At 32.9% G+C, this 72089-nt stretch overlaps 5 protein-coding genes, 1 long non-coding RNA gene and 2 pseudogenes across 9 annotated transcripts; 3 read left to right on the top strand and 5 right to left on the bottom strand.

Moving 5' to 3' along the window:
- Positions 1-2593: 2593 nt before the first annotated feature.
- Positions 2594-4434, top strand: LOC122586592. 2 transcript variants are annotated; one of them, XR_006322043.1, is made up of 4 exons: positions 2594-2799; positions 3180-3311; positions 3428-3589; positions 3835-4434. It is a non-coding gene; the product is annotated as an uncharacterized LOC122586592 (long non-coding RNA). The 2 variants fall into 2 exon arrangements; XR_006322042.1 differs by lacking the exon at positions 2594-2799 and adding an exon at positions 3068-3090.
- Positions 4435-5769: 1335 nt separating this feature from the next.
- On the top strand, positions 5770-11854 carry LOC122587892 (annotated as a pseudogene).
- On the bottom strand, positions 11772-15003 carry LOC122586590 (GPN-loop GTPase QQT1). The gene is made up of 11 exons (XM_043758574.1): positions 14742-15003; positions 14471-14515; positions 14002-14081; positions 13826-13900; positions 13524-13627; positions 13244-13400; positions 13004-13091; positions 12822-12894; positions 12607-12737; positions 12120-12200; positions 11772-12029 (listed from the first exon to the last, which is right to left on the bottom strand). Exons 1-10 carry the CDS (start codon positions 14831-14833, stop codon positions 12140-12142), a joined length of 906 nt encoding a protein of 301 aa, XP_043614509.1. The 5' UTR covers positions 14834-15003; the 3' UTR covers positions 11772-12029; positions 12120-12139.
- Positions 15004-20245: 5242 nt separating this feature from the next.
- LOC122586436 (NADH dehydrogenase [ubiquinone] iron-sulfur protein 4, mitochondrial-like) lies at positions 20246-29478 on the top strand. 2 transcript variants are annotated; one of them, XM_043758425.1, is made up of 5 exons: positions 20246-20504; positions 26360-26448; positions 28245-28339; positions 28532-28561; positions 29217-29478. In XM_043758425.1, the coding sequence occupies exons 1-5, from the start codon at positions 20485-20487 to the stop codon at positions 29274-29276; spliced, it is 294 nt and encodes a 97-aa protein (XP_043614360.1). In that variant the 5' UTR covers positions 20246-20484; the 3' UTR covers positions 29277-29478. The 2 variants fall into 2 exon arrangements, with proteins under 2 accessions (XP_043614360.1, XP_043614359.1); XM_043758424.1 differs by lacking the exon at positions 20246-20504 and adding an exon at positions 25248-26147 and having other exon boundaries at positions 28210-28339.
- Positions 29479-29603: 125 nt separating this feature from the next.
- Positions 29604-35837, bottom strand: LOC122587891 (annotated as a pseudogene).
- Positions 35838-42159: 6322 nt separating this feature from the next.
- Positions 42160-56984, bottom strand: LOC122588725 (chaperone protein dnaJ 1, mitochondrial). 2 transcript variants are annotated; one of them, XM_043760897.1, is made up of 19 exons: positions 56817-56978; positions 56633-56717; positions 55408-55494; positions 55210-55301; positions 52318-52401; positions 52159-52197; positions 51921-52040; positions 51787-51825; positions 51622-51709; positions 51083-51147; positions 50251-50313; positions 50093-50165; positions 49085-49173; positions 48939-49010; positions 47853-47909; positions 47236-47284; positions 47087-47156; positions 46298-46387; positions 42160-42715 (listed from the first exon to the last, which is right to left on the bottom strand). In XM_043760897.1, the coding sequence occupies exons 1-19, from the start codon at positions 56871-56873 to the stop codon at positions 42634-42636; spliced, it is 1401 nt and encodes a 466-aa protein (XP_043616832.1). In that variant the 5' UTR covers positions 56874-56978; the 3' UTR covers positions 42160-42633. The 2 variants fall into 2 exon arrangements, with proteins under 2 accessions (XP_043616832.1, XP_043616834.1); XM_043760899.1 differs by having other exon boundaries at positions 42631-42751; positions 56817-56984.
- Positions 56985-65725: 8741 nt separating this feature from the next.
- On the bottom strand, positions 65726-67505 carry LOC122587890 (glutathione transferase GST 23-like). Its single transcript, XM_043760047.1, has 2 exons — positions 67254-67505; positions 65726-66088 (listed from the first exon to the last, which is right to left on the bottom strand). The coding sequence occupies exons 1-2, from the start codon at positions 67503-67505 to the stop codon at positions 65726-65728; spliced, it is 615 nt and encodes a 204-aa protein (XP_043615982.1).
- A 1464-nt stretch (positions 67506-68969) lies between these two features.
- On the bottom strand, positions 68970-70804 carry LOC122590284 (cytochrome P450 CYP82D47-like). The gene is made up of 2 exons (XM_043762611.1): positions 69848-70804; positions 68970-69599 (listed from the first exon to the last, which is right to left on the bottom strand). Exons 1-2 carry the CDS (start codon positions 70802-70804, stop codon positions 68970-68972), a joined length of 1587 nt encoding a protein of 528 aa, XP_043618546.1.
- Between the last annotated feature and the right edge of the window lie 1285 nt (positions 70805-72089).

Raw genomic sequence — 72089 nt, 5'->3', positions numbered from 1 at the left:
TTTTAAGGCTCGGTTGGTAGCAAAAGGATACACTCAGACTCAAGGAATTGATTATGAGGAAACATTTTCACCAGTCGCGAGCATTAAATCGATTAGGATACTTATTGCCATAGCTGCTTTTCATGATTATGAAATATGGCAAATGGATGTCAAAACCGCTTTTCTGAATGGCTACCTAAGTGAGGATGTATATATGGTTCAGCCAGAAGGTTTTGTTAATCCAAAGCATCCTAATAAAGTACGCAAGCTTCATAAATCCATTTATGGATTAAAGCAAGCATCCAGGACTTGGAATCTTAAGTTTGATGAGAAAATCAAAGAGTTTGGTTTTTCTCAAAACCAAGATGAGCCATGTGTTTACATTAGAGCTAGTGGAAGCAAAGTAGTCTTCTTGATCTTGTATGTTGATGATGTGCTACTTATTGGAAACGATATTCTAACTTTGCAAGATGTTCAGTCTTGGCTTGGAAAATGTTTTGCAATGAAAGATCTTGGAGAAGCTACTTACATTCTTGGAATCAGGATCTATAGAAATAGATCCAAACGGCTTATTGGTTTGAGTCAAAGTACATACATTGACAAAATTTTGCGAAGATTTAACATGCAAAACTCCAAGCGTGGAGGATTGCTGTGCAAAAGGGCATAACCTTGAGCAAGTCTCAAAGTCCTATCACACCTGATGAGATAAGACGAATGAAAGGTATCCCATATGCTTTAGCTATAGGATCCATCATGTATGCCATGTTATGTACTAGACCTGATGTCTCGTTAGCCTTGAGTTTGACGAGCCGCTATCAACAGAATCCCAGTGAAGAGTATTGGATTGCTGTTAAGAGCATTCTTAAGTATCTACGGAGAACTAAAGATATGTTCTTGGTTTACGGTGGTTTGGAAGAAGAATTGAGTATTAAATGTTATATAGATGCTAGTTTCCAAACTGATCGAGATGATTCTCGATCCCAATCTGGTTATGTATTTGTCATGAATGGCGGAGCAGTTGATTGGAAAAGCTCAAAGTAGAGCACAGTTGTACAATCTACAACAGAAGCAGAATACATTGCTGCCTCAGAAGCTACTCAGGAAGCTGTCTGGATTAGGAAATTTGTTGCTGAACTTGGGGTAGTACCCAGCATTGAATCTCCTATGGAAATGTACTGTGATAATTCAAGTACTATTATACTTGCGAAAGAATCACGTGTACGTAAAGGTAGTCGACACATTCTTCGAAAGTTTGACTACATTCGTGAAGTGATTGAGAGGAATGAGATTAATATTCTTAAGGTTCACACAGATGATAATGTAGCTGACCCGTTCACGAAGCCAATGACGCACAACAAGCACGATGATCATGCTAGTAGTATTGGACTTCGCTATGCTACTGATCTTTTTCATTTGTGATTTAATATTTGGATATTTTAAAACATTAAGCAGTTTTATTTCAATGAATTGATATACTTGGTATGGTCGTTTTCATTTATATTACTGTGTTTTATATTAGTATGTTTAATCCATGAATAATTGTTGATTATTCAAAATCTCCATAGTCGGTCATGTTATGGGAGTAACATGAATTAAGACTAATGTGAAGTTTTGGTTTTATTCACTGACGGTAAATAGTTAACTTGATGAGGCCAAAATTCACATGTATTCATTGTTGATGAATATTGGAATGACCCAATCAGGAGATGTCACTACATGGATCGACGTAAATAGTAAATCTCGAAATGATTATGTCTTTGTATCCTTAGACCTGAGATTTGTATGTTGGTTGCTGATTGTATGACATGTTATGCTTTGATATGGTTAAACGCTATCCTGAATAAGGTAGTTATAAAGGCCATCATTGGGTACGATGTGAAGTTCATGATGTACGCATAAAATCAAGATGGAATTTATTCCTCTATGTGAGAGTATGATACCACTAGGCCCCTCGATGAAAATGAATGGATATTTACACGGCCGTGTCCAAGCTATATTGATTGTTGATCAAATCTAACTTGGTGATCGCATTCAACTTTTCTATATCGAGAAAATATTTTGTTGACTAATGAGAATGACTAGATCCATGTCTCATATCAACAGGGTATCCGAAATAAAGGGACAATAGACACTTAATCATTAAATCATTATTTTAATAATGATCGTTCGTTTAGTTGAAACAAACACTCGTGTGTTTTCGGGGGCAATGATGTGTTGCTAGACACCAATCATTGTCTGTGTAATTTTCTAGATGTTATGTCATACCCAAGTGGGAGTTTGTTGGATTAGTGTGCACGTCATAACACAAAATTATACTACCGCTTACACACGAGCCTACGGGGTCACACACAATGAACATTTAGATACCCGAATATATGTATATTGTATACATATATACAATCACTTTATTATTTAATCAATATAAAAGATTTGGATATCTTGTGATGCAATGTATCAAATCTTTGTATGGGCCATGCAGTATCACTTTGATATCTACATGTGGATTTCATATCTTGGATATTGATTTCTTTTTGCAAGTGGCTCATTGAACTCGGCTATAAAAGGGTTTGTATTTTGAGTCTAGCAGATATAGTTTCTTTTCTCTAGTATTCCAGGTATGCTAAGGATGAGAAATTACTCCCCTTTCTATTTGTTGTTCACGGCCATAACAAATAAAGTGTCAAACTAGGAGTTTGGCTCTTGGTGATTAAGGTCTAGCAGCCTTCGGGTATTGTTTGAGGTGTTCGTGTGGATCAACTGTAGAGATATTCATATTATTGAATATTGTTTTTGTCACACAAGATTTTATCTACTTGGAAGGTATTAAATCTAGTCTATCTATTATGACAACTATTATGGTGTAATTGAATCCCGAAGGAAATATTAATCGTGTGCAAGTTTTATAAATAATACATGTTTGTATTTTTAGTCTTCCGCTACGTATATAAAATAAACTATTTAAAAAGTACACACGAGGGCTAATCTTTCCAACAACATATACATTTCTGGCATATTGTCTGATTTGGTTTTTTGAGAAATCATCTTTTGACCTGGTGTAAACTGTCATTATAATTGCAGACTGGTGGTTATAGTGAGGACACGATCCCTACAGTGGGTTTTCTACCAATTTTACACTATTGGTCCTTAGGAATTCGTTGTCTTGAGAATTTATTACATATTAAATCATTCTTGACTTTCAGGTAGGATTTAATATGCGTAAGGTAACTAAAGGGAATGTAACAATAAAGTTGTGGGATCTTGGAGGTCAACCCCGGTTTCGCAGTATGTGGGAGAGATAATGTCGTGCTGTCTCGTGCAGTTTCCGCCATTGTGTATGCTACTCTCACTTCAAAACATAAGTAGACTTATGATGTGTAAAGAAATGGACTTTTGCATTTATATTTCTGTTTTCATTTTGGTGTTTTAAGCTTAACGTTTGTGGTTGCAGTTATGTTGTGGATGCTGCAGACCATGATAATCTGAGCATCTCAAAGGGTGAACTCCATGATCTGCTTAGCAAACCAGCATTGAATGGTATTCCTGTGCTGGTTTTGGGCAACAAAATTGACAAGGCTGGTGCCCTCTCGAAGGACGCTTTGACGGATCAGATGTAAGACCATTTTATTTATTTTTATACACATTGTCTGATTATAATTATGTATATTTTGGTTAAACATAAGTATGTATATGCATTACCAATTTCACATCGTAACTTGTTAAAGATTATGTATAATTTGGTTATCTATACACCATTGGTTCATATTTTATGGTGCTGTACATCATAAGTTGGTAGTGTAAGTGAAAATTTGTTTCTTTAATCTAACATTCAACGCTTTTTGTGGTGATTGTGTGCAGGCATTTGAAGTCTATCACTGATAGAGAAGTTTGTTGCTATATGATCTCCTGCAAGAATTCAACAAACATAGATTCAGTCATCGATTGGTTGGTGAAACATTCAAAATCAAAAAGTTTAAGAACTTTTGGATTTCACTCGGGAGAAAGAGGATTGCAATTTTTTTATGCTGATTTGGGCTTAGTTTGCCAAGCTGAATGTAGAAGAGAGGGATGTTTGAGTGAGTTTGAATAAATCATCCTAATTTTGAGAGGAAAAATGCTGGAACAATTTACACTATAACTTCCCCTCCTTCTCCTCCCCTCTCCTTCCCTTTCCACCTTTTAAAAAATCTTAAGTATGCAATTGATAAATTTTTCCTTCCCAATCTTTTCCTTTCTTCATTAAAAAATTCTTAACAATACAATGTTAAAGTTTGTCTTAAGGCATAGTCTCTTTCTGGTGGTTGTATTGTATATTTTTTTTCAGCTATATTTATTGATATTATAAATGTTTTGTTTTATCAATGTGTTAGATTCTTTTAAATATTACTGAGAAACCGATATTTAAGACATCTTGCTGGTGCTGGGCTTGTTAACACGAGTCACGATCTAATGACTCAAGTGAGGGCTTTAAAGTGGGATGAGATTGGTTGAGTCAATGGTAACAATATCTGTGTTTTTTCTAGTTTTTTTTCTTAGGCATCTAATGCGATAAATTTCCAAATAATAAGTGATCAAGGGCCAAGGTTTCAGAGAAGTACAGTATATGTGCCTGTTGCATATCATGTAAAATTGTTAATTCATTTTGATCACAAGTATTTTGCATTGACAAAATTCATTGTTGGCGTAATAGGTGAAGCACGGGATAGAATGAAGTTATAGAACCACTTCGTCTTAGTTGCGCATTTCCCTAGTGTAAATGATGGATAAAGCCTCTTAACCCTGCACCATGTTTCTAGCCTCGCTTGGTGGTTTCGCAGTGGAGATTACCACACTCTGAAAATTGTGTTACGGGGTTGTTTTATGGCTTTGTTTTGTAAGATAAATAAATAAGCATAAGTAATTGTGTAGCAGTCAGTAATAAACAACTACTAAACTAACTTTCAAATATCAACTAGTTAGTGGAAATAAAGCAAATGTCTCAACTATTGGTCTCTCCTCACACTCAAGGAGCCAACCGTGTGTGCTTAAAATTTTCAGTGGTCTTAAACGGGATCAAATTTGGGGGTCTAATCTATTATAAAAAACAAACAAAAGATGTTTGCTACAGTGAAAGACCACATCTATTTTTATTGTTGATCGGCCGCCTTTGGCTACTATGTAAATTACAACAACTGACTCCACATGTGAAATGTTACCTGATAATCTTGTACTATATGAAGAATCACTCCACTTGTAATAAAAAACAAAAAGACAAGTATTAGATCAAATTGTGTAATCACATATAGATGTGAGTCTGCTGCTATGAAAGAGTGAAACATCACAAGTGCGAGTCTGCTGCTATGAAAGAGTGAAACATCACAAGGCTACTGCTATTATAACTTGTGAGTAATAAAAAAAAAGACTAAAATAAAAATCTTGTGAGTAATATATGATGTACTACACCTGCATATTTTTAGCCGAAGTTAAGTTTTTTTAACCGCTAAAACGTTTTATGTATACAAAAACCAGATGATATAAAAATTATGAATCTTCTAGTTTTGTAGGCCTAAAATACATGCTTAACCCCATATAACACTTCGCCTCGAGGACTAGTATTTGAAATTAAGGTATGAGGGTAACCTATATGCTGATAACAACATATAAGATTTTTCCTTGCTAAAATAGATATAAAAGTTGAATTTTTATTTACGGTTTTGATGTTAAACCCTTGCAATACATTCAAAATGAAAAGGACAAAATTGTCATTTTATGCAATTGGTAACCCCCAAGCCCCTAAAATCTTTGCGCACTTGACAACAACAATGGAATCCACGTCCCCCTTTACCACCTTCTTCTTCTTCTTCTTCTCGACCCGAATCTCAACCCAAACCCGAATCCATCAAACTCAAAAACGGCGTCGTTGCAACCCCAAAACTCATCCACACTCTCCGCAAAAAACAAATTCAAAAATACAACCGCCGCAATCCTCAAACCAACCAAACCCCAGATGAAAACCAACAAGAAGCTGACTTTGAAACCTTAAAAGCCGAATTCAATACTTTCAATAAAGCAATCTTGAAAGCAACTAAAAGTAATCAAGATTTCGACTTAAACGGTGTCGTTTCGTCGTCTTTAGTAGGGAAGCCATGGGAAAGATTGGAGAGAAGTGAGTTGATGGGATACGCGAATGCGAATAAAGAGTTTGTGGGGGGTGAAGGGAATTTGAAATATGAACATTTGGAAGAATTGAGTGAGTTTATTGAAAAAGAAAGGGATAAGTTCAAGTGGATTTTGGATGATGATATTGAATTTGATGATGGGATGTTGGAAAATAAGAAAAATGAGAGTTGGGTGCCCCCGAAACGAAAAGTTAGCGATGCCCAATCCATTCGGTTTCTCGTTGATAGGTAAATTAATACTTTTGTGCATGTATATTTGTTTCCCGATGATATTTGTATGCAAGTTTGTATCTTGTTTTATGTGTAAAGTTATAAGCTTTGTGATGATGATACTGAAATTTGAGACCGGGTTTCTTGAAAACAATAAAAATGATAATTGGGTACCTCCCAAAAGGAAAGGTAGTGACTTGGTGGGAACACCACCCAGGTTCGAATCCCTGCAAAAGCATATTCAACCAACCAAGGTTTTTGGGTTCTCACCGCTAGGCAGCGTTGCAGGGTCGCTAGCTTGAGATGAAAAATTCTTCTACGGGATTAAGGGGTTCCTGGGCATTAACCCTTTTTTGATGATATGTGTATGCAAGTTTGTATCTTTTATGTATCAAGTTCTAATGTTCAAAAAAATGATATTGAATTTGATGATGGGATGTTTGAAAATTAAGAAAAGTGATAATTAGGTGCCTTTTAAATTAAAAGTTAGTGATCCCCAATCCATTCTGTTTTGTGTGAATAGGTATTATAGTATACATATGTATGTTTCTTGATGATATTGGCATGCAAGCTTGTATCTTTAATGTATCAAGTTGTTTTGTTCAAAAGAATGTATAGGCTATAAGCTTTGTGATGATGATATTGAATTAGAAAATGGGTTTCTTGAAAACGAGAAAAGTGAGATTTGGGTGCCCCCAAAACGAAAAGTAGTGATGCCCAATCCATTCTTGTCGATAGGTAAAGGGTAAAGGAGGGCACCCTTTCCGTGGAACCACATTGGATCCCCATCATCATCCCACCCCGTAAGGGTTATGATGCCGGTAAAATATATGTGTGTGTGTGTGGTTCTTGAATATATATTATGCAAGATTGTAACTTTTTATAGATAAAAAGTTATAAGCTTTGTGATGATAAGGTTATGTTATGAATTATATTATGAACATTTGGAAGAATTGAGTGAATTTATTGAAAAAGAAAGGTAGAAATACAAGTGGAGTTTGGATGGTGATATAGAATTGAAATTGTGTTTCTTGAAAATAAGAAATATGATAATTTGGTACCCCCCAAAAGTGATGCCCAATCCATTTGGTTTCTTGTTAATAGGATGCTTTTGTATACGTTTGTTTTTTTGATGATATTGTATAATTGTAGGCAATTTAGGGATAAGCTTTTGGAAATGTATTTTAAGTTTAGTCCAAAGTATGTTGTATGTATTCTACTTAAAATGCTTCTATCGAATGTATCCAACCGTCAAATATTGCTAATGTATGTATTAGTGGTACTTCTCCTTTTGTGGCGTTTATAGAAGTTGCCACGTATCATCCATATACAAAAGTTCAAAGTTGATACATATTATAGATTTCGGGCTATAATTGGATACATATAATAGCAATCTCTGAAAGTCGATACTTATTATAGATTCTGGGCTATAGCTGGATAGATTTCTAAGCACTTAACTTGATATCGTATGCAAGCTTTTATCTTCTTTAGGTATAAGCAATAAGGTTTGTGATGTAGTTGTATTCTTATTCTATAGGCTTAGTGGAACAGAGATGAGTATAAAGAACTGGAAGTTTGCTAAGATAATGAAACAGTCAGGATTGCAGTTTACGGAAGATCAGTTGTTGAAGATTGTTGGTGGACTTGGTGGTAAAGGTCAATGGAAGCATGTGTTGTCTGTTGTGAACTGGGTTTATAATTCTAAAGAGCATAGGCATTTTAAAAGCAGGTGCGATTTTCTTGTTTCATTTAGTGAAGTTTTGATTTGGTTTCCCAATCGAGGAGTTTTCATTGTAAAATTTTTGAATCATTGTATAGTTCATTGATGAAGCATTTAAATGTCATAGAAACATGTTTGATTTTGGGTGTTTGGATAAGAATAGTTACTGGGACTTGAATAATGATATATAGGCAAGTTATCAGTTTCCTTGTAACAATGCTTCAACCTTTAATATTCCTAAATTATTAGAAGGTTCATAATTGCTTTTAAGGAACTTAGAACCGATGTATGCAACTTTAGTATAAAACACATTCAAGCACCCCCTTTGTTTTCCGTGGTACATGTCATATACATAGTTGAAGTTTGTTCATTATCATTTTCATTTACATGGTTGACAACTCTTTTTTGCATGTCTTTTACCAAAAAATATCTGTAGCATATAGAAAATGTAAATGATGGAAAAAATAGGTACAGTGCGCAGTTTGTACGTAATTCATCTCTGTTGCTCGGTAACCTATACCGTATTTATTTGTGAGTGTTTTTTTTTTTTTTTTGTAATTACAGGTTTGTGTACACAAAACTCTTGTCAGTTTTGGGAAAAGCATGAAGACCCCATGAAGCCCTTCAAATCTTTAATTTCATGCGAGTAATTATAAACACACTTCTCGTTAATTACAGAGTATATGGCAAAGTTTAATTTGATCTCATGGGATAATATCTCATTTTAAACTAATGTAGGCCGATTACCACATATATCCCGATATGGCTGCATATCACTGCATTGCCATTGCACTTGGTCAATCTGGTCTTTTAAAAGAACTGGTGAATGTAATTGAGTATATGAAGCAACAGCCTTCAAAGATAGCCAAGAAAACTCGACGAAAAAACTGGGACTCGGTTCTCCATCCAGACTTAGTTGTATATAATGCTGTAAGATAGATTTTGCAAATATTATAGTATGAAATGTGGGGTTGTTATATATTACAGAGATAATGGTAGTTATGTGAATTCCTTGGCCGGTGCTTAATGCTTGTGCATTGTCTGGTGATTGGAAAGGGGTGTCATGGGTATTTGAGGAGTTGAGAAGCAATGGTTTGCAGCCCAGTGGAGCAACTTATGGACTTGCAATGGAGGTACTAATTGGATTCTCGTTTAATGTTTCACAGATAAAGTTATATTTGATGACAAGTGTTATGTTTTAGCTCCTTATTTGTTGCCTCAAGTTAGAGAGAAAGAACAGAATGCTAACTTGTTACAGTTATGTCTTTTCTATTGTAAATTAGGTTATTTTTAGGTCAACGGTAGTTTTCATATATAAAATCTGATAATAAATTGTTGAAAGGTCATGATGGCATCCGGGAAGTATGAGCTTGTACATGAGTACTTTGAGAAGATGAAGAAAAGTGGAAATCCTCCCAAAGCCCTAACTTATAAAGGTACTTTTACTCCTCTTCAAATGTATTATATGACTTCGTGCATGATGATGAAGGCTAACTGAGCACATTTTCTGCGTAATTGATTAGTACTGGTCAAGGCATTTTCAAAAGAAGGTAAAGTTGATGAGGCGGTAGAAGCGGTGAGGGATATGGAACGGAAGGGTGTTGTTGGAGCCGCCTCTGTTTATTGTGAACTAGCGTTTTATCTTTGCTACAATGGAATGTGGTAAGAAGCTATTCTGGAGGTACGGATCTTTTTTAGGTATCTTTAGAATTTAAGTAATTTATCTGAGACTCTTGGCTCTGGAGGGTTTAAATAAACAGGTTCTTCTCCCGATTATCTGATAATTTATGGTAGTCGTTTCTGATAACTAGCTGATACCAGCTGTAATTGAACTGTTTGTTTTGAGCTAAAAAAAAGTTACCTATTCACTCCTTTGAACACTTATATTCAAATTCACATGTAAATTCTATTGGCATTTATAACGAAACTCCAAATGCAGATTAAAAAGATGAAAAGACTTCCTCTAACCAGACCTTTGATGGTTACCTTCACTGGCATGATATTGTCTTCCATGGATGGAGGGCATATTGGGAATTGTATACGAATCTTTGATATCAGTAAAGAGTATTTTGCTCCTGACATCGGAATTATAAATGCTATGCTGAAAGTTTACGGGCGGAACGATATGTTTTTTGAAGCCAAAGAGTTATTTGAGGATACGAAAAGATCTAATGGACATAACATTAGCCTGGGTCGTGATGGTCCGTTTGTTAGCCCCAATGCATACACTTACGGGGAAATGCTAAGAGTATCTGCTAGTGCCCATCAGTGGGAATATTTTGATTATGTTTACAAGGAAATGGTTTTTTCTGGATATCAGCTTGATCAAAACAAACATGCATTTCTACTTGTTGAAGCATCTAGGGCTGGAAAGGTTTGTGTGCCTTTTTGTGAGCTTTTTATTTATGTCATGAGGTTATTGAATTTCCAAAGAGCAATAGACATCAACTTTTTCCGCTTTATAATCATTATATGTTTCAGCGTTGATAAAGGAGTCAGATGGGTTGAGTAACTCTTGTCATGTTTAATACAATTTGAAACTGAACAATGGCAGGATGTGTGGGTCGACCTGTGAACACTTTTTTGTTCAATTATTTGAAGGGTATTTTCTTTTGTTAATTGTAACGATATTATTCAAGTGTTCAATATGGCCGACCTTCAACCAATTTGACCTGTTCCCATTAAAGATGAACTTTATGATCTTAACTTTTGAACTGAATCACATCCTAAATCCCAGTTCATAAGTGAATCTGTTGTGAATTCCTAATCTAAGTCCTGGTGTGAATTCTCTAAGTGTTTCTGCTGAACCTTCTTCTTCTATAGCATGTAATAAATAATAATTTATGATTTATCTAGGTGCTTCCATTTTGAGCTGTTTTGGGAATTCATCTTTATGTTTGTTGCAGACCCATCTATTGGAGCATGCATTTGATGTGATGCTGGAAGCGGGTGCAATACCACCATCGTCATTCTTTGTTGAAATCATATGCCGGGCTATGATCCAAGATGATTTTGATCGAGCTTTGACCATTCTTAATAGCATGGCCCATGCCCTGTTCCAGGTTCGAGAAAAGCAATGGAGGGGATTGTTTGAGGAGTACAAAGGTAAAATCACACGGTCTCATTTGAGAAAACTGTATGACAAAATAGGTACTCATGATGTAGCAATGGAAGCTTCGGCCTATAAGTTAACAAGACTATCACTTTATGGGTCAAAGTCGAACAATTCTTATCGGGGGAGTTCAATTTCAAGCAGTAACACCACACAAGAGTCTGATGTGGAGTCAACTTCAGATGTTAAAGGACAGAAACTACACAGTATAATGGAGCATTTTGCTGATGAGTTGACACTCGAATCTGTTAAAAATTTCCCTGATGAAAGGTCAACGTTGACTAGTAATTGGAGATCAGATGACGATTATGATTCAGAGGATGATTTCTTGGTTGATGAATTTGGGGAACTGGATGAATCAAAGAGAAACAAAGTGCCATCTGCAGATGGTATACTGGAAAATTGGAAGGAAAGCATGAGGAAAGATGGTACTTTTGCCATTTCAAGTTGGAAGGAAGTGATTCCAGATATAATTTTGCATACAAGTGTGCAAATGAGTGTTATGTCGTAATTTTGTAAAAGCTTGTATGTATGAACCCTATACTACTTGGTCTACTTAGCATATACAGTAGTTGTTTCATAATGCATAGTTAGATAGTTGGAGAAATTTCTTAGTATATAAAGTAGCTAAGATCAGCAGAATAAAAATCATTTACATTTTGTTCGATATTCTTAAATTGTTGAGCTGTCATAGTTTAATAGTTACAATTTTTAGGTTTACAACCTTGGATTCAATAATTTTTATCCAACAAAAGCTAAGATATTAGTACATGGATGATCTTGATCTTGAACTTGACCCGCACGACTTCAACTTAACCATTATAATGCATCATATAGGGTATGTCTGCAAAACCTGTTGAGTTCATGGATGAAATGGTAAAAGAGTATTAGTAGTTGCATTTATAAGGGCATACTATAGGAATTTGGTAAGCAAAAAACCAACCCTTAACCGTTCATCTTTGATTAATCATCAGAATCAAACTTTTCATCATCCTTCATGTACTTTTCTTGCACTGCTGCTGTTGTGAATTTAATGTCAAGGAAACCATCTCGAAATATTCCCAATTTATCAATAATATATCACAAAGTGAAACAAATACAACACACTTACATGAAAATAGATTAATTTTAAGGAAATATTCTATTAATAACAGGTCAAACAAACAACTATTTAGAAATGAAAAGGGTTGAGCGCATACAAATTGCCCAAAAAAACTTATTTCTGTATCTGAAGTTTTTTTTTTAGTCATATATATTATATAACACATATATTTCTAGATACAAAAAACCAGTAAAATATGTGTTAGGAAGGTAAGCCCAACCAGTTTTGACCGGTTCTAAAATATACATGTGTTAGTTTCACAGGATGCAAATTATGCGGAGCAAAATAGATTTAGCAGAGAATCAGAATGTAAAAACATAAAGGATATTTGTAGTACTCCCAATCTGTTGGTGCAATAGCAATCTTGCTGAACCCAACTGCAGTAGCATCAATGCCTTGAAATATATAGCCATTCGTTTTGTCTATTAATTTCACGAGATTTGAAACACTCTCTTTATCCTACAATATGTCAAAATAGATGAAAATCAATAATGTGTACATAACCAACTTACTGAATATGACGAGTGGTAAAAATTAGCATGCCTGAATAGCCAGTGTACTGAAGTTCACCAAACCAAAATCTTCAATTACTTCACACAGTTCCTTGGTGAGTTTCCTGCCACCATATATACAGGTCGGTAACTCAATAAGTTCAACAAAAGCATACATTTCTAAACGAAATGCAAACAACCACAAACATTTCGGGATATTAATCAACAACCTACCTATACTTGGAAGATCGGGGATCTTGATCGAGATGGTGCTGTAGATACGATAAATCTTCCACATCGGTGTAAAAATCAAGATTAAAGGCTGCAGTATACAGCAAGCAATAGTTATTCGTACAAATCGGTTTCTTTAGATATATCAAATTAATTTATGTTGATCCTCAGCTCTATTGACCACAAAAGTCAGAATATGTTTCAGACAGGAACCGATGTAGCAAAACAAAAGGCTTTCAATACCTAGTTTTCCATAGCTCTCAATAAGATCAATCTTGGACAAGACATTGACATGTGGCAATTCCATATGCAACATTGTTGACAACGAGAGGAGCAATGCACTAACATATTTCCCGGGATCACTACATAGGTGTGAATTTATCAAGTGAATCGCAGTCAACTGTAAACGAAGACATATAATACTGTTACGGTTCTTGCAGAAAAGCTATCCTTACGAAACCATTGTGTTCGTATGTATTTTCTTTTACAAAAGATGTGCAGGAACCAAAAATACACCACTTACCCGCAGATCCAGTTTCTTAATAAGTTTCATGATGACCTTTTTTGCGCTGGAGTGAAGGAAGAACAGTTCTACTTGCCCAGGGAAGTCAAAAAGAAAATAATGATCTGCAAATCAATTGTCTTTCACTTAGGATCTTACAATAATAACAATCTCAAGATTCATCCAAATTTGAATAAAGCAACTAAAATGTATTGTATCCCTCCATTATATGCAGTATATTAATTATCTAGTTGGAGCTTAAACATCTCATTTCCTTCATATATATATATATAATATATACTAAGCTTTCAATGGATAATAACCTTTCAAAAGAGGCTTTAATTTTGATTCCAACCAGTCGATGTTTTTCTCCAAGTAATCCATACAATACATAAGACCTATATAAGAACAACAAAAAACATCAAAAATATATGAATAGAACATCAAAAAGCAAGTCCCATTGTCGTCAAAATATAACAAGTGTCAGAAGATGTCGAACCTCCATTAGGACCAAGAGAGTGTTCATTCATGACATCGCTTAGTTTTATAAGATCCTCAATGTTGATAGCACAATCATATCTTTAGCATTATTAACATTAGAGAAAACTTGCATTCCATAACCAACACCTCAAATATATACTGAATATAGTTTAAAATACGGTAAATGGTATAAAAAAGTACTCTACTTAAACACATGCCATTTTCTTTAACTGTACTCTACTTAAGATCGGTCACCAAATTAAGGTTTTTTTATTAGATTCAGTACCAAAGTTAAGGTTATTTTTCTAGGTATAACCGTAATATGGAAACCGGACTTAAATAGAGTATATATAACAATTAAAAAGAATGGTACTGTAAAATGAATATATGTACAAGTAGAGCACACACACACACTTTTATACCATTTACCCTTAAGAAATAAAAACTAAAACATAATACTAACAATTCTTAGTTATAAAAGAGGATACGGCAAGGAATCGTTAGCCGGGTCTAAATTAATAACAGCAACTTTCCTGCAACAATTAACATAATTTCAAAATTGTAGTAAGTAAACAACAACAATAAGGATACATATTCTGAATTTTGCTAAGCATAGCACCTAGGGTTATGGTTAATACTTAAAAAAAAAAAAAAAAAAAGGTCGTACATGGCGATTGATACTTATTTTTAAGGGTCCTTTTTTTATGTTCTAACCAAGTCACCAATATATATATATAAATAAAAATGAGAGTAGGTTACCGGCCAATGAGCTGGAGAAACTGTTGCATGCCATTGCAGTAAGTGGTTTTACCGGAACCGGGTGGACCTATTACTACCTGACCAAATACCATCTTTTTTTTTTGCAAAAACCCTAACTAGGTTTATATTTTTAACGAAAATAGAGGGAGGGTGGCTTGCTTGTTAGCTGAATAGATAGTAGAGAATGAAGAGCGGCCAAAGATCTTCCTCTCAAGTCTCAACAGTGCTCCTCGTTGTTCTTTCTTAATTACACTGTTGGTCTTTACGGCCTTGGGTCAACGACCGAAGGTTTGATCCCATTATATATACTAGAGTTAATTGCAAGATTGGTCCCTGTGGATTGTACGTTTTTGCAATGGGTCCCTTTTTGACTATCGTTGCAATGGGGTCCCTATTTTGAAAATTTTTTGCAAAATTGATCCAATTTCGACGGATCCGATAAAGATGACCGTCAAGTGTGCACATGTGTCGCACGTGTGGGGGTATTTTTGTACTTTTTACCCCACAGGGACCCCCATTGCTAAAATGAAAAAACCATAGGGACCAATCTTGCGGCTTTTTTAAAAAGCCATTTCTAAATAATACCTTTTAACTTTTTCATAAAAAAAATAAATTTTATTAAATAATTGACTTAAATATAATTTTTAACACTTTTTAACTTTTCACGATTATTTGTTGTTAAAAAACTAAAATATATTACTACTAAAAATTAAAAGATATTATTTAGTGATGGATTTTTAAAAATTGTAAGTTTATAAAACTTTATAAAAAGTTAAAAGGTATTATTTAGTGATAGATTTTTAAAAATTGTAAGTTTATAAAACTTTTTTAAAAAGTTAAAAGGTATTATTTAGTGGTGGATTTTTAAAAGTTGTAACTTTATAAAACTTTTTAAAAAGTTAAAAGGTATTATTTAGTAATGGATTTTTAAAAATAGTTGCAAGATTGGTCCCTGTGGTTTTTTCATTTTAGCAATGGGGTCTCTGTTGGGTGGAAAGTACATAAATATCCCCACACATGACGGCCACATTTAACGGGTCCGTCAAAATAGCATCAATGTTGCAAAAAATTATCAAAATAGGGACCCCCATTGCAATGATTCTCAAAAAGGGACTATCATTGCTAAAATGTACAAACCACAGGGACCAATCTTGCAATTAACTCTATTTACTATTATATATAATATTAATAGAAAACGAATGATATTCGTCCACGTAACAACCTGTAAAATTTTGCCAAATCGTATCTCATCCGATCTTTTTATTACGGGTTATTTATTGGTTTTTGCATACTCTTTTTCCTCTTGAGTTCTCAAACAATATATTGCAACTTTTGTATGCCTATATCCCGTACCATTACCAATATTTGGATTTTGTCACATCGCATCCTGTTTGGCCTTTCTATTAAGGGTTACTTATTAGTTTTTTTTCACAATTTTTTCCTTTTGAGTTTTCCAAACAGTATATCACAACTTTTGAACGGTCGTATCCTGTAATATTATGTACCTTATTTGGTTTCTGCACACTTTCTTATATGTGGTTTTGACTAATATATTGAAAACTTTCATTCGACCTTTTTATTTGTGCATACTAAATATATGTATTTAATACTATAAACTTTTAGATGCGCTTGTGGTATTACTTTAAACTAGCTTATTACCCGCGTTATACACGGGATTTGTACATTATTTTTACATTAAAAAACTTTTAATGTATGAAAATGATTAACATCTAAATAAATATAATTTCATATGCAAAATGTTTGAAGCTAATATATATATATATATATCGACATTTCATAAGTAACAAATTGTAATCACAATAATTGTAATTTCGCAATGTTCAGACGGAAGCTAATGTGGTTTTGACATTAAGTAAATGAATATTTGAAATAAGTTTATCCGTGAGAATGATTTTTAATTAAGCGGTTGGAGGTTTAACGTAAGTCCATAAAACAACACAACCATTTCGAAGCGAAAATTGAGTCCCGCATTGCGGGACTCAAAATTTACTAGTGTGTTATATGGGTCAGTGTTATTTATTTGTATGTGGTAGGAATAGAACTCAAAATCCTCTAAGAAAACAACATTGTGGAAAACCTTATAGGCTAACACCCCAATGGCAAAACAAAAAGGTGTGATAATTGATATTCCTATCACATAATTTGATAATTCGTATCACATAACTTGATAAGTTTACCACACTATACACACATTATAACATAATGGAAAAGTATTTAATATAGTATAATCGCATGTTTATCAAATGATATAGTATGAATATAACTTCTCATTTGTATATGCTAATTTTTTTTGTTTTGGTATATACGCTTAGTTTTTTTAAAAACGGATAATATCCAGTTACTTTGTTCGTAATGTTATAACGGTCAATGATATGTATTACTCGGCCACTATTTCAAACTCATGGAACCCCTGATCCACTTAACTCCATGATTCGTGTAAAACTATCAACACGTCTGTTTTAAGCACGACGACAAATCAATGGTAAAACCTAATGTTTGCTAAGTCTTGAACCTGAGTATTCGCAAGTCAAATCATCATTACAAAACTCTCATGTCAATCCTTCTATGAAAGAATTGGCATAGTTGTACTACACTTGTATACGGTTTTTTCATATGCCCTAAATAATGTATATTGTGTATAAATTGTAAATTACTAGTATTATATATTGAAAGGTATATTTAAGAAAAATAAAAATAAAAATAAAAGCCTTATATTTGTGTAACTTATTTTTAAAACTCCTATGTCTCTTTTTTTCAAAACTTAATTTTAATAGCAAATGTTATTCAAATTTGTTGGCTAGGTTTTTTACGACTTGATGCGGGCGTAATTTTCTTGTTCAATTTTCACTTTGTTATTTCTAATTCACAAAGCTGTAAGCAAACGATAACAGTAATAAATTTGTACCGAACTTCACCAAAAACCATTCATTTCACTATTAAGTCGGGTTTCAATGGTTTCATGCTAGTTAGAAATTTTTTTTTCCTTTTAGTAAATGATATTGGAATTATCTTTAAATATTTGTGTGTCACAATGAGATTAGAAAACAAATCTAATGAAATCCACACGATCAGTTTTTTTTTTATTTAAAAAGATTTGTAGATTAACTTTTAAAATGAAATTATCGAATTATTTATACATACTAAAAAGTATAGTTGGAATGTGAGGGGGTGTTACTGTAGCTAAAAGTACACCCCCTTTAGCATAAGGTACAATCATCTAAAGCATCCAACATAATTAACGGATTTAACGTCTGATGAGTATTGTTTGGCTAACTAACGGGAGTTACAAAAAGGTATTTAACGGAGTTTGTTTTCAAGCATAGGTACAACCCACTATAGCATCCAAAATAATTAAACGATTTAATGACCGTTAAGTGTTGCTTAGCTAACTAACAATAGTTACAAAATGGTATTTAACGGAGTTTGTTTTGAAGTTTATATTTTTTAACTTTTGATACCAAAGTTTTGCTGTAGTTTCTTTTTGTCACATAATGCTTTCCATCAAAATTTTATTTCCTTATTAGTTTTTACAACATAATTTTTACTTTTTAAACTTTCACCACAAAACTTTTTTTTATTTTTTTACATTTTCCATTTTACTTTTTTGCCATATAACTTTTGATTTTTTATCATTCGCCAGACAAACTTTGTTTTCAGGTATAAGTTTCTTAATTTTTGTATTTTTTTTCCAATTAATTTTTTTCTCCCGAGTCAATCGTCCGGGTAAAAATACTTGTTTTTGACTAATTTTTATTAGCATCTAGATATAATCGCCCCTTTCTCTTCACTCACTGCGAGTCTGCTACCCTCAAAATAAAACCCCTAAGACTATCTCCAATGAGAGTGTTTTTGGGTGCCCTTAGTTGTCCTTAGATGTCCTTTTCCATTGAAGCTTGTCCAAAACTAAGGATTTTTGATGTATGTCCTTACCTAGGGGTATGCCCTTAGGCTATGTTCAATACTATTTTTTTTGTTTGTATATAGATGTAAGGATATGTAACAATAAAGATAAAATTTTTGGATTCTGCGAAGCATAGCCCTTAGGGTTATGGTTAATACTTTTTTTTTATAAAGAAAACGTTGTACATGGCGATTGATACTTAGTTTTAGGGGTCCTTTTCTTTTAAATGTAAATGTGTGTTAAATCCAAATGTTTTTTATAAAAGAAGAAAAAGAGAGAGTATAAGTAGGAGTAGGTTACCGGCCAATGAGTTGGGGAAACTGTTGCATGTTGTTGCAGTAGGTGGTCTTACCGGAACCGGGTGGACCTATTACTACCTGACCAAATACCATCCTTTTTCGTGAAACCCTAACTACAACCTACCTTCTCTTTTCTAGTTGGTGTCCGTTTTTTTTTTAGGGGACTTGAGGAAAAACCTTAACGTCGTTAGTCGTAGAGATAACGGTGGTTTGCCCAGACTAGGTTTTTCACTTTTGGATAAATGATACTCCATAATAATCTTACAAGATATTTCATGAGAAAATGTATTGACAGACTTCAATTTTCACATGTGTTAAAAGAGTCTTCTCTAAATTTTAGGTTTGTAAAAAGAATATCATATAATTATATGATTAATTAGTTATCTTCATGTTTTAAAAAAAATTATCAATATAGCTCAATAGTTGAGCACTAGTTTTTTTTATGTTGAAGGTCTCAAGTTCGAGATATGATAAGGGCATTTGAAGGAATTTCACAATAAAGTCCTTCAGTGAATCAGGTTTGAGTCCTGCAGAAGGGGGGGGGGGACTTTGATCTCAATTAATTGTCGTGTCTTTGGGTAGTTTAGTTGAGAGTTTATCCTCCTACTAGGTATTGAGGGTGAGGGGCTCTCTAGCGCGGACCCGGTTAAGACAACGTCAGCTAGATCCCCTATTGCGAGCAAATGATTCACACCTTTCAAAAAAATAAAATAATTTAACACATAAACAAAGTTTATGGACTTCATTTCCTTCATTAATATGATAATGTAGGAGTAAGTAAGTAAGCACTTAATATCGTTCTTTATCGGTTTTAGATCCTAATATCTTGACGGTATATGACGAAGTTTAAAATATACACAACTATATCATTACCATGACGGTGTAGAAGTCTCTTTTCACGTTCTATCTAAAGATAAAATATGACTTAAAAAAAGGAAATAAAGTTATAAAAGCAAAGAGAGTAAACACATTGTGTCGGACTTCATTGCGAACCAGTTTACTTTTCTACTAACTTAGCCTTTGAATAAGTCCATTTATTGCTCTAGCATTTCATGTTATCGGGTATTTAAAATAGGCAGTTCTACACTGAGGGAGCTCTATAACATGGACCTGCTTAAGATAATGTATGCTAGATCTCTCACTTTCGAATCACGATACGTACTTTGCAGCATTCACCTTTTAAAAAAAAAATTATAATGAATTAATCGGATTTTTGACTAACTTTTATAAACATCCGGGTATAATCAAAATTTCGAAATGACATAATCACCCCCTGTCTTCACTCACTCGTCACTCCCACCCTCAAAATAAAACCCCAGAAAAAACCCCCAAATCACAAACCCTCAACCAAAAAAGATGTGATTTTGTAGTGGCAGAAGTTAAGATGTGGTTATGGTTTTTCACTAGGGAATGATGTTTTTTCTCTATGATTTAGTGGCATAAGTTAAGATGTGCTTTATTGGTTTATCATGATGGTTTTGGTTTGCAACTTTGTTAAACCAAAACGTGGATCCTCTGGGGAATGGTCTTACCTTTTATGCAGTAAGTAATTAAAAATTATTTTACCAGCTGCTTACTCATGTGGATTATCTGATTATGATAGTAGTAATAACAATGAAAAAGTCGACTTTCCAGCTATTAAGATTAATTTTCACTGTACTGAACATGCCTGCAATTATGTGGCAATTTGGATTTTCATTGCATCTTTTCTTCTTGAAACATGCCTGCCCCTGTTCTATGAATTAGTGCTCTTTAGCCAAATGTTGGTTTAGTTGTACATATGTGGTCATCAGTATCTTGAAAAGAAAAAAGAAATTGGTCTACTTGTAGGTTAATGTTTATTGGTTTCTTTCGTCATTCCGTTACTATGTGAATTGCTTCTGGTAATGAATCTTGATTATTTTAAAGTTGACTGCTGAGGTTATGTATTTAAAAAGTCCATATAGGATATTTTAATTTCATGCAAAGTGCAAATTAGTCACTGTGTAGCATACTTGAGTGATAACTGAAAAATGAATATTATTGATCGAGGATAACACCTTTGCTAAAGATTTCCTTTCTGGAATGACAGTCTCATTTTTGGCCAAGCTTTCTTGTACCATAGCTAGCGTTATGTGCACCCACCTCATCAAGTTAAGAATTGAGACCAACATAACTGGTCATGTTGTCTCGAAAGGAAAAAAGTCAGACCTACATAGGACCCTGCTTTGCTTTTAAATGAGGGCCCGTTCTTTCTTTCTTTTTTTTCAAGTTAATACTCATAAGATTCTAGAATTTCTTATCCTTAACATATACCATAAGCAACTTTCTACATTTCCAGTCTCAGTATATTGTACATTTGGCGGCTTGGTCATTGGCATCGCTTGTTGCTTTCTTTTATTAGTTGATTTTAATTGTTGCTTCAGTTTTTGTATTACTTGATCTTCTAAGTCATTCTTATTTGTAGGTTAAGAAGCACGATCACCCCTATAAAAGTTTGATACTCAACACCAACTGTAATGGCTACTTTTATACATAATCGTATATGATGGAAAAGTTGCAGATTTTGGTTTTATCTCTTAGATGGCATTTTTTTGGCGTGTCATGATATTTGTTTGATTAGCACTACTGGTGGTAATTTCATCCCACTTGTATGAAAAATGGTCAATTCGTTTTGTGTAATACCTGACAATGACAATGGGTCACACAGGTAAATTGGAAAAGTAGGGAAAAATTGGTGAACCTGGTCAAACATGTTCAAACTTGCCTCTAGTGTATTCAAGTGCTCTTAACCTCTTAAATTATCTTGTTTCCATTATTAATTTTCAACGTATTTTTTGAGTTTATTAATGATACATTTATTATCATACAAAATAGGGAAATGCAATAGAGGGTCCGCCGATATATATTAAAGAGAAACAATGTTGCAGTTCTTGAATAGGTTCTTGTTTTTGATTTAGTATCACTTTATCAATTGAAAACTGAACTGGTCTAGGGCCTTTAGGCTTATAAAAGGCATTGGACACTGGTCTATGGCACATTATATGCTTGTGATCTTTGCTTGCTCACTTGTATGTCAATCTTTTCTTTTCTTTCTCGGGTATGTTTGATCGTTTTGGTTATGTGTTTTGTTTAGACTGATTTGCTGCTGCATAGTCCATACCATAAAACTACTAGTTTAAACATTATTCAAATACACTGATGAGATTTTAATGAGTGGATAATTTGGTCTGCTGCTATTTCTGTTTATCTGCTACTATTCTCTTCTGATTCATGTATGTAATATATTCGAATCTGTTAATAGTTATCATTACTGATGTTTCTGTCATGATTATCTGTTGTCTTTTACTGACAAATTACTGATGTTTCTGTCTTGTTTATCTGTTGTTGTTAACTGACAAATCTAGTCTGCAGTCTTTTTATAGCATACAACTTCACCAATAGTGAACCTTAACTAATAACTAGTCATCACCAAGTTATAGGAAATCTTGTAAACCTCTTTCTGTGGCCACTATGGCATTATGAGCGAAGTATCTTCCTGATCCCCCTTGCGCCATCAACAAGCCAGCCTCTTCCACCCTTGTGTGCTGTTGTTAAGCTCTGTACCCCATGTAAATTGCCTGCAACAATGGCTTTGCGTTGACTTTTCTTATAAAAGTCAACTTCTATTCTCTAAAAATTGATTTAAGTTAATTTTCTGTAGTTGGGAGAACCTTTGTGTGTACTCATAACTCATGTCACCTGATCATATATTATTCTAATCTTCTGTAAACGGTCAAATACCAATAATGTGATTAAATTACAAGTGATAGGAAGCTTAAACCTATGATAACAAAGTATGTGACAAGGTAGAAGCCATGTCTCAAGCTTAACAAGAGAAAGGAAAAATAACTTAACACCATGATTAGCTCGAAATAAAATTATTTTGTTTTTGACTTGATTCGACCTGGTTTTTGTTTAGATTCTTGATTGTTTTTATTACAAAGTGGCGTTAAACGTAGTCTGGTGATTAAAAAAAAAAAATTTGGCAGAAAGAAATAATAGGCTATATATCCACCAATTGAGCTAAAACCCATTTAAGAAGGGGGTGTTTTGGGGTAGCTTTGATAATTTATTATTTTATTGAATTTTATTGAATTCATATAATTTATGTTTGTTAGCATTTTAAAACCTTAAAAGACCATAAATTTGAGAAGCAAATGAAAGCTCGCTTATTAGTTACTCGTATTAGCTTTTCGATACTAAAATTGTTAGAATACAAGTAGCTAACCAAAGTACCAAATACAACTATTTCCCCACAGGACTATAAGTACAGTCTAAAGCAATAAGCTGTTACTAAGCAATAAGCTAACCAAACACAATGGGGTTGGCGGCCAATCAGTAAGGTCGGATCCATTTGGGTTCGAGTCTCACTTTCCACATTTGTGAGGGTGGATTAATAGGAATTTTTCGAGAGTCTTAATTTTTTTTCTCGGATATACATGTAATTTAAGAGCAAGAGTAGAGTAGAATGCCGTTTTTTTTAAAAAAAAAAAAAAGGCCAAACCAAACACAATGTTTTTGGTAACACGGGGTCAAAAAGCAAATTGGCTAAAAGATCAATAAGCCAGGGAGCCAGCCTGAAACCCCCAAAACATCTCTCTGGTCGGGAAAAAGAAAAAAAGAAATGGCGAGCTGCTCTCTCCGTCGTATGGGCAGCCAATCACATAGATTTATTGTAACATCCCAACTAGGCGGAAACATGGGGCATTAATAGAAAAGCTCAGCACGACATGGAAATTAAGTAGAGACGACTAAATGCATTCAAGGATTAGAGCAATCCATACATAATTCAAATACGATTACAAGTTTCGGATCAAATAATGCACGAGGAGCACAACACCATCAATAGTTTACAGAAAATAGTTCAATGATGGCTAACGATCCTAGGCATAACCCATGAACGGGTGCAATGAATCACGGATCCATAAAAGTCCAAGCTCAATCCTATCACATGCAATGCAATCATCTATCACGTCTTTGATTCACTTGATTACATGAAAAGTGTACTAAAATGCGTCAACATAAAGTTGGTGAGTTCGTAGGTTTTGACTATAAGAACCAAGTGTCGGGATAACAACCGTTTAACCTTGATACGAACATAATTAGATCATTAAATGATCATAAAACCTTGAAACCTTGATTTGGATCAATAAACGATCACACACCTTGAAACCTTGATTGGGTCATTAAATGATCTCATAATTGGGATCGTTAAACGATCACCAAGCCTTGAAACCTTGATTGGATCATTTAATGAACCTCATAACCTTGATACGAACATATACAATCACACAACCTTGATTCACAATCCAAACGAGCACATAACCTTGATAAACTAGCCAAACAATCATACGACCTTGATTCACAAAGCAAACAAACACATAACCTTGATAACTAGCCAAACATTCATACAACCTCGATTCACAAAACAAACAAACACATAGCCTTGATAAAATAGCCAATCATTCATGCAACCTTGATTCACAATTAAACGAACACATAACGATCAACAAAACGAGTAAACACGTTGTACACTTTCCACCCCAAAATCATATAGAGAAAAGGGGCTACGAACTCACCTTAGCTTTAGAAGTTGTTAGAATGAGCTTAAGCGGGTGAGCGGGGAGCACAACGATCACAAACCTATTACATCAACATCTTATTGTCACATTATATCCTACACTATGCCACAACCCCAAGAATGGTTTATAAGATGGATTTAGAATATTTGGTTAAAGATATAAATGTTTTGGTTAAACACGAGTTGAGGTTTGACACTAAATCTTGACGGAGAAAAATCAAAGTGTTACACGCGCCTTGTTAAGGATCATTAAGATATAAGAATGAGTTTGGGTTAAGCAACTAAGGATGAGACACTTTAGAACACAAAATATACAGAATTAGCAAATATGTGGCAAGCAGGAAATGCATGTGGCACATATTTGGCTTTTTCAGATGTTTGGGCAAATATGTGGCACATGCATACATGCATGTAGCGCATATTTGACTCTGTTGAGACTTTACACAAAAACTGTGGCACATGCATTACTGCATGTGGCACATATTTAGCTATTTTGGATTTTTGTCAATTATGTGGCACATGCACACATGCATGTGACACATATTTGACCCTGTTCGGAATTTACACAAAAACTGTGGCACATGCATATTCAATGTGGCACACCTGGGCATGTTCTTGCTCAAAACGGGTTTTGACACTAAAATTGACCAAGTTAAACCTCAAATCAAAGTTCCAAACTTTACCACAACTCATTTCAAGTATAATCACACATGAGAAACAAGTTTTTACACAAACCCACTTCCAAAATCATTAGATATGACTCACAACACATTTTTGAGCTAAAACACACATATTACGCCCCAAATCGACCACCACAAGTTTAGATTTATAACGGGGAAGTATTCTACAATGTACAAGGAACATTTCAAGCTATAAAACACTTACCATTTCTTCCTACAACCTCAAATTCGGATTTAGGGCTCAAACTTAGATGAACACCTTAAAACTTGGAAATTCTTGGATATTGGATGATCATTATTACTAGGGTTGTATGACTAGGTTATTTTAACATCAACAACACAAAATTTTGGGATTAAATGGTGAATTTATGATGATCTTGGATGGTAGATGGGAAATTTGGGAGAGAAATAAATGAGAGAGTGAGAGAGAGATGTAAGAAATGAGTGGATGGTTAGGAGGGTGAGAGGTGTAAGACTTTGGTTGGGTCATGGGTATGGGTCTAGGATATGGGTTGACCCATGGATAGTTCATTTACCTACTCAATCTAGTTACACCACAAGTTAGCAATCGACCATTACATTAACGACCATTCGATCTCATAAAACACCTCGAATATCATGCAAACACAACTTGACTAAAAACGATCATTATATATATATATATAGGGTATACAAATGCATATTCACCTTCAACACAATTAAATCATAGCCAAACTCGATCATATATAGAGTAAATGATCATCATTAATCAAATGTAGACAAAACTAACGGGTCAACAGAAGTCAAATTTCTCGAATGTTACATTTATAATCAATAGCCCCAGAATCTTCTTTATCAGTTGAATACAAATCCGGTGAGATCGGCACTGTTTCCGGTATGCCCAATGAAAATCTTAAATGCAGGGTATCTTACTTACTTTCATCTTCTATATCTATATATATATGTATATATCATTTAAATTTTCTTTCTTTTGATTCAGTACTTGATTACAAATCTAGGGTTTTCTTAGTCATCATTTCTATTGTTGTCGTATATGCCTTTTGACCAAAAATGTTGCTTTTATTTTTTGTTTTTACATTTGTTGTAGATTTTTAGTTAAATTTGATGAATGGCAGGTTCTTATATATTCGCCTGCTCGAACAGCGTCACAGCAAGGAGCTGGTAAAGTTGGAAAGTGGAAGATCAATTTCTTATCCACACAAAAGTATATGTTTCTTACTACATTTTATTTATTTATTGTTTTACCCTCCTATTCGGTTATTATGATGCGTAATCTATCTTTATGAGCTTGATACGTAAACGATAATACTTTAATTATAAAAGTGAATTTGTATTAATAACCAAAAAGAATATTTACAAGCAAATACAAGGCCAAAGGGGTATCCCTGAGTACTATACAACTCTCCTATTCTAAACAATAGACAATCAACCTCTATAACAACTACTTAAAAGAGTAATACACATAACAACTAGATACAATGTATACAAACCAAACAGAAATCACACATCTAGATTAGTGCTAGAATGGGACCAAGAAGTGTCATCTTCTACCACTCTCTATTCCCATTTACATATACACTAAACAAGACAATGCACATACCTACTATGACCAATTCCCCATGCTAGGATCATCAGGGTCTCATTCATCCAACACATCATCTGAAATATATATAACCAGCCACCAACCTAAAGACATCGCATTGCAGTCAAAGAACCATTCATCCAATAAAGCTTCCATTTGGAGGCCATCGTTATTACATTCACCGACTGCTTAACTTGTAAGAGTCATCATCTTATTTCTAATAATATCTCTTATGACTTTGCAAAGTGTTTCCTCATTTCTTTCTTCTTTCCTAAGAATCCTGAAGTTCCTTTCCTGCCAAATGTAATATACAACAGCAGCAAGTACAAGCTTATTGACTACCACCCCAATGCTATTCATAGGTTTCTGATTAGCAGCCACACTCACCAAATCCTTCAGATGCGTTTGAGTATCCATAATGCAAGTTAGTTTCTGCATTTCATTCCGAACATTCTTTGCATATGGACAATTAAAAAAAAGATGCTCGTGACTATCAGCAGTAAGCTTACATAAACTGCATTGCAAAATGCCATTAGTGTGCAGTGTGCCATTTCTTCATTCAGTCTTGAGTCATCAACTTACCCTGAATTGCCAACCAAAAGATAAAAGCATGTTTTGGGATAAGTTGATTATACCAAATAACTTGACTCCACTGCACAGTAGACCAGGTGTCTCTAATGTCACCCCAAGCTTGGTTAGTTGAGAAATTCATCTTTTGATCTGTGGTTGTAGCCCAAAGTATTTTATCACTGTTATTACTCTGAATGTTTGGGACTGCAATATTACTCTAAACGATTATACTTCCGCCGTTCGTATTATGTGTATAGTGGAGTCAAAAGAAACCCGATAAGCTTGCTTTGAAGTTCTTTTCTGAAAAATGTCTTCATTTGTTTCTAGATGGTGCGTCGTATTGCTAGAGCTACCCAAAAGGCTGCTTAGTGGAACTGACCTAATTGGGTTATCTTTTAGTAATTTTTGAAACTTGAAATACCCAGGTTGGGTTAACCTGTGGGCACGTTTTTAACTTCATAAACTTTATGGTGTTAAATGTGATTAGAAAAACTTACAAGTGAATTTCTTTATTTAAATTAAACTTAGTGAGGTTGTTTTTATGCATATAGATACAGTTTGGGTGACTTTTGATATATCTAACCCATTTGCACTGTTTTTATTAATGCTAAAACTTTTAATGTTATTCTAGTTGACCCATGATAGATTAAGTATGACCCAGATCAATTTGTTTACTTATAAATGGATTGAGACTGCTATGTGTATCTCATGCATGATTTGCTTCAATATAAGCGGGTGCATGTCTGAAACTAAAATCTTAAACTTGTTAGTGGGACAGTAATGACGAAAGACATTTTGGTACATATGATGTAGATGGGAAAATCCTTTGATGGGATGGACATCCACTGGGGATCCGTATGCGAACGTTGGCGACGCTGCACTCAGCTTCACTAGTGAAGAAGATGCAAAAGCATTTGCAGAAAGACATGGTTGGGACTATACGGTGAGAACTGTATATGCATATTATTGCTTTTTCCTTTTGAATACCCTAATTTCACTAGGTTTGTAAAGGGTTAGGATCCTCTCAAGTTAAGTTAAACATGACTAGCCATGTTATGGTTCTAGTTGGTACCATCTGTAATTATTACCTCAGTTTGCTTATTTCTTAAATCTTTTAATTCGTTCTTATTCGCAGGTTAAGAAGCACCACTCACCCCTTCTAAAGGTTTGACTTTCAACACCAACTCTAGTAGCTTCATTTATAATCTTATTTGGAATGATGGATAAGTCGCATAGTTTGTTTATCTCCAATTATATGACATCCTTTTTGACATTTGCCTGGTACAATGGTACATGTTAAGTTGGTCTACAATGCTACAGGTAGGAATTTCATCCGGCTTATATTAAAACAAATTAATCAGTTTTGTGTGTCACACAGGTAAAAACGGAAAATCTAAAGGAAATGGGTCAAACTGGTCAATCTTGTTAAACAAGTTGAACTTTGTGTGAAGTGTATTTAAATTCTTATAACCCCCCGAGTCATTTTATTTTGATCATACTATATTATTATTCAATTGTTTCATGTATAAATGATATAAATCTTATAATCATATTAAATGAACACTGCCAAAAAGCTATTAGAGGGTTTACCTATATTGGCTCCTTGTGATCAACACTTGAAAATCGCCTGCTACCCCAAACCGAGTGATTTTTCTTTTTTGCCGCCTTTATACTGGCCTGGAGCATAAAGATGGTTAATTAAAAATTGTCTTTGATTGGTAGAATATTGTTGGTAGAGTTGCACTCCTGTTTCGGCTTCATATCTATTATCCCTAATGGGCACCCCCTTTTGTATAATTTGACATATATTTCTAATGCAGGCAAAGGCATATGCTGACAACTTCAAATGGAAGGGACTACCAAAAACACAAGAGAATTGATGAACAAATCAAGTCTGAGCTTGTGTTTTGGTGCTGGAATAGCCTTCTTTGATTTTAATAAATCAGACTGTTTGGTGTATTTTTCCTAATTTCTTTGCACTTTGTACGGCAAATCATGGTACAAAACATATATACTTTTAAACACATTTTTCGTTCGTGTAACATCATTGGCATAAATCAAGTCACATTAGCACCTGAATCAGTTTCCATCCATGATTGTATGGTTTTATGCTTGATAATCTATGTTGATTGTGTTGGTAAAAGTAAACACCCAAAGAATGCCAAGATTCATTTGAAAAAAGAAAATAAAAAAAAGTGATATTTGAGAAGATGAACTGTACGTTAGTAAAAAACATTACATAAAAGCTATCGACACTTATTCTGCAAATCGCTATCAACGCACATTCCGCTATTATCTGGTAGCAGATGTTTCATATAGTACTTAGATCTGCGGGATATATTTATCGTTTTTCTTCTTTCATCTGGTATAAATTCAATTGAGCACTCCGAAAAGCCACGCCTTACGAACCTGCCCAGACAAATATTCTTCAGAACAAAGCCTATTCATGATTGTCAACAAAGCCTTAAGCTTCATATTCAACATTGTCAACTTAATTGTTAAATGCAAAAATATATAAACTCAATTAGCCTAGTGAAATATAGTAGCAGCAACATAGTCATGTACTGTCAAGTACCTTTAAGTGCAGCCAATAATCCACGATAAGAGAAATTTTAACATATTGCTGTACAACGTCAACAAGAAATTATAGTACAATGGTTGTGTACTTGTGTTTGGAGTGTTTTTTTTTTCCCTTTTTCTTATTAATTTTTTATTTATTTTATTTTTTTGCATTTGAGGTATAGAAGTTCTAAACAGACGCTTTACCAATCTGCAGTGCGAGTTGTAAGCAAGAAAAGCCTTTGTAGTCCAATAGAAGATGCTTTCTTCTCCAAGTATTCTGCAAGTTTGCAACAAGGCCCTACCGTCAACACTTAGTAAAACATAAGCCACAACCAATAACAAGTAGTTAACATATTAGCTGCAGAGTATATGCAATTATGCATAATCTACATATAGTAATGCTAACAAAATGCATATGAACTTGATTACAGTTTTCTAATTTTTGTGAGGATTAATATTAACCATTAGTTAATATATCAGACAAGACTAGCTAATCTGATCAATGTCTAACCCGATGGCAGGCTTGGGTTGGAAGTGTGTATTTTGCGTTTCTTTTTAATAATTTTCATCCATGTGGCAGGAAGCGTGTTCTCTAGTTCTAAATTAAAAGAAATGAAATGAATGGAAGAGATGAGAATGGGAGAGAAGATATCCTTCCAAATCATCCCATATTTGGGAAAAAAAAATTGGGAACAAAATCAACTAAAAAATCCATCTATTTCATTTCATTTCTTTTCCTTTCCTTCTATTAAAAAAACTCAAGAAGACAAATTATTATGAAATCATTTGTATTCCTTTCTTTTCTTCCCTCAAAAAAACTCGAACTCGGGTTATGTTTTGGATCTAAAACGAATGAAGATCATATGAGAACACCTAATAGCCCACACAAAGACTTTTATATGTTTAGAAAAACCAGGTTTAATGGTTATACCGAGTAATTTATCACCCTGTCCTTGTCCACAACAGTCGGGAGAAACAACAATAGCAGCAACCTCTCCACACTGGTCCTTGTAGAATGGAAACAGAGCAGCACATGCAATAATATGGCCCTCTCTTTCAACAACAACGAACAAGTCCAATGCATTAAGCAGCTACAAAATTAGTATCAAGTCATTGAACAATAAATTGATGTAGGTAGTGGTACAAATCACATAAAGAATCACTAGTCCAAAGTCCAAACCTCCTCTTCTGTCCTCCCAATCAAAGTGCCTGAATCTTCTAAAGGTTTTAGAATTTCTCTTATTGCTGATAGATCGGTCACCTTAGCCGTTCTTGTACCTTTGTAGAGGTCACTAAAAAGTAACATAAATATGATTTCCAATTTAATGTCATTCTGCACTTTGTTGCAACTAGACAATCTCTATGCACATTCTTTCAAGATGTTATTATAACTTAAAAAAAGACGTTCCCTATATAAATTCGCATACCTGGCCACCATTGTTCCAACTCCATCTCTTTGATATAATTCCTTCAATAGCACTCAAGCTATATCCCCATCTAGTAGATGAACCCTCTGGACACCTCCCTGCAGTGTCATGCAAGATCCTTCATGATAAAATTAAATTGATGATAGCGCCTACTTTCAAGGATATTCAGGAGTAGATTACATGGGATTCTTTTGTGTTTTAAAGACTTACTCTGCACACAAAAGTTGCAGCAGCCAATTCTGAGAGGTTGCCATTTGATCTACTTAGCCTCTCTTGGCCACCAATGGCAAAACCATTCCCATGGTTAAATCCAACTCCGTTCTGAAATGTTGCAGCACACCCATTTCCTGAGCTTCGTCCATATCCATTAGATGTACTATAAGTAGGATGAATACTAACACTGTCTTCTTTACCGACGATTTTTATATAACTTGCAGCTATCTCACTTTGCTTGGCTCATTTGCGGATTAGCCTATCTGCATCTTCAAGAGTCAAAAACCTAATGAGACGACCCATTTCATCCAATATTGGATCGTCTATAACACAGATAAGCTTCTCTGCATTAAGAGCCAATGCACAAGCTGTAGCAACTTCATATGTGCTGCATCATTGCAGGTAAGTAGCATTAATATGCAAAACGATTGTATAGATACTTACCTTATAGATATGTTCATACACATGGTCAGTTATGTTTCAATGATGCTGACCATAGATGGTCATAAACATTGTGTCCTATAATCCTCTTTTATTGTCACCTGGTTATGTCCCATTAGTAACATGAGTACCTATTAGTATAGTCATAGAGCATACTTGCAATTTAACACATCTCCAGTGGAATATCCAAGGTTACTTAAGATCACAATAGAGTCACTATTCAGCCTCTCACGGATATGAGAAACGTCTATTTTCTTTACTTCTCCTGTGGCTCCATAATCAATACCTTCAACGATTCCTCTTTTCTGCACCATTTCAGTAAACAAAAGTTGCTATCTTATTGCAAAAAAGCATCACCCATGTCACAAAAAAGCTAAAGATATTTAATATTTTTACCCTGGCTGCAAGAAAGTTACCACTAGAAACACTAACACTTTCATGCCAACGACTACTGTCCCCATGTCTACGGATGCTGCATAAAGAGGGCCTTGGGAACAGCTTTGCTTGAATCATCATATAAATTTTCCCGGCTGAATCCAATGCTGCCTTGAGAGCATGAGAGTCGGTCACTCTGTATCTTTCAACATACTTGGTGTCACATCCTGCAGTATGCATTTAACATAGCATTTATCAACTGTTTTAGCAACTTTTAATGGCCTTGATGACGAGTACTTCATTTTTCAGGATTATTCTTACTGATCACAATGAAAAGAGTTCAGGTTCAACTAACCCTTTTCTGCTAACAGTTTGTCGATCTGCATGTGTGTCCCTAGAACAAGCACAAATTTTATTCTGAGACCATGAAGAAGGGATATATCCTGCATTTGCATGCACTACATTGAGTTCGTCTTATGTATATATCTTATCAACTAATACAAATACCGTTAGGCTAGATTTAAAATTTTTATCTAGAAACTAAAACTATGTTTTTCTAATGAGTTGCGAAACCAATTCTTAGAATTTTAATAAATAAAAAGTTCTAGGTCCTATGCTATTCCAGTGAGTTGCGAAACCATTTCTAACTACAATCTTGAATATAAAAATAAAAAAGAAAAGAAGTGATTGGATTGGAATTAATATGAAAGGAAAGAAAAGGAAAAGAAAAGAAATTATGTAAATAGATAACAGTGTTGAGTAAAAAAAAAGAGAAAAAAAAAGTTAATTACATTCTCGAGTTAGAAGGAAAAGAAAAAAAATATATAGTTTTACAACTATGTCCTTTCTATATATAATATATGGAACCGTTGGTTGTTGGTTAAAGAGGTAGCTAGGTAATTATACATAAAAGTAAAGATTTTTCCTTTCAAATCAAATTGATATTTGCATGAAAATATTTGGATTAAATACCATTAGCTTCTCTTTCCTATCCTTTACTTTTTTTTCCTTTTAAAAGAAATCTCAAAAATAAAAAAATAAAATAAAATAATCCTTCGCTTTTTCTATCCTTAAAAAAAATCAAAAAGACAATATTAAAGAAACAAAAATATGAAGGAAAGAAAAGGGGGTTGTTCGTTGTTGGGTCAGACCTCCTTCCAAAAGAATGTAGGATGTGGCCTGTGGGTATGGAACCACCGTATAATAGTATTGAATATTAAGAAAGAAAAGTCATTACATCCTTCTTAAATCTTCCATCGATCTACACATATTCTTTTTATATGTTCTAAAAAAATGGTTTCTATTTACATAATTTTTTTTTTTTTTGTGATCTAGATACAAAATCTTGTATGCTTTTAAAACCAAATACAAAATCTTAGGGTGTATTTATTTATGAAAAATGTTTTTAGTTTTTCAATTTTTAATTTTTTAGAAAATGAAAACGATTTTCAATTTTTGAAAAACAGATGAAAAACATAAAAACACGTATTTACAATATGCTATTTACATTTTATAAAATATGTCAGAGATGTGTGGGATGGGGAGGAGGGAAGATGGAAAATAGAATTGAAAAATCGAAAACAATAAAAAGTTGTTTAACCCAGACTTGGAATTCACAAATTAACAAATTGGGAAAAGACACTTTTCACCTCCACCAACCACCATAATATAACGTCATTCAAGGTTACTCCAATGATGAATTTGTTTTCAGTTTGCATACCGAGATATAGTTTGTTTCATGTTTGATCAGTTTGCTATTCAATTTACACACAGTTTTCACAATGTGCAATGGGCCTAGATTCTTGTAACCTTTTTTGATTTTTCACTCTTTAACCGTTTAAAAGCGTATAAAATATGAATGATGATGTGACATGGACAAACTGAGTTTCGGTATGTTGGGTTGAAAGTAAAATGAGTTGAGTATGTTGGTTCAATTTGCTAGAACAGTTTATTGATTTGTTGATGAGGTGGTTGATATGCTTGAGCAAATTGATGTCGCTACAACTAAGAGGGGTTGAATTTTCATCATCTAAACAACATTAATCTAGAAACACCTCTAAAAAGGTTGAAATTTTTTTATTAAAATAAAATGAAAATGACCTTAAATTGATGGGTTTTGAAAAAATAAAAAAAAATAACTTATTGGATTGTGCACGATAATCAAACAAGATGTTGACCTATAGAGTCAAAGATACAAATTTTTAAAGCACAAAATGGGAATAGACAAAAATAATAAATTTGATGGGGCTTTTTTCTTTTATGAAATTTGTATTATTGAGTTAATTTGGTTTATAAAAATTGGGGTGGAATTGAATGGATTTTTTTTATCACTATCTGAAAAAAGTCAAAGTAAAACTTATAAAAAGTATAGTATTTTGTAAAGAGTTGACCATATTACATTAGTATTTTTAAACTAAATAGGAGAACAACTCAAAAGAAAATATATGCACTTGTATTCCAAAAAAATTTACTTGAAAACATTCTTTGTATTTAAAAAATGATATAATTGTAAGCTATTTTTTCTTAATTTCCTTTCTTTTCTTCTAACTCACATATTTAGTTATCTCTTTATTTTAGGTTTTCTAAATTTTTCTTTCAACTCATAAATGTATTTTATGTATATAATCTCTTTCTCTTTTTTCTCTTATCCAATATTATTTTTTTTCCCTTCTAAGAGTTTTATTAATTAGAAAATTCTACGCCTAATATTGTCACATATATTAAGTTATGTATTCAAAATCTTAAATATTTCAACTACAAAATAAATTGTTTACAAAATGAAATATGATACAATGTGAAAACTTAAGTCAAAAGTTTTAAAAAACTTATAACCAAAACTATTTGAATTATTCATATATAATCTAATAAATTGCAAGAAATTGGTAATATAAAAATATAAATACCTTTTATATGACTCGTGACAAAACGATTTTGAAAAGTCTGATTGATATGATCATATGATTTATTAAAAAAAATTTTTAGTTAATTATTTATACATAATTATTTAATCAAATAATGAGTAATATAGTTAGTTACCTCCAGAATAGCCCTCAAGTTGTTACTCTCAACAACTTCAGCACACAAGACTACAACAAATGTTCGTCCTCTATATGCCTTAAAATAAGGCCAAGCTTCCCTCATCATCTCAACAAACTTATCATCGTTCTTCCGTCCACTCTCATCATCATCATCATCATCATCATCATCATCATCATCATCATCATCATCATCATCATCATAAGTTCTACATTCGTCTAGCGTAACTTCACAATTCATTACTAACTTATACTTAGCCCCGATCATCTTTCGAACACCAAACCTTGTAACAACGTTACCACTATATGTAGTTTCCCTTGTATTCCACCACGAATTTCGTTGTTGTTGCAAAGGTAAATTATAAGGTTTCTGGTTGAGTATAGCCATGATAATGAATCAAAAGGCGGTGAATGAATTGAAAATGTATAATGAAATTTTGTCATATATACAAAATGTAAAATAGTGATCTTGTTGACGTGTTGATAGATGGATATATATACGTGACAAAAAATCAAAGAAAGATGCAGCAAAACGTTTTGTTAATGCAAGTGATGAGTGATAGAGGTGTTACTTTTGGACGTGTACAAGAGTGAGTTAAAAGTTGTAAATTGTTGCAGTAAAAATGATTTCAATATAATAGATATATTATTATTGCCTTTATTGGAGTAGAGATTAAAATTTAATTCTTATGAATAAAATTGTGTAATATTATTTGATGTAATTTAATAGTATAAAAAGTAGTAAAAGCAATTAAATAAATCAATAACTTTTTTTTGAACCATAAATCTTTATATTAAAAGCATCTTCAATGGTTAGGCTTTTTATTAAATATTATATATAATAACAAGATAGGTACCCGCACAATGCGGCAGCGGTGGCGGCAACAGGTGGTGTTAGTGGAGTGATCGTAACGATATGGTTATTAATCTAAAAATAATTGATGTAAATGGTAGTGTAGTTATATTATGGTTAAGAGATGTATCTTTTGTAAATAACTTTATTAAGAATATTATAGAGATCTTAGATGAAAATATTAAAATTAATTAATGAAGAAGATAAATAGTTTGGATTAATATGGGTGTAAAATATTTAGATATATATTGGGTAGATTTAGTGTGTGAGTTAGAAATGTGTTGAAAATTAAGGGTATTTTGAGTATTTTAAAGGTAAAGAGTTGAAATAAGAGAGAGTAGTTTGTTTATTAATATAATATATAGATAAGCTTTGGAGCTATAAACTAAGGGCATCTCCAATGGTTAAGTTTTATCCAAAAGTTTTTTATAAAAAAAAAAATTGATCAAGTTATTGTTCCAATAATAAAAGCTATAAAAAAATTCTTTTAAATATTCTTTAATTAATAATAAAATTAAGAAGAGAGGTTGTTATATATATATATATATATATGTATTTATAACTTAAAGATTGTCAACCTATTCTTCACTCTAAAAAAAAAAAAACCTTATAAAAAAACTTATTTAAATAATAAAAAGCTTTATTGTAGATGTTTTAAGTAAAAAGGCAATGCCTAATGACCTTAAAATAAGTAGTGTATAAAATAGTAAGGAAGACCAAATAAACTTTTACGCTATATTCTTTAGTTTTTTTAGAGAGAAAGGAAATGGTTAGTGAGGGAAAAATATTAAAAAAACATTGTTAAGTTTTTTTTAAATGATGGAAAGGAAATGAAAAGAGAGGGGAAGAGTGGAAAGTTGTACGGTTTTTTGTTTCCTTTTTTTCCGTCAAAAAATGAGGTGATTGAGAAAGACTCCAACTCCTAACAACTAAATCAAAAATCAAAATTCCCCATCAAAATCAAGATTCCAAACAACTAAATCAAAAGTCCTCGGCAGAAATTTTACACAAAAGAACCGATCATCATATCTGTATATGTTCCCCATCAAAATCAGATCTATCTTTCTATATATGAGAGTGATACATATATATCTTTCATTTTTATAACCCCATCATCATAGCTATATACCTACCCCTCTCATTGATACATATCATCATAGTGATACATAAACTTACTGAAAAAACTAAATTCTCATCAGCTACTCTCTCACGCCACCCCCTTCTTCCGGTTAGGAAGCTTTCCTATTTTAAAGTTTCCTAAATCTTGAAAAAAACCATGTAAGTTATTAATCTTGTTAAAAAGGGTAATCAAAGTTATTTGAGTTGAATTGATTTAGATAAACCGGTGGTGGTGGTGTGGGAATGATGGTTGCGGGTTTGATTATGGTGTTGTCGGAATGATGGCATAGACGGGATAAAGGCGGTGGGATAGAGAAGATGGTGGCAGAAAAGAAATACATTTGGGATGATGACGTTCATGACGGCGGGATAAGGACGATGGTTGGAAATTGAGCTCCGATGACAAATGTATTTTGGCTAGAGGTATCCCCAGACCTTGACATCTATTTGTTTCTCAAACATAGTCTATATATATAGATCTGGGTTTTGTTTAAAGGTTTTATTTTAAGAACTTTAGTGGATTTTGTTTGAATTTCAGATTTTTTTTTTTTTTTTTGTATTTTAAGTGATATTATCATACTAATTTGTAATGTAATTAAGTTTGTATGTATGTATGATTGTATATGTATGAAATGGAATAGTGTTAGTTGGCTTTGATTTGGAATTTTATGAAAGTAATACAGTAGAACTTTTATAATTTAATACTAAATAAATTAATAATTTTGATAAAATTAATAATTTGTCTGGTTCCAATTTGGGACTAGTATAAAATTGGACCCTAATCAATAAAATAATAAGATAATAATTTTTTTAAAACCCCAATGTAAATATATTAGTCCCAATAAAACTATAAATTAATAATTCCTTAAATTTTTTAATATTCTAATATTGTCTAGTAAAAAATAATCTATAATAACTTGTTTTTTTGGAACTTGGAATATAAATTGAGTTCATCTTTAAATTTTCTCTATCGCATTTATGAGTTGAGTCATTGTCTTCTCGTATTGCAACAAAAAAGTTGTAAAGTGTTGTTGCCACTTGTAATGCTTCTTTTTGAGTGATCGGTTCCAAAGCTATTGAATCATCCTCAACTTCGTCATCAACCGGGTTTAGAACGAATCCACCACAATTTCTTCAATTCTTTGAACCTCGTAACATTCATTATATTCACCAGGATAATCCAACAACTTATTCACATCCATTGTGTGGTGATAATGCATACCTATAATCAAGTTATCAAGCTCACCAATATCTTCTACAGAATTTACATCGTTTTTAAATCACTTGATTCGGTTATATTTGTCGAACGAATTTTACAGTGTCGAGAACAATTTGCGATGGACTCTTGTTTCACATTTCTCCAAACTGAGACATCCAAATTGATAGCATCTAAAACATTAATCTTTTCTGGAGAAAAATGTCCATCTCATAACCTTTCAAAATCTTACGACAAAACCTTTTACAGTAGTACATCTTAAAGGTCACATATGAATATTTTTAAATTAATAATTGATTAATTTATCGATATAATAATATCTCGAAAATTTATAAAAAACCTCGGTTCCGACATTATTAATTTATAGAGGTTTTACTGTAGTTAGTATTGTTTTTGGATTTGATTTGGATTATATGTATAGATCGATAGAACTGTGGAATTGGATCTGGAAAATGAAAGGGGAAAAGGGTTTTGGGGAAGAAGATAGTAAAAAGACGAAAATACCCTCATGTGCAATGCACATGAGAAGGTTAACGGAAACACATTAACAGACGTTAGAATGAGGGGTTTTTAATGATACAAAAAGTCACCACAGGGTGATCTAATAATAATAAAAAAAGTACGAGGGTGAAACTTGATAAAACGACATACCCCAGGATGATGTAATGAAATTTTCTCTTATATTATATATCCATGACTCCACGTCCTGGCATAACAATATTGCCAATAGTATTCTTATCAGGTATTATTCTCATCTTCTCCACTACTATGTCTAATTTACATATAATTTATATAATTTATTTATACTTTCTAGCCCTCCCCTATATTTTGTGAGATTGTCTTTATCATTTGTTGCTCCGTATATAACCAGATATTTTACATGTAAATTTTTATTTCGAGTTTCGTATATTAGTTGTTTTGGGTACAAACGATCATGATTAGTTTGCTGACATGTTTCTTGTGCAAAGTTAGTTTATCTATATTTATCTTAAAACAAATCATATATGTATCAATATCTTCTATGATCTATTTGTTACATATACCATGATAGAATCTAGTAACTAGTATACGAAGATAATGATTACACTCGATATAGAATCCATAAATGCAATACTATGACACTAAAAGGGATAGTTCATCTTGATATGTGTCGAGTTTTTAGTTATGTTTGGGTTGGCCTTAGAGCATCTACAATGGTAAAAAACTTTTAAAAGTTTTTTTTTATTTTGCCATCTAATTATCCACCATCTTCAACCTATTAAAAAGTCATTTTTGCAATGGAAAAACTTTTTCTAAAGCTTTTTTTACCACTAAACAAGAAAAAAAGTTTTTGATCAAAAGGTTGAGGATTGTCAACCTATTCATCAAAGAAGCCTTTGTACCCAATGATATCAACCTTTATAAAGACTTTTTTTTTTAGAAAAAGCTTTTCTTTAACCCACTATTGAAGATGCCCTTAGTTCAGTCTGTCAAAAAAGCATAATGTCAATGTAAGAGTAAGTTAAGATGTCTAGTCAGTTATTGAGTCATGGACCATAGTTAATGTGCTGCTAAAATAGTGGGTAGTTTTGAAATAGAAGGTAACCTCTAAAGAGTATGTACCTTTTTAATAGCACAAGTATTTCTTTTATTATTTCTTTTATAATTTCTTTGTAAGACCTAACATATATCCCTATGATGTTTATCGCAAAATTGGAAAATAGATCTTTTCATCAAGAATATGTAATGGTTGCAATTTTCTACCATCTACAAAGCCTACGTCCCACAAAGTTATGTCTTTTAAGTGGCAGAGATTGAGAAATATATAAAGAGTTGCTCAAACTGAATGGTTATATAAGGTCAAGCAGCAGCTTTGGGCCTCTTATTTTATAAAGTCTGCAATTTTTGTAGATTTTGCACTTTTATATATAAAAAATAAAGTAAAAAGTAACACATCCAAAATAGGGTACAGTGGGATAGACACAACAGCGAACAACAACAGCCTCCTTCACATCTTTCCTTGCAAATTGAAAAGCTGCAATATTTTATATCAATATAACGGCAATACTCAACTCTTTTGATAATAGTAAAACCGAAACGTCTCCAACAATTCCCAACACTTTTATGCTTGAAGAGTCGTTATAAAATTTGGTATGTTTACTCACTCCTGTTTTGATATTGTTTAATGTTCTTTAATTTCTTATGCTAAAAAATTATGTGTTGAGGTGTGGTCCTTCAAGTAGCAGGTAACAATTTCTATTGAATAAAACTGAAGTAAAACCCAACAGACCAACAATAGCAGATATGGTCTTTCGCAATAGCAAGTACGCTTTTTTTTTTCTTGCTTTCTTTGTTAACTATATTTTGTATGTTAAAGAAACTAGGCATCCAAAATTAGTTTCATTTATGGCCACTAAAAAGTTTGAGTCGTCATTGTCAAATGTTAGGTATAGGTGTTTAATTTGAAACATGTGTTGTATGGCTTGTGCATGTTGGTACTAATGCGGTACCAGGGATCAAGAGGTTAATTCTCTTCAATTTACCTTAAACCATGAATTAACTTACACGTATCTATAGAATATCACCACATAAGACATTAATATTTATAACAAAGTTTTTGTGCTGGAGACAACGATTATGCGGTACCGCGTATCACTAAGGTAATTTGTAATATATCATTACAGAATCATCACCTTTGGAAGAAAAATAATCTACATACCTCAATATTTATAATCAAATGACTAACTTATTATCTAACTCGGTTGACATTGCAATGGGAAAACCTCTATCAATGTGGACATATTCATGATGAACTTAACTAGGTTTTTGACTTAGAATCTATATCAATTGTATTTTATAATATATAATCATGCATCTCAATTTCTACAAAGGTTTTTATTACAAAGTTTATAAAGAAAAATTTTAAATTAAAATATAAACGTGTAACACACGAAGTTTAAACTAGTTTGCTAATATAATCATATGAACATTCACTAGGGTTTTTTTTAGTCAAACAAATTACCGTATTTATGAAAATATAATCATATACTCGTGGAATATAAATATTTTACTTTCATTTAGCAATTGATATAAAAAGTAATAGAACCAAAAGACTATTAATATAAATCATAGGATAATACAACAAAAAAATAATATATAAATGCTTGCAATTATAATCATATGAACATTAACTTAGATCAAATATGAATAGTAATACAACCAAAAAATTATTTAGTTATTGGCAAATATAATCATATGAACAAGAAAGTAAGACAACAAAAAAATTATTAAAATGTTTTCAATTATAATCATATGCACAATCACTGTGGTTCTTTGGGTTTGGTTTGTTAATTAAATATGAATAGTAATACTATCTAAAAAATTATTAAAATATTTGCAAATATAATCATATGAACATTCACTTTGGTTCTTTTGGTTTGGTCATAAGAAAGTAAAACGTAATCAAAAAGCTAAATCGTAGAGTTTGACTCTAAAATTATTATGAATGCATCACTCATAATATAAAACTTTCACTGCTCAAAGTGAAGTCATCATAAAATAGTCTCTTCGATAAAATTGATATATAATCGAAAGAGGAGCGTCTCAAAAATGTTCCTGGAACATAAACCATCTTAATCAAAAGTGAATATATCATGATTAGGATAACCCGACACCCAACTTTCTAATATCGAAGTATCTTTTGCTGGGCTAAGGTCTTATAAACGTACAACTTCCATTGCACGGGGTACAAGCCTCTATAGCATTGTTACTTAGAACTATATTCGAGCTGTGATCCAGCAAACCAGCACCAATAATGCATGATCCTTCAATATGATGAAATTATGGAATAGGCAACTCACAGTTTAATGGCAACTTCAGTATGAACATTAATGCAACTCCATGCTTTCTTCAAGGGTTTGATATATGTACACGTCATGATGCAATGATCTAGGCAGCAATTTGTGTCATGGCGCTCTCAGTTGAAGGTTCCATATATTTGCCCGAAAAGGATCTAGCTCAAAATTTGTACAGGAACAATATAACCAGCATCAAAAGCACGAACTTGTGGGATCTAGCATATTCGGTCATACAATGCCACCTGTAAGTTCAACCAGTAGATAGCTGCTCGTAAAGCCTGTTTACCATTTATGAGAATGTTCATCACATTCACTATTTTGGCTATAGATGACGAATTCATACTAAAACAGCATATTGATAAATACACTCCCTTAGTCAATTGGTCCCATGCAGACATTATGTAATAGTTCAACGAAAATGTTAACAATCTGTCAGATATCTAAAAGAAACTTTTAACTATGGTGAAAACGTGGACTCTTGATAATCATTATGGGATATGTACTTTATAAGACTAAACATCCAAACAGGAAATGCTGCAATTTTTATGAGACGAAAGAAGTCACAAAAACAAAACATATTTAAAGCACAATGTTTTAGCTAGGGATATGCCAAGTAGAAATGTAACATTCGCGAATTTTGACACTTCGACTTTTATGTAAAATGCTTGGTAAATTCAAATAAAGAATGATTTAGCTCCTTTGAGATTAAATGATGGGAAAAACGCTTAATGGGTCACTTGACCACTCGTTGGACGGTATGATTTTAGACGACAAAAGGGCAACGATTTATTTGAGCTAGTACTGTGTGAAGCGGGTCAACCCATGACCCATGACCCAACCCCACCCCCTTTATCCTCACCTCCAACCTCCACCACCCCTCATTTCTTCATCTCCTTTCTCTCTCTATCTTTCTCTCAAGAACACACACACACACAATCCCACTCTCTCTCTAAATTCTCTTCATCAATTAGTGTACCTCAAGCTAGATTAATGCAAGATTAAGTTTCATCATCATCTCATCTTCATCATATCAAAAATTCGAGTTTTGAAGTCCAAGGACTCTCCCATTCGGGTCAAATTCGGGTTTGAACACGAGGTGAAGGTTTTGGTAAGTTAAATTCATCCCATAATCATCATTTCATACTTATAAACATGTTTCTAGTTGTATCCAAGTCATTTTGGGTCACAAATCGAGCAAAAAGTCGAATTAGGGTTTGAAGTGGGTCAAAATGGATTTGGGCAAGGATTTGATGTTAGGAATCGAAACTAAGCGGTGGGTTATGTTTGTTTATGTCATATGATGTTGATTTGTGCTTCAAAACATGTCTTGAACCTTCCTAGATCGATTTAGAAGTCAAAAATGGTGTTTGGATGGTGTTTGGGTCGTGTTTGGATGATCTAGACCTGATCTGGGCTCAGGTGCACCGCACCCCCCTTTGGTGCGCCGCACCTGGCGCACCCCCCCTTTGGTGCGCCGCACCAAGGCCTGAATTGACTTTTCTGAAGCTCTGGTGCGCCACACCACCTTCCTGGTGCGCTGCACTTGGCACCCTAAACTTAGTAAACTTGTTTTCATTAAACGATGGTAACTTTTGATCCGTAAGTCCAATCGAGTCATATCAACTATCATTGGAATCGTATGAGAGTCTACTTTCTTGTAGTAACATTCGTTTTTCATGAATCTTCCTCCATTTCTAAAAATGTCGAGTTGAATGTGTCTTGTTCTTACGCGGGAAAGCGGTTAGACGTCTAAGAGTTGTGACTCGGCCCTAATCTTACTAAACCAACTTGTTTAAGATTATAGAAGTTGACTTTGATGATAATATGATATTTATTGCTATGTTTCAGACTCGTAGCGGTTGTTGAGTGTTTGTAACTCTTTATTAATTCGTTATCGTAGCTTGGAAGCCAAGCTCTTTATTAATTCGTTATCGTAGCTTGGAAGCCAAGGTGAGTTCCGTAGTTCCCTACTCACTTGAGATTCGGACTGGAAAGTGCACCCTTACGCGTTTAATTGTTTGATTGATTTATTGATGGTTGATGGTATTATTTGATTTATTTACACTCGTTATGATTAAATATTGTGTGATCGAATGTTGATTGAATTGTTGATGAATTGATGGATTGTTTGATGAGTTGTTTGATGGATTATGCATGTGTTTGGAATATTGTGGTTATTTAGGATAGATGTACATACATGGAAGTCGACTTTGCTTTCAAAAGGTTTAAGATGTGGTGGGAAGGCTACGGGTGACCCTGTATACAAACATCAAGGACCCTTTGAAAGCAAGCCCTCTTAAGTGTATGTACGTATAGGTTGGATAGATGGTTGGATTGATGGATGGTTATTGATGGGATTGTGATAGAGGCAAGACACTTAAGCTTTGATATGGATATTGGCTAGTTTGTTGGATTTGTGAGTAAGGTAACATGCATTTGTTGGTTATTTGTTGAGATGTACGTAGCCCCACTTGTATGGGAAACGTGAGCGAGAACGTTCGCACCCCTGCGGGGAATCGTGTGCGGGGAATCGTGTGCGGGGCCGTTCGCTCCCAGGGGTACTTAAGCATGCATTTGAATGATATGATTGTCTGTTGAGACAAATGTTTATCCGGGGGTATAGACGTATGCACCGGTGTTGATCGGGTATATAGACGTATATACGCCGAAGCATTTTTGAGATGCCACATTGGTCATGATGACATGTGAGTATCGTTGCATAGATGGCCATACATATCATACGCATCACGACATTGGCATGCATATCATACACATTATGACATTGACATGCATACGATTCCTATTTGGCATTGGCATTATATGTGCTTACCATTACACGCTTGTTTATATCGTGAATTCTTGATGGATTGTTAGTGTGGTACGTGAAGACTACTTGTATGCTTGATATTCCTTATATGTATTGTGATTATTGACGATGGCTCCATGTGACCCATCACTACGAACTCACCAACCTAGTGTTGACTTTGTTTAGTGCACTTTTCAGGTATTCATGTGAAGTTGGAGTATTGATTGGCTACTTGTCGTTTCTGCTAGAGCTTGGATTGGGACTCCCATGGATCCGTGATCCGTTGTCCATTTAGGGTTTATGTTTAGTACTTATGGAATTAGTTGTAATGACCTGTTTTATTTCTCATTCATGACTTCTTGTTTACTTTGTATCTTGCACCTTAAATGTTGGTTTGGATTCACCGAATCCTTTATTTTCATGTAGTTTATGTTCTATGATAATTCCACTGTGTGCTATATAATTTCTGTAACATTTCGAGTCCTAGCTCGGGGTGTTACAAGAAAACTTTTAAGTGACGATTTAAAAAGCAAGGGAGTGAATGCAATTTTCGAATGATATCCTTGAAAAGCAATGACCTTCAATCATCATAAGACGAACTCGGAGAAAAATGAAAAGACCATCTGAAAACAAATGTAAAGTTTGACTGGACAAATCATTAAATTAGACATATATATATATATATATATAAACAGCCCCATAAGGTTAAAGTAAATGACTTTGATGACAACAATCAATCCCAACAATATTTTGAATTACTAATGGACAAATAATCAATCTCGAATACTAGAAGAAAAGTACCTATGTGGCTATACCTGAATGTGAAGGCCTGAACATTTTTTACAACTTCTCTATTAGAAAACTATTGGTTTTTTTCCGAATATTTTAGAAAAATATTGCCTTGTATTATGAAGTAAACATGTAGATTAAGAATGCGTGACAAGCAATTTGCCTAATTAAAAGCATATGCACTTAAATAGACAAATTAAGTAAAACCAAACCTTTAATAAGAACTCACCAGTTTCCATCAGCTGACATGTTTTGTGCTTGTTTAATTTCCTCCTTCGCAAATTCTTCTAGTATAGCACGTTGACGGTCATTCACTACTCTGTAATATAAATCCATATACCACACAACTTTTAAGTTATCTATTATCTTTATTTATACATATATAAACTAAAATTAAGTTATTTATAAACTTTTAAGTCATCTATTATCTTCATTTTATATATATACTAGATTAAAATTAAGCTTATAAACTTTCAAGTAAACATGTAAATTATCTATTATCTCAATTTATAAATGTAAAATAAATTTAATTTTCATTTTAGTCCCTAGGCTTTTATCTATAAATTGGTTATAAAGTGTTAAAATTAATTTTAAAGTATTTATGAACTATTTTTGCTATATGATTATGACACATACATCATAGAATTTTTTTATGATTATAGATGCATGTTTTTGCTATACCATTATGACACATACATCATATATTTTCATTTTAGTACCTAAAAACTTTTTAAACATACATTACATATTTTTCTATATAACTTTTAATTATAATCCTCTCATGATACGAGTAATGATTCATAATTTTCACAAAATGAGTCACGAGATAACAACTGTGGTATTACTATCAAGTATATTATTAACTTAAAATTATATATGGGTAACTAGATTAAATACACTTTGGTTATTTTCTATTTTTATTTTACCGATCAAAAGATAAAAACAAACGAAAAGGGAAAGATGCAGTCAAATCAAATTATGTGTATACCGATACAGATTGACATAGATAGATGCTTACGTGGGGAAATTAATGCGGAACCGTACATACTGATCTCCATGGTCCACAAAAAGACCTTTCCTTGGCAAGCCTATCACATCAATATAGGTGCTTAGGTGCTTATCAAGAGAAATATAAATATAACAGACAACTGTGCAAGAAAATACTACCTTTCCCTCTTAGTATTGTTTGCTGTCCAGGTTGAACCCCTTTGGGTATCTGCAAATATATCCAAACCGTAAATAACTTCCAGCCAAGGATAAAATCTAAAGCTTCTCACATGAATGATAGAAGTGCAAGTAATCAATACAGGATTAGCAGGATAGATGGCCAGAACCGCAAGGTATATTTAACAGATATATTACAACAAATAGATTTAGCAAACAATTCCAAGAATAACAAGATTAGTGAAGTAAAATATAACTCTATCTGAATAAAGATAATACCACAAAAGTTAAAATTAGAAACATATTTCCAAATAAACAAACCCCAGAACTTTTTGATGTAGATGACTATATATTAGGTTCAAATATTTTGATATATTTGTTAAACTAACATCCGAACATAACCTTAATCATATATGTAGTTTAAATCATTTTTTACAACATCCTATAGGTCATACTGTTTATAAATCAAGAAATATAGAACATTAACGAGTTTAGAAGAGTTACTTAGAAGACATCGCAACCAATACAGATTATGTATAAAATTCTAATAAAAAGATGCCCATAGATATAGCAGAGATGCATATGACGATCAAGTGACTAGTAAAGAGAGACAAACTCACTTTAATTTCCGTCTTGCCATTTATTGTCGGGACTTCAACCTTACCACCAATTAATGCCTGAAAAATAATAAAAGTTATCAGTCAGAAACGTACCTAAAACTATGAGTATTGATTTACAAGTCATGGAATTACTTCATGTTACTATATAGCTTTCAAGAGTGGCTGTATAAACTATATTTCCGATTCAAGAGTATGTCTGTATAGGTGGCAAAATCGGCAGGACAGGCAGGTTGAGAAAGGTCAAAATAGATTCTGCTTGAGATGGGTACCTTAAAGTCAGGAACAAATCGAGTTGGCTACGGTATACTTTAGTCCACTTAAAACAACTGATGCGTTAAATATGATCGCAATGATAATCTAAAATGCTTGAATTATGCAGTTTAGACGGTTATGTACTTTAACTGATGCCCATTAAGTTTTCTAACTAAGCTTTTGTTTGACCCATTTGCAATCTAATCAACCAAGACCAAACCATTTAAGTGAATGGATTAAAACTGAAATCTTTAAGTAGCATAGATGACACTCAAATCTTTATGCATAGCTAGGTGGTTGAGTTATAAGGTGGACAGATAGTAATTACAGATTAGTTTTCTAAATTTAATCAGGCTACAACTAGGTTGAAATTCTTAATAAGGCTAGCAGATGTTAAATTGTTAATATAATTAAAACAATGCAGACAAACAACCAGCGCAAAGCAGGGAGTTTTAGAATAATAGGCACAAGTTGTGGTTTAATCCAGTGGCAAATTTGCAATTCCAGCATAGCATCAGTCATTAAAAAGTCCACGAAAAAAAGCTTTAACCAATTCTGGGATTTGTTTAACCTATCCTATCCATTTGGCATCTACATTTCCCGACCCTACAGTGGCAGAGCCATTTGGCTCAGAGTGGGCCTTAATTCTATATAATGAATGAGCCAAAACAAATTTCAAGTGCCAAAATATGGTCATTGGGTCTTTAAATCATTTAATTCTATATTATGAATAAGACAAAACAAATTTTAAAGTGGGCCAAATTTACAAATAAAACCAAAAGGTAAGGAAGGGTACATAGTACAGACGAACTTTCGTATTCATTTAGGTCTCACCTGAGTGAAGCCAACATTTAAATCTACATACAGATCTGCACCATCTCTCTGAAAAACAGGATCTTTTGCAACCTAAATTACAAAAACAGTGAACAGATAATAAAATAAGAATACATGAGCAACAAGATAGAAGCAATAATATTTACCTTCAGTTTTATAATTAAGGTGCCAGTTTGACCCCGTCGTCCAACTTTGCCAGCTCCTGGAACAGTTATGACATCACCAGAGTCTACACCTAATATTTGGAAAATACAGAAGTTGTATATTCAGCATTCTGAGAACATAGAACAACTATCTCAATATTTGTGTCTATATGTGTATATATATATATTATAGAACTTGAGAGATAGACTCCTATTGACCGATAGAAGCCTCTCTTAAAAAATCATTTTAATATTTATTTTTCAACCAACTTAATCAACTAAACCCTTACTTTTTAAACTAATTTAACAAAATAATCTTTTACCTAACTAAATAATCTCTCCAAAATTAATAATACCCTTGTTCCCTAAAAATTAATAATAACCCATTTTTCTTTGAATGAACTACAAAAAACCAATTTCTTATGGCCTCGGGAAAGGGCTAAAATCATCATGGAAATGACTTCTCCTCTGAGTTGCGTTGAGGCAATCATTTATACAGTGGAAGTGTCTTCCTCTTTACCCTAACTAGAAAATCTTAATCCTTAACCAAAAAATTCCTCTGATTATTATAATAACAACCTAACATTTCTAATAAATTATGATATCCCTTTTTTCTTTCAATAAATATCGTCACCCATTTCTTCCTCCGAACATTTTTTGTATTTTTTACACTTGACACAATTAGTTTTAGATTCAGAAATTGACTAATCAAAATAATAGATTCATGATTAAATTAAATTGTATTCTTCTATACAAATATCAGGAAAACTGTGTAACTATCCAGAACAAATATTACTACGTACTATTCTTACAATACAACTACAAAAATATATAACACTAACATAATAAGTCCAACAGTAGTAAATGTAACGAATAAGAATGTAAGTTATTACCTTAGTCATTCTAATATTTATAAATTGTTACCTTACACCGTTTGTGTGTCTATACAGGTTTAAAGACTATTTACAAGTAATATAGATAGATCATAGATGATTTAATCAAAACACCCACCTGCTGGTATGGGAACTTTAACCTCTTTAACTACCTCCGTAACCCCAGATCCTCCACATGACCTGCAGTACTCCTGCACCAAATAATTTAATACAACTGCTCTAATTTCTGTTGATTCATGAGCTCATCTAACATTCCATTACTCTTAGAAGTCAAACCTTAACTAAAAAGCCTGCCCCTTTACAACTGCCGCACCTCGCCATGAATGGATGAATAAAAACCTAAAGAGAACAGGGTAACAACTTAAAATAATAATATATACTTGGTAACAGACTGTGTTCATTTTCGAAGGCATATATACGTACAGGGTAGAGATCTAGAGAGAAGGTTCTTAAGGAGAGAAGGAAGAGAAGGTTCGTTTTTATTTTTTTTAGCTTATCTTTTTGATTTTTTTTCCTTTCTTTCACTTTTATTATTCTTTTTTTAACTAACTCAATCCATACAAAAATTTAAAAAAATAAATAAAAATAAAAATTTCTAACCCGAGTTAGTGAGTTACATGTAAGGTTACGGTACGGGCTTCGCCCTTAAGGATATTAATAAGGGGTAGCTAGTGGGAGTGATAGGTCATAGAGGGTGATAGGTCATAGGGGGTGATCGGTGATGGAGTGAGCTACTTAACGGGCTTCACCCTTAGCTATTATGGCTCCGTCATAAGCCGAGAGGCTTCGCCTATAGCTTTCGGGCTACGCCCTTTGAAAAAAAAAAAGATTTTTAAAAATTTTTAAAATTCTTATATGGAATAAGTTAAAAAGAGAATGAAAAAAATGAAAAAAAAGTTCAAAAAACAAGTTAAAAAAAAATCAAAAACGAACCTTCTCACCCTTCTCTCCTTAAGGTACCTTCTCATTTGATCTCTATCCTATACGTACATATATACGTACACATATACCTACATATACACACACACGCATATAGAGTATCGAAATATATGTATGTGTTTATGTGATCCCCTACATATTATCAGCTTTAGACTGAAAAATCACTTACTTTTCCAGTTCCCTGACAAGTTGGACATCGTTTTGCCTTGGAATTCCCAGGGTAACCATATCCATCTGCACCACAACAAAAGGTCAAACAAGGAAGTAACAAAAATGATTACCATCAAACACAATATACAAATTTTCTAGGTCATATATATCAATTAGTATACACATCAACATACATATATACAATGTGTGAGTGTAGGTATATATGTAGGTAAGGTTCTAATGAGAACCACAAAAAGATCAAGAAATGTCAGAACTACACAGATATATTTCACTTCAGAATACGCAGAATAAATAATCAGGTTATCTCCATTCTAATAATTAAAACTGATTATGTGTAACTTGAAAATGTGATAATCGGGTAATCAAATGCAATCCAAAACAGCATCATCTGCAATATATCTACTACTTATTTTTCCTGGGGACATATCTTATAAATAGAGGCAGATAACAAAAAACTTCTGAAAGAGAAGACTAGAACTACGAAATAATCAAAAAGGACAGTTGGACTTGTAAACTCGCGAAACATAAACTACTCACGGCAAGAATCACAAAGGATGTTAGCATCAAATGATAAATGTTTTGTGCAGCCTCGGGCAGCCTCCAAAAAGGAAATCGACACCTCAACCTAAAATATTTAGAGTGTCAAACATGTTGCACAAGCTTTAAAAAAATTCCATAATGGCCTATTGGCATGTGCTTAACCTGAACATCCTTCGTAACATTGTCTTCCTCATCGAAAATCTGGAAAATATTTGAAGTTTATAGTATGATTAACGTATGAACAGATATGTGGACACATTAGCACATTTACTCATGGAGAATATAAATGAAAGGACCTCGGAAAATATTCTTTGGAAAGAATCAGAAAATTCGGCGCTTTCATTAGCGTGTTTGAATCCACCTGCACCACCGGAAGAAGAATGTGCGTTTTCTGTATGCCTAGATCGCTGCTTCATCTGTCATTGCAGAGAACTTAAAACCTATAGGGGTATGATGCTTAAGTTTAAAACTGCTTAGTTGGGCTTGTTTGTAACTAAAGCATATCCGATCATAGATAAAGCAGAAAAGATTTACCGCATCATATTCAGCTCTCCTTTCAGAATCTTGCAAAACCTATAATTAACCATCCACAGTAGTTGAATGAATAGAAAAAATCAAACAAAAATATACTCACAAACCAAATTGTGTATAAGCCTCCTAAGACAAGAAATGTATGTCCAACAATAACTACACCTCATAAGCCTCTCTTATCTCTTGAAATTTTCTCTTCGCTGACGGATTATTTTGATTTGCATCCGGGTGATACTTCTTTGCCAGCTGCAGGATAAATAGTGAAACAGGATTGGATTTTAGATGCCAAAGTTCGTAAATTGTAGTCATTAAGTAACAACTAGCAAGTTGATAATAATTATCCACAATAGATCATAATGATAGAGGAATAAATGATGTGCAAATAATAATTAACTCTAATGTAAACATATTACACTCCAAGTTATTGCCTTGAGTAGAGGATCATATACTGATATGAGCTTAATCAATAATAGAACGAAAATACTCGTAACAAAATAAACAAGATAATGGTTTATATCAATGAGATAAAGCAAACCCACCCTCATCCAACAAATTGATATGCAAAATCAATACCTCATAATATAAATAACAACCCTAATGTTCTATATAAACTACACCTTGGTTAGCACGCCATTTTTGATAAAGGAAACTAAATAATAATAGAGGTATAACTATCTAATAAATAAGTATTCACTGAATATCCGGTAAAATAGAGGTCGCATCATATATATGTACAATTAGTCAATTACACCTTTCCACAATACAGTTAGTGATCTATCAGTTTGCAGTAATGTGTAATAGGTTTTCTCACTGAGAATGAGAAACTTTGGAGGAACTTAAATACTAGATAATGAAAAAAATGCAAAAATTGACTCACCTAACTAGGGAAATCAGCATAAAAGTAACAAACTTTGCTCATCGTAGATACACTCTTAAGACATTAACAACGCTACACCTAATAAAGCGATGATACTAATTGACCTGTACACAGGGATCCAGTTCAACCTTCCCAATTCTATTAGCTTTAGCTGCGAGAGCAATAAACTTGAACAGCATTCAACTAGCCAACACTTAAGTGCTGTGAAAAGAAACTGAATAAACCCATGTGTAGTGAACCCAACAAAAGGCAACCTGTTAGCCCATTAAGGACTAGTATGCCAAAAATATAACTTTTGATGCTACTAGGCCATCAACATTCTAGTTGCATCTCTTCTTTCTCCCCATTCTGTGTTTGGATGGAATGGAGATGGAGGTAGATATGCTACAATCACCGAGGATGTAGTTCAGTTCTCATCCAGTGAATCACTTCCACTCATTTTAATTTTATAGTGCTAATCTATGTAACAGATAAGTCAAAGAAAGAGCTATACCGCTTACCAAAGTGCTTCAGAATAGATTTCTTTTGCAAAAAATGGGATTAATCACTAATTCACCAACCCATTTATATTTTTTATACATAGTTGCTGAATAAACTCGAATATTGATGTATATTCCTCACGAATTTGTCAATATTATACATGGTGCCGTAATACGTGACCTGTTACCTGCTATAGCCGGTTAAAAACATTTTTTTACCATTCAAAATAACATGAGGAAATTTTGTGTACAGATGATGTGGATATATTATGTGTATAACCTCCACCTCCACCTGAAATATCACTGGAAAAATCAACAATCACTGACACCACCTAAATTTCACCAGAAAAATCAACCACCACCACCAATATATATATAGGTTCCAGTTAAAATATATTCGATTCTTAAAAACTAGCTTTGATTTCAAGATATTAGATAACATTGCTTTTCCATATAAGATGATTGGTTACAAATATATGTCACTGACGCATGCAATCACAACTACCCGATTACCATATAACTTCATCCAAAATCTTTTATCTGTGTAAAGTACTAAAGTTATTAGAATCATGGTGACCTCCACATTCTCATTACCTAACAGAATACCCTGCAGCCCACCTATTTAATCTATTAACATGGATCAATTCAGATTTAGAATACGCTTCCACGTCAAGCAATTTTTTTGACTTCGGTCAATCTGTCACCTATCATGGAAGTCATGTTTAGCGAGTAATAAACCAACGTTAATATAGTAATGGTTGAGGGCCTTTACAACTTAAAAAAGTGTTATTTAGTGAGTAATAAAATAAACTAAGAAATCATTCATCTCTCGGATGTTTACCAGCTACTGGTAATCGACTGTGTCCAAAGGAAAGAAGAAAAAAAAGTACAGATAATATAAGTTTATAGCAAAAAGAATGAACAGACTTGTATAACATAGATCTAAGCTTAAACTGTCGTATCATACTACTATACAAGTTACACAGAAATGAATTCACAGAAGGCAAGACTTGTCAAACAAACTTCAAAGTTTATACAGTACTTCATACACAAAATTCTACATTTGTTCCAAAAGAAATCTCTGGATGCAAATCTTTTTTTCTAAAAACAAGGTTATAAGTCATTTACAAGTAAGATATATAATGTGAATCCTACAACTTTGATATCTATGGTAATGATGAGGTACAAAGAATTTGTAGAATAGAAAATCAAATAAGGAGTCCAATCGTCACCTCACTATGTAACAATATAGTTTAAGGAATTCGTTCAGCAAGCATTCACCATAACTGTATGTGCAATGCCAGTAAGTATGGGCACTTATCCCTCTAGGCCTCTACTTCAGCCCCTAAACTAAGTCTAAAGTCACCTATGGATTCCTATAGAGATTCACGATACTTTTTACTCGGACTAAACACATACAGACTACTAATGCTTTTTCCCTTCAAATATTATACATTTCAAAGACAATATGTATATTTTCCTAGTAACCCAGAGTTTATCTCCTACCATAGACATCCTCTTGTTTTGTCGTTGCTCTCTCCCTCACAGATGGACATATCATGTACAAGTATGCTTTCATTGGATCATAGGCAATATTTCTGAGAAGTAGGAATCATGTGCATCTTCAAATTAAAACAAATAACTGAACATTCAGAAAAGGTACAAGAAAAACTGCTCAACAAACAAGGGTGTACTTACGACATGAAAAGCCTTCTTGATCTCATCTTTACTTGCATTCTGAGAAACACCTAGAAGTTGGTAGTGATCTCTTTTGCCAGCATTACGATATCCTGAAAAGTTCACAAATTTATAGGTTTTAAACAAACTAACTATAAATTCACAGAAATGTACTTATCAAGTACTGGAAAAGAGTGAGAATACATCTTAAAATGAAACCTGTAGCATGGATACAACGCCTAAATAATAGCATCCTCATATTTGAAAAATCCGTACTCCTTCCAGCAGATACAATGTCGTACAAACCTGACAAATATAACACATCTATTCAGAATCATATCATTCTTCACAGGTATCCTAATCCATTTCTAGATCACTCAAATAGAATTACAAAATGATATACATCATGAATGTCACAACCCTCCCTTTTAGCCATATATAAAAGCAATATTCATATTTATAACCTAATTTTTATTTTACTATCATAGAAAATCCCTACGTGTTTGTCAATGCATATAATTCATCACATTCTGCTACAGTGTGAACCAAATTTTCAATTCAGTAGTACTGTATGTATCCTTGACCTCTCGTATTTTTATTAATGTAAGAGCTACATAAGTTATAACGTCACCAAGCAAAGCTCTACGTCCCCCACTTACTGTAATAAGAGATCAGATATATCAAAAGGCAAAATAAAAAAAAAAACAAAAAACCTAAACATTCAACAAAAGCAAGTTACCACATTATCAAAATCGACACCAAGTCACTTATTTACTAGTTATAATTTATAAAAAACTGGATGCCTTGAACACTAATAATTGAAGATTTGACCATAGTTATCGACTCGTAACTTTTGACTCGACTCGAAAACATAATTTTTTAACTCATGACTCGAAACGTGACTTGACTCGTAACTCGTAAGAGTCAGGACATTCTTATATACTACATAATACTCTATAATTATATATATATATATGTGTGTGTGTGACGTCTTTAGAAAGAAAAGATAAGTTTACATTTACCAAAATATTACATATTTGATATTTTGAGTCATAGTTTATCTCCAAATTAGTACTAAAAGGATCAAAAGTACATATATAAATATACAAATAATGTAACCATAAATATAATATATGATTAAAACACTCATAACTTTGCAACTCGTATCGACTCGGTCCAAGTTCACACCTTGACTCGTAAGAGTCATGAGAAAAAAGAGTCACCTGATGAGTCGAATTGTTTTTGGTGTAAATTGACTCTCGTGACTCGTAAGAGTTTAAATGCAAGTTTTACTAATGCACCAGCTATATAAGTTGCCACATTATTAAAACCGACTCCACTTCACCATTTAACAAGTAATAACAACTAATTAGGGTTTCAATTTCCATAAATATATATATAGATATATGTGTGTGTGTGTGTGAGTGTGTATATACATATATACCTAGACGAGTATTCACAATGGGATGATAAGCTCTTGAAGCAAGTCGACTGCATATTGATTTGGCCGGTATCAAATGCTGATGATTCTGTAACAAAAAAGAAAAAATAAAAAACTCAAAATTACACATAATAAACTAAAATTAATAAAAAATAAAATTCTAAGTTAATTGATCAAAATTAAATACCAGAAAATGTTGCAGAATTGATTTAGGGCGGTGGTTAAGGAAGTTAAATCGGGTCATTAGAATGAGTTAGAGGTGGCTACTCATACAAACTTAGAAGATTACCGCCAATATAATCAGATGAATTTTGGAATAATTTTTTATGAATTTTCTAGCTAGTTTTATACTTTTATTTTTTGGTGTTGTTAGAGAAGTGGAAATGGTGAAACGGCGTCGTTTATGGTTAGTGATTTCTTTCTGCGCAAGACAAGCCCAATGGGGTTTTTTATTGTCAAGACAAGCCCAATGGGGTTTCTTTCTGCCCTTGATCCTTGGTAAATGGTAAATTGCTAATTTTGTACTTTTGACTTTATTTATTTATGTTTTCCAAATATTTTTATTTAAATTTTGTTAATCCAGATTTGTTTTGCAAGCAGCCTAACTATCCATGAGTAGTTAGATGTAAGACTCTTTGGATATTCAGGAAATTACATATTAAATTGTGCACTAATTTATATTTAAAAAAACTAGTATGTAAGGATATTAGTATTCAGACCCGTCCGATGGAAAAATAGTCTCAAAATATATATATCGAAGGTAAATATCAAACTAACAAATAACAAAACATGTGAAAAATAACAAAACAAATTTAAAATAATAAACTCTTTTTAAGTAAAAAAAAGTCATAATCAAACTATAATTGACAACAAACTAAATTAAAAGAAATGAAAAATAACAATAACATAACAACTCAATATCAAACAATCAACAAACACGAATAAAATACCTTGTTGAGAAAATTTACTGATCTTATTTATTAAAAACATGAATGAGAGGAATAATATGAATGAGAATAATTAATAAAAATTTAAATTGTATGTATAATAAATTATTAGGAGACTTTCATTGATATTATACATCTTTAAAACTAAAAAAAATTGTTTTAATAAAGAAAGATTTATGATAGAGTTTTAAATATAATAATCTATTTAATAAATTAAATAAAAAAAAGTAAAAAAAATCTAAAAGAAAGGAAAGAGCTATAAAGTAATTTGGAGAGAGTTTTAGGCCTAAAAATAGCTTTAAGGGGTGTCAAATATACTCCACCTCCTCTTTTAGTTATAATATATAGATTCTTTAAAAAATAAAATACAAAAAAAAAAGTGTTACTGTTTTTAAAGGGAAAAATATTAAATTTTTTGGTTCGGGTCTTAATTTGGGTTTTATATATATTTTGAAGCATTCCCCCATCCAAAATCATCCTTTTTATTTTTCACAAATAAATATAGAAACAAAAAGTACAAACCATACTCATAGTTATAGGGAGATGATATTCATATCACAGATTTTAATAAATCTACTATACATAATTATTTTCTAAATATATTGTACAAGTTACTAAAACATGTGTATGGTAGATTTATCAGAACATGTCGTTCGAATATCACTTTCTATAGTTATATATGATACGCTTCATTAACTTAATAGGCCTTGCGTTGGAACTATGAGTTGTAGGTATATATGTTGGGCTCAAAATTCATATTTGTTAATTATGAATTATCTAACAAATGGGCTAAGGTTGGTTCCTAAGGGTATTTGTCGAATTATTAGGGAGTATTTGGTTCGAGAATTGAATGAATTTTGATGAAATTGGATCTAAATTTCATTCCATTGATTTCATAAATTGCAATTTTGGCGACTATTTATAAACACTTTTTTTCAACAAACCTATACATTTCCTATATAAGTTTGAAGTTGTTTAGGTGTACGTTCTAACCCAATAACTTCTTGATATCAAAACCTAACCTATTAAAAACGAGCCCATAAAGTAGGCTCGAAAGTCAGTTTTGACATTTTTACATGGTTTTCACACAAATGAAAATTTCGATTCATCTTTTCCTATCAATCCAAAACACTCTTATAACTTTAGATTTACTTGTTAAATTTGATATCCATGCATAAAATCTCAAATTCAATTAGTTTTACACAGTTTTACTTATAAACGGGTTGATTTTGCCTGTTTTGCTTATTATTATGTTATCAACTAGGTGAAACCCGTACGTTGCACCGGGCTATTTAGTTGTCTACGTGATTCATAGCAAATGAAATGCAACAAACCAAACATACTTAATCCAACTGCATAATACAATTGTCAAAAGCTTTAACAACTTTTATCAGATGTCAAAACATGACATCAAAATTGAGGCTGAAAAAAAAAACCAAGTCAAAATGGAAAACAAAAGCATTATTCAATAACCAACTACTCGAGCACTATTACTCCTCGTCACTAAATACTACTGATCATCTGTATCGATTACTTCGTCTTTGCACCTTGTTCATCAAACACTACAATATTCAGGATATAAAAATGTGAAAGAATTTCTTAATATGCAAACTATAGTTGTGTATGATGATCATTCTTGAAGAAAGAACTGGTGTATTATTCTAACAAAAAGGTTATATAGAAAACAAAGTTTGTCGAATGTTCTTTTAGGGAGTTATAGCTAAACTGAAACACATTGTAATCGATATGCCAATGCTGGAAACATGCAACAGAATGATACTAAATTGACTAATAATTCATTAATAAGGTAATGGATATTGCTTAACAAACCAGAAGAGACATGACAAGCAGGTAGCGGATATTGCTTTCAATTGCTTCATGGGCCAACTTTATCATACTTAACTAATAGCAAAACATGGTTTGTACCTTGCATTTCTCCGTATTTTGAGACCCCTATGGTTGTTGACATGATTTGGTTTCTATATCCATTACTGATGTGTAACAAAGTGAACCCATGTTTTGAAGTGTGATGCCATTTCTTGAAATTTCACTTAAAGATATTTTGTATTGTGGGACATAAATGAATTAATATGTGTAATTTGAGTATCTGAGCTCATATCCAGATGCATAAACTGTTTTGCCCTTTTAAAATCTATATTTGCATCCCAGATTTTCTGAAGATGGCTGTGGTCCCATTCTCATGTCTTTCATTAGTATTGTCGCAGATTCATGAGGGTATTATGTCATAGGTAGCTTCGTTCCTCCAAATATAATTTCATGTATGTCCATAAATAGGAAAGTACATAGATTAATATAGTTGAGTTTTTAAAAAAGGCCCACTTATGAATATGTAGAACCTACGTGATATGAGAAGCTAAAGCAAATTAAAAACCATAGTGGAAATCATTAGAAGCTCACTATCTGAACTTATAGGACACTCATGGTTCTGCAAATATATAACTTATTCCATCATAGCTAAAAAAACCAGTTTTGCCCATTTGATATAAAAACAATTATTACATAAATCGTCCTGCTTAGAATAAATGATAAAATTTAGTGACACTTAAGACATAACCGAATAAAAATCTAGAACACGTGTGATCTTGAAAAAAGTTTTGCCAAGATGGGTTATATATACTTATATGAACAAAATCAAACAATTTGCAAGGAGTTCTCAATCCATGGGTAGGGGTATAACAGTGTACATCATATATTTCACAAAATCCGCATACAATGGAATTAGGTATTATTCTTAAAATTAATCAAATAATAACTAAAGGGAAAAAAAGAGTTTCATGTGCCATTACTTGTTAACTTATACCTTATATGTTACACATTATATGTTGGCTCATCCATTTTAAGCCGCTCAAACATAAAGACAACCTGAACAATGAAGACTCAATGGTCAAACACACAAATAAAACCACCATGGCTTGTGCGATGCACATGTTTTCTTGTGCCTTAAGATTTTATAAACTCTGACTCGATATCGACACCAATAAGTGAGGGAGCTCAAAATATTAAAGACGTTCATATATATGCATTATCATTTTATCATTTTTTTAATTAATTTGGGAGGGAGGAAGTATTGTACTCAAGGGTTGTATAATATTTAAAACTAAGAAATGAACTACTCTAAGAAAACAAATTCTGATGATGCATTGCGAAATTGTATTGTTGTTGTTGAGAGCTAAAGTAACTTAAATTAAATGAAAAGGATGGAAGGGAGCATCCATAACTCTAAGGCATTTGCATCCTACCAACTCGAACACCAAGTATGCATAGAAAAATTAGCATGCTTAATTGTTTATGTTTAAACGAATGAAAGATAAGCACTATATCCACATATAACTTGTTTTCAATGAAAAAAAGATTTTGATTTCACCACAAAAGAATAGCACACAACTTAGCAACTTCATTTATGTTTAAAAAAAAAAAACAAAAAAAGAAAGAAGAGAACCTTTGGCGACATTATATCCGAGATAATGGTTATTCTACTCCAACAGTTACCCTAAAACAACAACACCCCAACTACAACATCGTAGATGATTGTGTGCACCAGAGACTCCCCCTACATAACAGATTAAATATGTAGCCCATCAGTAGTTGTTTTGGATGAATGAATAACCTAACTTCAGATTAATAAAGACATTAACTACAAAAAGGTACCATACCTTAAGAGAATTTTGGGTAATTTTATCACCTAGCTTCTGACCGAAATTGACAGTGATCAAATTTGACATATAGAAGATCAACACCACCACCTGCATACGTATTTATGTACAAAAAAAATAAGGAATAATGCAGAGAATTGGGTGGCGTATGAAAAAGCTATATATAGTGAATTACCTGGCACGATGCCTTCTTCTATTGCCGCCCTCGTAACATTTAAATTATATGCTACTCAATCTTTTTTCTCGCTAACCTCGAATTTGCACCTGATTAATACAACACCAATACATATATAGTTTTATTTTCAATGCACGGTTATGGCTCTCTCCATCTTCATGAAACACGTCACAAAAAATTATTGATTCAATATATACAGATGTATGAACAGAAAATAAATAAAAGCCACAATGAAATATGGCACATGTGAGATTATATATATAAATAAATGAATAAGGTACTTGAGTAAGAAAAAAACATTACCAGCGAATTATGTGTTGTAGATACAGTAGAGTCTGGTAAGTATCGGATTGCAGATGAATTGTATTGTGATAAAGCCATTAGAAATAAATTTTAAACGAAAAAATGAATAAAAATCTGTATGCATTAATTATACTTTTGGATAAATTTCAAACCAATCAACCTGTTCTCATTTTGACAAATTATTTTACAGGACTTATTTGACTCATTTTAGATAAAAACAAAAAAAAGCAACTCATAACGAATATATGAAAACTGTAATATCTAACGACTATATCTAAACATTTAACGTACATTTGTCTGAACAACAATTAAGCATCTAAGGATAACAGTAAAGAACTTCGTATAGGATCTGTCGGAAAAAAAAGCACATTGCATACTAAATAGAATTAAGTTCACATTCTATGTTGTACTGATGGTTTGCATAAGTAATGATGAATGTTAATGGGTCATTTATCGGTAGTTGTGTGATCTTCTTCAAGTTCAAGACAAGCTTATAGGGGCTGAACATGTATTTAAAGGAACTTTAATGCAAACCATACCATGACTATAATAGCTCAATAATCCATAAAACCAGATGGATTTCCTATAATGGAACCCACAATAGCAGCTGAGGACAAATGAATTGTGAGTCCTGTGTTGCTACTGTTATTGTCGATTGTGAGTAACACAAGTTAACTACTATGGGTAGTTATTCCTATCAAACCAAAAAAAAAATATTGATTAATAAATTGCATGGAACACAGTGAGTAAACAATAAATACCAAAGAACACTAAACACATACTTCAAGTAGATCGATGATGTAATATCAATTCCAGCCTTCACCGACAATGAAAGTTGGAATTTTCTGGTCTATGCCTTATACCATATATCTTGATTTCTTTTAAACATTTTATCGAGCACCTTGTATGCATTAACATAAGCAACAACGTCTTATACATCATGAATGGTATCATCATCATCTACAAAAAGAAAAGCTGTAAAAAAAAGCTCGTTCTATACAAATTAATAATTATTAAATATCAAGAATTAATAAATAGTAAACCAAAACCCTACCAATATATTCCTTTTTTTATGAATTGAGGATAAAGATTAAGATTGGAAGAAAAAAAAACCCAATTTTGAAATAGCTGTTACTTCCCAAAATCGAAAAATGATAGACTTGAACCCAATAATTAAAATTGAGATCTAATGTTGATGGAATCGGTGAAGAACCAAAATTCGAAACTTGCGTGCGTGCAGATGAAGATTTGAATCTGGCATATAAAATTTGATTTTGAATTTTAAAACCATATATTACAAGAAAAGCTTGTTTATGAATTGTGGCTTTCCAATTAAAAAACAAAATGTGTTTTAGTTCAAGCGGATAATATGCCTACCTTAGGTACCGGAGGTCCCTGGTTCGATTCCACGTATGAGCTTTTTTTTATAAATAAAAGGCGATTTAATTATCTACGTTGAAGTAGCACTCCACAGCAGCGGATAAACTGCTTATGTGGCTACTGACATGTCAGTCAGATCGTTATGGTGACGCCACGTAAGAATTTGCTGACATGGCGGGCTCAGAGAGCGCCACGTGAGCGCTTTCTGATAGCCTTTTATATATATACTAGGTTTCTTACCCGCACGTTGTGCGGTTATTGAATTAATTTTTTAAAGTTTGTAATATTGATACTGATAACCAAAAAATTAGTTTAGTTAACATAATTTTATTGTGTAGTTTATTCCACAATTGAAATATATATAACGATGTCTATTATATTTATGTTGAACTAAAGGGTAACTGATGAAAATATTATATTTAGAAGCAAGCTCTAAATATATAAGTGATTATACAATATGTAAAACCAGATTACATGCCCATGGCTAATCAATTAAGAAAAGTAAGAGAAAAAAAATGTAATGCATGATGAACAATTACCATTCATATTGTAAGGGAATAAAAAGAATATCGACAAAATTGAGAGAAAAACTACTTTAAATATTTTTTTATGATGTATACGTATGAAAATAAACTATAGTAATAATAATAGTAACATAATAATTGCAATAATAATAGGGGGTTGGTGGCCCATTGGTGAGGTCTTTGACCTTGGGGGGATCCACCTGAGTTCGAATCTCACTTCTCACATTTGTGGGGTGGATTAATAGGGATTTTTTGAGAGTCCCGGGTTTCATCCCAAGCATACGTGTAATTTAGAAGTAGGAGTAGATTAGAATGCCGTTCAAAAAAAAATAACAATTATAATTACTACCAAACACATCATCTCGTAATCGTTTTATATCTCTACAAATAGATAAATATGTATATGTATAAAAAAAATACAACATCAAAATTATTAGAAAACATAATTAAGAAAGATATTAAAAAGTAATTTATCTGTGAAGTTAGATATGTAAGCATAGGAAACGAAATTGCGGTAGATGTTTTTATTTTTATAGTTTTGTAATATTATTTAAGCAACAATTCATTTGTAATTATGGATATAAAAATAAATATTCTTCTTTATGATTTTTTACAGTTAGTACGTAATTTAATATAAGATTAAATAATATCTTTAATTTATTTTTAATATGTTGTTATACTTAATTGGGATTAAAATTTTATTGCCAAATTTCTTAATCTAATTTTATTTATTTATGTATTATAAATGTCGTAAAAAAACATGGAGATGCCACGTGGGATAAAATCCTACATGGCAATGTTTTAAGATAGTTTAAAGTTGAGGATGACTTGAAAAGGCTAGGATTCCTACTGTTTTAATATAGATATAGATTGCAAGAGGACAAACTAGCAATGTTAGATATGTTATCAACACCCTTGCCTCTAAAGACTGAATGTCCTATTCTATCTTAGATAGTTACTGAAAGTAGTTTCTCTATATCGTCGTGATAGGGATAACATTCTCTACATCTTAATCTACCTCCATATCCCGTCGATATATTGGGACCAAAATCTGTGGAAAACGGCATTAGGTGATTACTTTTCTTCTTTTTTACTTTACCATTGTAAAGGGACGACGTTAGTACATGATCTGTAATATAGACTTGTTATTTGTAAGTATGTTAAAAATCTATTGTAAGGGGTTAAAGTTTGGTCCAATTAAGTCTCCAACCACAGCAAGTCAAAACAATGTAGAATATGCTGGGAAATTTAACTAGAAAAATACACTCTAGCTTCAAAAAAAAAGTGTCTACAGGAAAAAAAATTGTATGTATTAACTATACCATGTTGATATCGGTAACCCTCTTCTTGCACGCCTAACCACATTTAAGCACAATCAGCACAAACTAATTACTGAAGGATCGGCAAAAAAGTTCCAAGGTTATAGCACTGCAAACTGGTGCACTCATTATACATCAATGGGGTAAAGAATACTCAGAGCATTGGTTCATGAACGAGAAATTCCCTTGTTGCAACAAATTTAATCTCTTTTACATAGCTTAGAACATTCGTCAGCATCTCTTCGCCTGCAATCATGACTAAGATTTCATTATCAGACATGCAGGGTTTCATCCATGAATCATGAACAAACAGTACTCATAACATGTAAGCAAACAATATAGACCAATATATGCAATCCACATATGACTAAGATAGTAAGATGCTAGTTGATATTATCTTCCTCTGTGCTGTTATATATTCGTAGATTAGAAAAAGCAAACATTAATTAAGAAGTAGACTTTTAGCAGGGCATATAGTCTCTACCTGCATTTATAGTGACAACAAAAATAAACTTCATATAAGAACGTTGTTTGTCTACAAATACAATATGATCGCATATTGCCCACAATAGAATTTCAGCACAATCACCTCTAGTAAAAAGTACACAAACACCCGAAGTTGAAAAACCAAATACATTAGCATGTATGGCTACTATATCAATGACTCTAGCACAACATCAGTTGCACCATTATGTGGATGATGAACACAGGTACGGTAAAAAGCCCTATGAATAACGAGCGAGTAATGATTCCATATGTGCTCTCAAACTTCAATTAACTTCTAGCAGCAGCCACGTTCCTTTCAATAAGGAACTTGGTGTGCGCAAACAGTTGTTCAAGAGGGGGGATGCAGTCTTTGATAACAGGAACATCAAGTATATCTCTAAAGTGCTTGTTCAATAACGGTGTGTTCTCCTCATCCAAAAGCTTAATGTTATGAAGTTTCTCAAGAACTTGAGCCCAAATTCCGAGCCAAGCAAATGCAATGTCTATAAAACCTAAACTTTTAACTCCAGAGAATGGTTTGTTTGGGTCCAAACTACTCTCAAGAGTTTTGAGAATCTGACGAGCTTCTTTTGAATCATTTTCTTTCGTTTCTTGTGTACTTCGTAACAACTGCTTAATCATTCCAAGACACTAAAGGGTGACATGTATATCATTATTCAAGTCATTTTGAAAGACGAGACTGGGTATAGTTTTTACTTTTGTTACTAAGTCATATTATAGAAATAATACATAGTAATATTACGCGTTTATGATTAAAAGGTTAAAGTATATTTTTTTTAACATTTAGTCGGTATGCGACATCAAGAAATACCTCACCGTATACCGTATAAAGAACTTTTTTAATTGTTCGTTTGATATGTAAATATTTCGGATTCTAGTCCCGAGTTGTAGATATCGATAGATTTGTGTGTATACTTGTCATTTTAAAAAAGTCAAAATTATACCTTAACTTTATATAAGAAAGCATATCATCTATCTATACAAATTATATAAAAGCAAAATCATCTTCTAAAATTATGTAACACTGATAGAAAATCACCACATCATCCTTTTTTTTTCAATCCAATTAAAAGTCAAACATCAAAGTATTATCTATACTTATATTATAAAAGCAAATAGGGTTTCAACTTTCAATTTCAACAATGTACACATGATAATACATAATATACCATACATCAATGCTTACAACTTTCTCTCTCATCCATAAATCATTTTATTCTACTAATTCTTTCAAAATCTTTTATCTCAAAAACCGTACATCGATAAATTATAAAAAATTATATGGGTGTCATTCGATATACTTTCGACGAATTTTTAAATCCTAGGGCGGAGCCCGTACGGCTAAAACATTTGGCTATGACACTCTATGACATATCACCTCCTATGACCTATCATACTCTATGACCTATCACCATTTCACCGTCGCAACGTGCGGGTACTTGCTCTCGTACTAGTAATGTGTTCAAAAAGGCCACAAAACTCAATAGTGCGAGCATTATGTTGGTAATGATTTTAACGGGAAATTAATGATCTTTTAGTGCTAAATGGAATGGAAAAATATGTATAAACCTTGGAAAAGTCCCACATGTCAATTGTCAACTTACCCTATAATAAATTAACATTTTTTTCCAATGTTACATCAATTTTATTCCTACTCCCAAACCACCCTAAATATTCTTAAATTCACCGATGCCAACCGAATCTGGTCTTTTCCGGCAAAAAACCTGTAACACCCAGCTAAAGCTAATGGCAACAACATAGCAACATACATAAAAAAAAAAAAATTAATAATTACCTGATCATCAACATACTTTGCCCAAAATCTTGATTTGGCTCTTTCAAAAGGATCTTTAGGAAGCAGAGGATGGGTCTCCCATATCTCATCAATATATTCAACGATCATAAGTGACTCAACAATTGGCTTACCATCGTGTAAAAGAATTGGGACCTTTTTGTATACAGGATTGTATTGCAGAAGCATTGCACTTTTGTTTGAGATATCTTCTTCCACATACTCATATTCAACTCCTTTTAGATTTAGTGCCATTTTTACACGAAATGTGAATGGGCTTCCCCAAAATCCTAATAGTTTTACTTTGTTTTCTGTCATTTTGAGTATGTTTTTTTTTGTTGTCATCAATCGGGAGAGTTCCATTTTATACACATGATGATGCTCAATGGTCAAATCTGGATTATATTTTTTAGATACATGAACCGACCTTTCTAGCTTGATTATAAAAATGATAAAGTATATTATCATTGTATCTTTCTTGACATTTCTTGATAATAATATTAGTTATTATTTACTTTTATCGATCAACTCATTTATACATTTTTTTTTTTTTTTTTATAAACTATGAGATATTAATCTCTTCATTGGATACTTTTAATATTTAATATGATCTATTACCATTGGAACGTATTTCAACACCTCTTTATGACAACTTATCAAAAATGAAATTACTGTTTGAAAATTACCAAAAAGACCAAAGTCGTTGAACTAATTGAAGGTCTTGTCGGGCAAGTCAATTTGTTTGAGCATTTTATACATTAAAGCTTAACGGGCTCAGGTGTTATTGGGCCACAATTTTTCAGGTAGGATCGCAGTCCAGACCGAGTAACCACTGTCGAACTAGTTAAGACTGGGCTCGGGCTTCAATAGCCTATATTACTTTTTATTAAAAGTAAATATGTGGTCAAAACAACAATAGAAGCTAATGAAATGATAACCAAATGCTCTCTGAATTTTTGTGCATCTATATAGATTGTGGAAAAGTGACAATGCAAAAAATACTTCAAATATAATGAAAAAAAATAATAATAAAAAAAAATACATCAACCGATGTTTGAAAACGAAAAGTAAATGGTGTAGCTAGTGTAATATTTATTAGGGAAGTAATCTGGGCATTACTATCCTTCATTTATCAAAACTATACATTATAATGCTCTAGAGTGGTTATATAACTTGTATTTTGTGGTAAATTAAATGAATCAAAGTATATTTATGGTACTATGATCAATATATATGGTACTATGATAACGATTGTGGTTTTGCACATTTTATCTCAGTTTAAATTAACAATGCATATTTTTAAATGGAAACAATACATACTTTAACAATGTAAAGTTGTAAACCAAAACCATGGTTCAGACTTCAAAGTTTAGCCATAATTATAATCCAGTTACGAAAAATCCCTTTTGTATGCTACCAATTTGCCGAAAGAGGGAATGGATCCTGAACATCAAGAACATTGCTAAACCATGCATTCAACATTTATTATAGTTTGATGCACTTATCCCTGATCATTGTTATTTAAAATTTCCATTGATAAAATTTCAAGTACAAACACTGAAATTAAAAACTTTTCCCTACAAAAGTTGGTGAAATCAAAGCAAATTAAGCATATCAATTATAGAATGTCATACAAATAACAAAAAATATTCTCTGGATGATTACAAGTACAAACATAGAAATAATTAAAACTTTTCACTTGATCAACGCCAACATGTTTCATGCATCAACATTGTAAAATTCAATGGGCAAACGTGGGTTGACCAGGACTTCAAGTGGGGATGCTCTCATGACAGTTTGCACAAACACTTCACTCATATCAACAGGCTCCTTCAATGGTTTAAGCTCAAACCCCTGTATCAAACTAGCCAATGATAAATGCAGAACCGGAAGTGCAAAAGAAACAGCAGGGCACATTCTTCTACCACTACCAAATGGAAGCAATTCGAAATTTTGGCCTTTGAGGTCAATACCCTTTTGGCTTGCCAAGAATCTTTCTGGGTGAAATTCATCGGGATTTGACCAAACATTCGTATCACGGTGTAGTCTCCAAAGATTTGTAATCAAGCGGGTTCCTTTTGGGATGTTGTAGCCGGCTACGACGCAATCTTCCAAGGACTCATGAGTAGTTGAAAGGGGTGCGGCTGGGTATAAACGTAATGATTCTTTTACGATAGCTTGGAGGTAGACTAAGTTATTGATGTCTGATTCCTCGACGATTCTATCTCTTCCGACATGGAAATCAAGTTCATCTCGTGCAGCTTTCAGTACTTTCGGGTTCTTGACAAGCAAAGATAAAGCCCATGTCAAAGTCACGGATGTTGTATCTAACCCGGCTGCAAGCATTACCTGTTTACATAAATTTGAATAACGTGATAATAGAACCATAGAAGTTAGATTTTGTAAAACTAATGACATATAAAACTGATGCACGAAAATTCATAAAGCACAAGTATATATACTGATTCACGAATATTTTCATGATACACAACTATCTTCAATCAAGAGAAAAAGATTGTTTTATCTGTTTTATTTTAACAAGAACCCATATGTATATGTATGTATCGAAAACAATACTATATGAAGATTTAGCTTACCATACTAGTGGATTTCACTATTGTATCATGATCAAAGCCTGGAAACTCGCTTTTCGAAGCACCTTCTAGGATGGAAAGCATCACATCCATAAAGTCTTGCTTGCCTTCACGTTGCTCGCCAGACGCTCTTCTTTTCTTATGCTCGTCTAGCCATCCTTGAAGAATACTGTCTAACTCTTTGGACGCTATCTTCATTTCCTTCTTATATCCTCCAAAATCTAAGAAGTTTAAAGAAGGAATGTAATCAGACACCATAAAAGTCCCCATCAACTGAAAGACTTTCTTCACTACTTTATGTACTCGAACAGCTTCTTTATCGTCAAGTGAAAATCGGTTTCCAGAAATTGATCTACTAACAATATTTAATACCAAGTTTGCAAAGAGTTGTTTCATCTCTACCGGTACCATATCCGCATCACTCTTTTTGCTTCTTTCCCAAGCCTCATAAACATCTTTCATTGATGCTCTAACTTCAGGAACACGAATATATTTGAGCATCTCAACACGTCTTTGAGAAAGAAGCTCCACGGTAGCCATCTTGCGTACTTGCCTCCAGTATTCACCGTATGGACCTAGCCCAAAAACCGCGTAATTATACCCCATAAGCTCTACCACGATGGACTTGGGTCGTGTGGCAAATACTTTGTCGTGTGTGGTAAAGCACTCTTTAGCTATCTCCGGATCACTCACCACCAAAGCACGATGAACACCTAGCTTGATGGAAAAAATGGGGCCCAACGCATCCGCCCAACTACCTAAAGCCCTATGTGGAAGCTTTGCTCTAGCTAGCAGGTGAAGGTGTCCGATTATTGGCAATGAACCTTTCGGTTGAGGCGGGGTTTTGTTCTTTCCAATCTTTGTCCCATTTTTGTTCAAGATTTTAAAGAGGAAGAAAATGAGTGCAATAATGGAAAATGTGGTTGCTAGTGTTGTTTGAGAAGAGAAATGAATCTCCATGATATCTAGCTCTTAGTTTCTTTAATTAGGAAATGGTGTGAGTAGTAACAAGATGCAACTACAAGTATATATATATATATATAGATAGATTTATAAACTAAGTACACTTTATAAATGCATTCTTTTGCTTAAACCTCATGAATATATAATAAACTAAGGTCAAAGTATATATGGTTAATTAATTAATTATTACAATCAAAGTAATACAGCTTCAAAAAACACTGTTATAATTATACAATAATAATTTGATGTTTTTCTATTGTCTCAACTTCAATTCGTAGCATTATTGACCGGGTACGTTGTAACCCTCCCCCCTAGCTTGGTGGTCTAATAATCAATACAGTTACTACTAATAATTTCCTCTTGATTTCCTCAACCCCCTCTAATTGAGTAAGATTTTATAATTATTATAGCCGTAAAATCTTACCATTGTTCAACAGTCAAATTATCAACACTAATAATAAACACTACTTAATATTTGTCTCAAAACAAGAATAGTCTTGTTAAGCTTATATTAGCTAGGTTGATACACTCGAAAACCCAAATCGGCTGTCTGTCCATAATGCGAGATATAATCGGTCAACAATCACATGTCCATGTGTGATCTTTTATTGTTATAGGTTTTTTCGTGTTAGAAACCTATAGAAAATTAAGTCACTTTAGTTCCTTCTTACACTATCGATTGGTTGCCATATTACTAGTAGTTGTTACCACAACGACCGGTTTTGTAATTATCTTTTATTTTATATGCAAATACAATTATACAAGTCCATATATATAGACCATAGTTGACAAAACCAATAGTCAACAAGCCGCCATCGCATGGTTAGTATATCCCCTAAATTACATTACATTACATTTACTATTACCGACGAATTGATATAGAGTAACATAAATTTAATATGCTTTTTGAAAGGCCAATCAACATAGAGGCTGCTCAAAATTTAAAATCGAGATTTTTTTCTAGAATCGAAAGATCGATGAATTTTATAAAAAACTACTTAATCAAGACACAACAATATTACTTTTTAGTGATTTGATTATAAATATACTAGCATGGTACTCGTGCAAATGCGGCGGCAGTGTCCACAATGCGATGGTGACGGGTGGCGGTGGCGACTGACGGTGGTGACGACGAATAGTGTGGACTATTATGTAAATCTAATTAATACAATGGTTAGTATAGTTATTTTAAAGGTTGAGGGACTAATGATGTTTTTGTTTCATTTAGAGTGAGGTTTTATTGTATTTAGGAGGTATTGTTTTAATGGAAGGCAATTCTGAC

This window comes from Erigeron canadensis, chromosome 2, assembly GCF_010389155.1.
Source record: "Erigeron canadensis isolate Cc75 chromosome 2, C_canadensis_v1, whole genome shotgun sequence".
Classification (NCBI taxonomy): domain Eukaryota; kingdom Viridiplantae; phylum Streptophyta; class Magnoliopsida; order Asterales; family Asteraceae; genus Erigeron; species Erigeron canadensis.
The sequence above is the reverse complement of the archived record's forward strand: the minus strand, read 5'-3'. Positions and strand labels throughout refer to the sequence as shown.

What these genes read in the sequence shown, in the direction of transcription:
- LOC122586590 (XM_043758574.1), bottom strand. Translation starts at nt 14,833, where the DNA reads ATGGTATTTGGTCAGGTAGTAATAGGTCCACCCGGTTCCGGTAAAACC. An exon ending in TTTCTCCAGCTCATTGGCCG is followed by an intron (nt 14,516 to 14,741) that starts GTAACCTACTCT and finishes TAATTGTTGCAG; the next exon opens with GAAAGTTGCTGTTATTAATT. An exon ending in TCAGTACACTGGCTATTCAG is followed by an intron (nt 12,738 to 12,821) that starts GCATGCTAATTT and finishes GACATATTGTAG; the next exon opens with GATAAAGAGAGTGTTTCAAA.
- LOC122587890 (XM_043760047.1), bottom strand. Translation starts at nt 67,505, where the DNA reads ATGGCACTAAATCTAAAAGGAGTTGAATATGAGTATGTGGAAGAAGAT. An exon ending in CAAAGTATGTTGATGATCAG is followed by an intron (nt 66,089 to 67,253) that starts GTAATTATTAAT and finishes GTCACCCTTTAG; the next exon opens with TGTCTTGGAATGATTAAGCA.
- LOC122590284 (XM_043762611.1), bottom strand. Translation starts at nt 70,804, where the DNA reads ATGGAGATTCATTTCTCTTCTCAAACAACACTAGCAACCACATTTTCC. An exon ending in TAGTGAAATCCACTAGTATG is followed by an intron (nt 69,600 to 69,847) that starts GTAAGCTAAATC and finishes TTATGTAAACAG; the next exon opens with GTAATGCTTGCAGCCGGGTT.
- LOC122588725 (XM_043760897.1), bottom strand. Translation starts at nt 56,873, where the DNA reads ATGACCCGATTTAACTTCCTTAACCACCGCCCTAAATCAATTCTGCAA. An exon ending in AGATAAGAGAGGCTTATGAG is followed by an intron (nt 52,198 to 52,317) that starts GTGTAGTTATTG and finishes GGTTAATTATAG; the next exon opens with GTTTTGCAAGATTCTGAAAG. An exon ending in CTTGTCAGGGAACTGGAAAA is followed by an intron (nt 50,314 to 51,082) that starts GTAAGTGATTTT and finishes TGTTCTCTTTAG; the next exon opens with GTTTTTATTCATCCATTCAT.
- LOC122586436 (XM_043758424.1), top strand. Translation starts at nt 26,121, where the DNA reads ATGCCCAATGAAAATCTTAAATGCAGG. An exon ending in AATTTCTTATCCACACAAAA is followed by an intron (nt 26,449 to 28,209) that starts GTATATGTTTCT and finishes CATATGATGTAG; the next exon opens with ATGGGAAAATCCTTTGATGG. An exon ending in GACATGGTTGGGACTATACG is followed by an intron (nt 28,340 to 28,531) that starts GTGAGAACTGTA and finishes TCTTATTCGCAG; the next exon opens with GTTAAGAAGCACCACTCACC.